The following is a 70,784-nucleotide window of genomic DNA, read 5'->3' as shown; positions in this document are numbered from 1 at the left end:
CCATAGATGAAAGCTGTCAAATGTCTGTAAGTTAGTAATGATATCGTGCCAATGTTAATTTTTGAGTTTTGGCAAATGGATTGTTGTTATGCAAGAAGTTAACCTTAGAGAAATAGGTGAAGGGTTTAAGAAAACTCTCTGATTATCTTTGCAATTTTTCTGTAAATATAAAATTATTCCCAAATGAAAAGTATAAAATACCCTCCTCCAAACCTATTTGCAATTATGTTATATTTCTATTGGAGACGTATACAACTCCATTATATATATTTTTTAATTTATTTATTTTTAGTTGTAGTTGGGCACAATATCTTTATTTATTTATTTTTATGTGGTTCTGAGGATCGAACCCAGGGCCTCGAACGTGCTAGGCGAGCACTCTACTGCTGAGCTACAGCCCCAGCCCCCATTATATTTTTATTACAAAACTTTAAATAGTTCTGTGAGGTTATCATCTTCCTCTTACAGATGAAGAAACTGGTGCCCAAATAGGGTAATGGCTGCATTTCGGACTCATCTATCTATTTTGAAGCCCTCGGGTTTTCTGCTGAAGCCCTGTGGTTTCTGACTTAATGACACCGGCACCCACAGATCTGAGAATTTTTCTTGTTGTGCCCTTTTCAGAGGGCACTGGAGTGCCGGGTGTGATGATGCACACCTGTCATCCCAGCAACTTGGGAGGTTGAGGCAGGAGGATGGCAAATTGGAGGCCAGCCTCAGCAACTTAGTGAGATCTTGTAATCTCAGCTACTCAGGGGGCTGAAACAGGAGGATCTCAAGTTTGAGACCAGTTTGTACACTTTGGGGAGAACCTGTCTTAAAAGATAGAAAGGTCTGGGTTCGTAGCTCAGTGGTAGAGCACTCACCTAGCAGGCATGAGGCCCTGGGATGGTTTCTAGCAGTGAGGGGTCAGGGCAGAGAGCACTGGTGTATGCCCCCACTGCTGCAGTAGGCCGGGAATGGTGGGTGGTAGAGAAGAGGCAGGGGATGTAGAACAGAAGCTGGGTGATCTGGAGGGTTCCTTTGATAATGAGATGCCATCCAGGATGGACCCACCTGAGGTCTAAGGCTGTAGGACAAAAGAGAAGGCTAGCCCAGCACAGTGGCACATACCTGGAATCCCAGTGACTTGGGAGGCTGAGGCAGGAGGACGGCAAGTTCGAGGTCAGCCTCCGTGACTTACTGAGGCTCTAAGTAACTTGATGAGCCTGTCTAAAAATAAATAACTAAAAAAGACTGGGGATGTAATTTAGTGGCAAAGCACCCCTGGGTTCAATCCCCAATACCAAAAATAAATAAATAAATAAAGGAAGGAAGGAAAGAGTGATAGGTTCTGACATTTCTTTGGTTACTTTCATCTCTGCCTGACTTTGGAGAGAGGCTCTCCAGAGCATCGGCTGTTGCCTCATGGAAAGAATTGGCAGGGGCACTCAACATTAGCTTATCAGGACCCAAAGAGACAAATAATGGCACCATGGGGGTAGAGCAGGGGACCCACGGTGTCCTGGAGTGGGGAGAAGACAGAAGTTTATCTTCTCACTTCAAACGTGGGGTATTTCCCTTCCAATATAGAAAACCTGCCTCCTGGCCAGGCTCCATAGTGCAAGCCTGTCATGTCCCGGCAACTTGGGAGGCTGAGGCAGGAGGATGGCAAATTGGAGGCCAGCCTCAGCAACTTCTTGAGATCCTAAGCAACTTAGTGTGACTCTGTGTCAAAATAATAAACAAAAAGTCCTGGGGATGTAGCTTAGTGGTAAAGTGCCCCTACATTCAATCCCCAGCACCAAAAAAAGAAAAGAAAACCTGCCTCCCGGCCTGCGGTCCCCAGCTCTGACCGCCCTGGGGCCGTGCAGTCGGGGTTCCCTGCATTCCTTCCTTGCGGCTCATCTGGAGCTGCCCACGGGATCCAGCCCTGGCCTCCCTGAGCGCTAGACCTGCGTGGCTGCCTCTTCCCTCTGCCGTCAGCCTTGGCAGCCTCCAGGGCCCACGGTCCCCCGCCGTGAGGTCACAGTTGTGCCGTACTCCAGGGGCCGGGCCAGCCCGGCCAGCGCACCGTCTGCGGCCGGCCACTCGGCAGCCCTGTCCTGACGTGGCCCTTCCCCTTTGCTGCCCTGCAGTGCACTCTGTCTCGCCGCGGCCAGATGTGCCGGCTTTGGTGCTGGCGGCCTCTAATGAGGTCCAGATGTGCAGCCGGGCCAAGGCCGACGGCGGCAGCTACCAAAGAAGAGGGAGGCCCTGGGCGGGGGCAGCGGGCTGCAGCTGGCCCGGGAGGAATGCACCGGGAAGGGCTCCCGCTGGCCCGCGGGCCGGGGACGTCTCTGCCTAAATAAGGGCCGGCCTCGCCTGGAGCCGGACTCCTCCTGGAGGTGCCGGAGCGCTCTGGCCTCAGCTGTTCCCGGAACCTTCCCTAACAACTGGGGGGGGGGGGGGGGGAGTGTCTTTTTTTATTTTTTATTTTTTTAAAAAAATCATTACAGAAGTCATCCATGGTGATGAAAGGCCACCCAGAAAACCAGATAAAAGCTGGGGGTCAGCTCTGCGGCGGCAGGCTTGCCTCCCATGCACGGTCCTGGGTTCCAGCCACCACCACAGTAAATAAATCCATGTCGCAGCTACGCTGGGCATGATGAGAAAAAGTATCAGTCATCTAGCATCTCCCCATCCCAACCCCCTTTAAAGTTCTGGGGTGCATTCTGTGCTTTTTCCAAATACAAATGCATATGGACAGTTTTAATCAGGAATGGAACCCAGGGGCGCTCAACCACTCAGCCCGGTAAGTTGCTTAGGGCCTCGCCAGATTCCTGAGGCTGGCTTTGAACTTTCGATCCTTCTGCCTCAGCCTCCAGAGCAACAGGGATTACATGGGATTGTGACACGTGCCACAGCGCCTGGCTCATGAATTAGTTCGAGTCATGCTTCCAAGACTCTCAGAAACTTGAGTTTGGGGCTCAGTCCTTAGGCCTTGGGTCGGCTTCACCAGTATTCCCAAACTGGCTACACGGGACACCGGGACCCTTTTGTTATTAGTTGGGATCCTTTGCCAATGTGTGGGATGCATCGACATACGCCAGCTTCAATGGGATTCTTTCCGGAGGGTTTCTTGGAGTCTTTAATTTACTAATGTGTGTTCTGAATCATCAAGAGGAGACTGGCATTGCTGAGACATATTTCACTTTGAAATCCCTCGAGGGATGCTCTTGAGGCTTGGGTCTGTGGAGTGTCATGTAGGAAATGCATTATTCATCATGGCTGCACAGAAGCCAACTGCATTTATAACCCGCCGATTACTTCAGCATTCCTCAATGGCTGAGCATTAGGGTTGTTTTGAACTTATCACTATGGCAAATAACTCTGTGATGAGCACCCTTCTACTTCCATTTTGGTCGAACACAAACATCCCAAGAAATGGGACTGTTGCTTATGTTAAAGACTATTTTTAAGCTGGGCTTGGTGGTGCTGGACTGTGATCCCAGCAGTTTGGGAGTCTGAGGCTGAGGCTAGCCTTTAGCAATTTATGGAGGCCCTGACACTGAGCAAGACCCTGTCTCAAAACAAAAAAAATTACATTAAAAAAGGGCTGGGGATGTGGCTCAGTGGTTAAGTATTCCTGGATTCAATCCCTGGTTAAAAAAAGAAAAAGAAAAAACTAGTTTTAGCCAGGAGCATTGATGCATGCTTATAATCCCCAGCAACTCAGGAGGCTGAAGCAGGAGGATCGAATGTTAGAGGCCAACCTCTGCAATCTAGCAAGATCCTATCTCAAAGTAAAAATCAAAAAAGTCAGTGGTAAAGCACCTCTGGGTTTGATCCCCAGTACCAAAACTAAAATTTAAAAATGTTTTAAATTCTTATATCTGGAGTGCCCGCAGCTCTTGACCCTATTCCTTTTGTGATGGGGAAGGAGGCCACCCCCCTACCATCAAAGAGCATCAGAGATGGGGATGGAGTCTTTAATCATCCCTTGAGCTCTTGCACCCCTTTAGGTGTCCTGTGTGGGGGAGGGGAGGCGGCAGGTGTGTTGGGAATGGAATCCAGAGCCTTGTGTGTGCCAGGCAAGCGCGCTGCCACTGAGCCACCTCTCTGCCCCTTTTTGTTTTTTTATTTTGAAATGCTCTCACTGAGTTGCCCAGCTAGCCCGGAGCTTGCAAACCTCCTGCCTCAGGCCCCTGAGGAGCTGGGATCACAAGTGTCCACCAAGCCTGTCCGAAAAATAACTTTTCTTGGGTTATTATTATTTTTTTAATTAATTCTTATTTATTTATTTATCTATTTTAGGAACTAACATTTTTGAACAACAATTATTTTCCGAAGAACCATTACAGCCCCAGAGGGTGAAACCACATTTAGGTCCCTTCTGTGGGGTCCCCCAGAGGCCAGGACAGCCCCCAGCCAGTCCGGGTGCCTCATGGGCGCACAGTGCTGGTGGCTCCCATCCTGCGGGAACCCCGTGGGCACGGCCCACACGGTTCAGACCCGGGCAAGACCTCCCCTTCCTGTTTTCCTCCACATTATTCCTTTGATCCTCACAACATCCTGGGCCCGACTGGATGAATCCATTCCACAGAGAGGGAAACTGAGGCCCGGGAAGGAAATGCCCCAGCCACACAACTGAGTGGCCAGGAGGTGCAAGGACAGCTCCCAGAGCCTCTGAGTGGAGCTGCAGGGCCGGCGGCCACCGCTCTCCTTCCTCCCCTGCAGCACCTGGCACCTGGAGGCCACGCCCTGCTCTTCCGTGTATTCGCTTTGGTGGGGGAGGGGAAAGTGATGGAAGAAAGGTCAAGAGGGCTCTCATCCGACAGGAGCAATGTGGCCATAGGCACCATCGCTAGGGGACCAGGGGACTCATCTTTGTGTCCCCAGCACTGGGCTCATGGCAGTGGTCTCCAGAACAGGACTCTGCAGCCCTGGGACCATCTCTCCCAGACTCGGGCCTCCCACAGTCACTCTCTGACTTCCCCCGCCATTTCCATGTCCTAAACCACTTGCCCTTTTTGTCCTCTCTTCCCCAACAGTCACTGAAGTGCCCCTCAGCAGGGTCTCGTGGGACAGATCAGGTCTACAGCGGAGGGGTCCAGGCAAGGACACCTTGATCTCAAGGGCACCTTATAGCGGTGGATCACGCCTGTTACTCCAGCGGCTTGGGAGGCTGAGGAAGGAGGATCGTGTGTTCAAAGCCAGCCTCAGCAACTCAGCAAGACCCTGTCTCTAAATAAAGTATAAAAAAGGAGCTGGGGACGGGGCTCCTGGGTTCAATCCCTGGTGCAAAAAAAAAAAAAAAGGAAAAAAGAAAGAAAGAAAAAGGGCAGCTTCTAGAGGGATCCTTTGGTTTTTGCTCTGTGTGGGTGGGTGTGTCACTGGAGACGGAATCCAGGGCCTCAAACGTGCTAGGCAAGTGCTCCATCTCGGAGCTGCATCCCCAGCCTCTTGGTCTTATTTGGGAGGGAGTCTTCTTTTGAGAATCTAAGCACAGGTAGGGATGCCAGAGGAACCCCCAAATGCATGTACAGTGAAAGTGTGCCTTCAGGGTCAGGAGCTCATGCCTGGACTGAGAGCCCAGGTCAGGGGACCCTGCTCAGAACGCACTCTGTGCCTTCCCTCTGTTGGGAGACCTTCCCACAGAGCCGAAGGCCTGGCTGAACTCATGGGTCTGCTATCCCTTAGTCTCAGTTTCAGAACCCCCAGATCTCTGGAAGCCATAGGCTAGATAAAGTGAATCTTGTCATCATGCATTGAGCTGCAGAACTTGACCTGAGGTGAACTCATTTGGCAAGAAAATAGACCTCAACTGAGGTGAACCTATTTACAGCCTCTATTTACACCACTTAGCGAGTGAATATTCATAGACTTTGCTCAGAAATATTTATGTGTTTACCCATGGCCGTCCCAGATCCTACCCGGGCATTTTATAATATACAGTGTATTCACCATGGCACCGACTACACCAGGAGAAACTCTGAATTCTGAAACCTAACTGGCCCCAAGGGTTTCAGGTAGAGGATTGTGCTATTTATAAAATTGCCCCTAAAAAAAGTTCTCAGGGATATGAGTGAAGGAACCAGACACGTGATGTATTACAGTGTGATCCTATTTACACAAAGTTCAAGGACAGGCAACACTAATGGGTGGTGATAGAAGTCAGAATAGCAATTACCGGGGAGGGGGAGGGGCCAGGGACCTGGGGGGAGGGGAGGGGGAGGGGCCTGGGGGAGGGGAGGGGAGGGGCCAGGGGCCTGGGGGAGGGGGAGGGAAATGTACAGATGCTGCAAAACCCGGCCTCGGATGGGGTGGGGTGCAGGTTAAGTGGGTATCCACAAATGTAAAAATGCATCCAGTTATTCTGAAAAAATCCATGCACTTTGCTCCAAGTCTGTTATACCTCAAAATAAAAGTAAAAATAACATTTATGGGAATATGTTAAGTCAAGTTAAGCAATAAGAAGCTGTTCCGGTTGGCACTGGAAGCCACCACCCTGTGAGATCTTCAACCTTCCCAACAAAGCTTAAATTAAAATCATCTTAATATAAGTCTGACTTTTCTTTAATCCCTAGAAATGAGTTTAACACAAAGTCAAATGTAGTGAACATTAAAAAAAAAAAAAGAAAAAAGCCCTCTGATTTCCCCTCCAAAAGAAGCCACCCCCAGAGCAGGTCTTTGGTTTGAAATCACTGAAGGGAGCACTTGGGGCCGGTCCCCTCCACTGAGAGGCTGTCCACTCAGCATGGGGCTGCGGGAAGGTGTCTCCCGCCCTGTCCCCTCCTGCCCCTGTCCCCTCCTGCGGGGTGGCTCAGAACCAGCTGGGTGTGCGCACTCTGATCCAGGCCAGCACCCACCTGTGGTGCTGTGTGCCAGAACCTGTACCCAGCAGCAGTGTCCTTTAATTGCAATCGATTAGCTGGAATCTGGAATTTGTATCTGAGAACGCAAGGGCGCGGGCCTCCTTGATGAGACAGGTCAGGTAACAACCTGTGGCTGAGGGAAACAGGGCGCCTCTCTCCTTGACCTTCTCCTTGCTCAACCTCTGATTGCGCATAACCTTGTCCTTTGACACTCAGTCCCACAGCGTCCCACCTCCGCCTTCCCTCCCCTTCCCTATCCCAGTGACCTCTGGGCCCCACTTCTCTCCAGCTCCTCTCCTGACCCTGATCCGCCCATGTGCCAACCTTCCCCTGTCTCCAGCCAGAGGGCACTGGCCTGGTGGCCTTGGGCTGTCCCCAGCTGCCTCAGAGCCTTTGAGGAACAGTCAGGATATAAACAACCACCAACCTACTTGGGCTCGTTCCTGGTCTTTCTAGAGCAGGACTGTCCACCAGAGCTTTCTGTGCGAATGGAACCCTTCGGGGACCTGCCTTGTCCAGCATGCTAGCCCCTAGCTACGGGGGTCTCTGTGCCGCTTGATACGTAGCTTAGTGCAACTGAGAGCTGGATTTTTCATTAAGATTTTTTAAATTAAAATGAAAAACTAGGAACCGGGTGTGGTGGTGCACCCTGTGATCCCAGGATGGGGAGGCTGAGGTAGGAAGATCCAAAGTTCAAGGGCAGCCTCAGCAATTTAGCAAAACCCTAAGCAATTTAGCAAGACCCTATCTCAAAATAAAAGATTAAAAGGGCTGGAGGGGTGGCTCAGTGGTAAAGCTACCTGGGTTGAAATCCTAGGATGGAAGGAAGGATGGTAGGTAGGAAATTTATTTATTTATTTATTATTTTTGTTTGTTTGTTCTAAATAGTTACACATGACAGTAATTCTTTTTTTTTTTTTTTTTTTTAGGTAGGAAATTTAAACACCCTAGTGCCTAGTGGCTACCACACTGGGCTCTGGAGGGAGAGGACAGCTGGGACCTAGCTCCTTTAACCCAGCCTGGCAGTATCTCAGGAAAGCGCCCTGGCTGTTCACTGAAGATACCAGCCCTAGTCTCAGGAGTTCCCAGATCTGTCTTCCTGCAGAATAATAACTGGAAGCATTCGCTGAGTCTCTACAATGTGTCATCCATGTTGTGAATGTGACCCAGATGTGTTGGGCCACCTGGAGACTCATCCTAGCACTTGAGAGAAGCTCAGATTCCAACACAGCTTGGAAAGTAACATAGTAGGCACAGGCCTGTAATCCCTGCCACTTGGGAGGCTGAGGCAGGAGGATCACAAGTTTGAGGCCAGCCTTGACTATTTAGTGATACCCTGTCTCAAAATTTAAAAATAAACAAAAGGGCTGGGGGTGTGACTCAGTGGTAAAAACAAAAAACAAAAACAAAAAAAACAACCCTGGGTTCAATCATCAGTACCTTGAAAGAAAGGGAAAAGGAGGAGGGAGGGAGGGAGGGAGGGAGAGAGAGAGAGACCTTTTCTAAGAACCTCCTAAGGAAGCACAGGGGGACACTGTTCCTTCCCAAGCCCCCTCTTGAGCATAGCTGCTCCTCTTCTTTCTTCCCACCACCCCATGCCCTCACACATGGACTTCACGTGGTGGGCCTCTCTTCCTCCACCTCCTCCTTCATTCTTCTCATCTCTTTTTGTTCTCTGTCTCTCCCTCCCTCCCTCCTTCCCCACCCCTCTCTTTCTGGTACTGGGATTGAACCCCCAGGGGCACTTTACTAGCAAGCTACATCCCTAACCCAACTTTTATTATTATTATTATTTTAGTACAGGGTCTTATTAAATTCCCTGGGCTGGCCTTGAACTTGCAATCCTCCTGCTTCAGCCTCCCCAATCATTGGAATTACAGGCACCAGGCACGCATACATGCCAGGTCCCCTTCATTCTTTTTATTTTTTAGAGAGAGAGAGGAGAGAGAGAGAATTTTTTAATATTTATTTTTTAGTTTTCAGTGGATACAACATCTTTATCTTATTTTTTTTTAAATGTGGTGCAATGAAACTCAGTGCCCAGAGCATGCCAGTCAAGCGCACTATCGCTTGAGCCACATCCCCAGCCCCTCTTCATTCTTATTTAGATAAAGAGTGGCACAGGCACAGGCACAGGCACGTGACACTTGCTGGCAATCCCAGCAGCTGTGGAAGCAGAAGCAGGCTAATCCCAGGCGCTAGGCCTAGGCCGGCCTGGGCCACTTAGTGAGACCCTGTGTCAAAATAAACAACAACAACAAAAGGGCCAGGGACACAGTTCAGGGGTGGAGCACTTGTCCAGCACACATGAAGCTACCCACCCCCACAAAAAAATTGGCCCCTCTGGGGTTTGCCCTGACTTCCCTCACCTGTAACAGCTTCTAACAGACCAGCCACCACTCTTTCTTCTAGCAGTGGAGAGGGAAACGAGTGACCCGTACTTAGAATGAACTCTCCCCCGTTATACAAAGCCACTGCTGTGCCATTTTACAGATGAACAAACTGAGGCCAGGAATAGTTAGGGCCCGATGCTGGGAATGGAGAAACCACCAGATTTCATGGACCCAGGGCACTTCTCATCAGGACATGAGGAGCGCCCTGCTCAAGGATGTCAGTCGCCCATGGATTCATGTGCTGGATTACCCCACCCCAAGAAATGGTTTGTTTTAACCAAGAGACAAAGGCTTGACCCCAAGGAGTGACTCAGTGGGGATCTTAATCCCAAATTTCTCAACCTGGAACCCAAGGCTCAGCCAGCCAGGCTCAGCCTCCTGTCACCTCCTGGTCCTGACCTTGGAGCCTGTTCTCTGGCTCAGGGAGACTCAGCTCCGTGGCCAGGCTTCCCCACTGCTAAACAAGCTGTGCACCCCATTTGTTAAAATCAGGGTAAAATATGCATCATATAAAATTTGTCATTTTCTCCGTTTTTGGGTGTATGGTTCAGTGGTTTTCCCATTGTCACACAATCGTCTCCTAAGCTTTTTCAGTTCCCAGACTGAAACTCTGCACCCATCAAACAGAAAGTCCTCTCCCTGCTCCCGACGACCACCCTTCTACCCTGTTTCCAAGGGCTTGACTATTTTAAACACTCATATAAATGGAACCATGCCAGGTTTGTTCTTTAGTGCTAGGTGTGGTGGCACACGTCTGTCATCCCAGTGACTTGGGAGGCTGAGGCAAGAGGATCAAAAGTCTGAGGCCAGCCTGTCACATAGCAAGACACTGTCTCAAAATAAGAAGTAAAAAGGGCTGGGGGTGTGGCTCAGTGTAGAGCAATTGCCTAGCATGTGCAAGGCCCGGGTTCTGGGTTCAATCCCCAGCATGTCTTCCCCCTGCCAAAAATAAAAAAAATCCAACCCTGCTGATGGGCTAAGGCCAGAGGATCCCAAGTTTGAGACCAACTGTGGCAATTTGCTGGGGGTGGGAGTATGTAACAGGGGATTGAACCCAGGGCCACTCTACCACTGAGCCACATCCCCAGCCTTTTTTATATTTTATTCAGAAACAGGGTCTCACTGAGTTGACTAGGGCCTTGCTAAGTTGCTGAGGCTGGCTTTGAACTTGTGATCCTCCTGCCTCAGCCTCCCACGCCACTGGGATGGCAGGTGTGCACCACCACGACAGGCCAGCCACATGCTATTTAGCAATACCCTTTCTCAGAATATAAAGGGCTAGAATATGGCTCAGTTATCATATGAAAGACCTGTTTTCAATCTCCAGCACCTCAAAAAAAGAAAAGAAAAATATACAATTTGATGAGCTTTCGCTGTATGAACTTGTGAAATCGTCACCAGAATCGAGAGAACATGTCTCTTACCCCAGTTTCCTTGTTCCTCTTTGTAATCCCTTCCTCCTGCTCCTCCCTGAGCAGCCACAGAGGGACTCTCACCTTAGACTGGTTTGCATTTTGAAGAATTTTATATAAATGAAGTCATACAGCCAGGACTTTTGTTGTTTTCCGTCTGGCTTCTTTGACTCAACATGATCATTTTGAGGTTCATCACCATGGACCAACCGTTGTTCAAGGATATTGATAGCTTCTTGTTTTTCTTTTTTTTTTTTTTTGCTACTAGAGATTGAACCCAAGAGTACTTTATCACAGAGCTGCAGCCCCGGACCTTTTTATTTTAGGACAGAGTCTCACTTAAGTTGCTGAAGTTGGCCTCAAACTTTCAATCTTTCCATCTTAGCCTCCTAAGTCTCTGGGACTACAGGTGTGCACCCCTGCACCCAGTTTACACTTGGAATTTTAGAAAGGAGTCTGATGGCTGCGCACAGATTACACCTGTAATTCCAATGGCTCTGGAGGCTGAGGGCAGGAAGATCGCAAGTTCAATGCCAGCCTCAGCAACTTGGCGAGGACCTCAGCAACTCAGTGAGATCCTGCCTCTAAATAAAAGATCAAATTAATTAATTAATTAATTAATTCAAGGCCTGTCTGGGCAAGTTAGCAAGACAGACCCTGTCTCATAAAAAATTTATAAAGGGAATGAAACTATAAATGTCTATGACAAAATCGGAACCTCAATGTGAGTGTGGCTGATGTATTTTTCCACACCATCTCCTGTCCCTCCTCCTCCCCTCACCTGTGCTGCTACACTGTGTGCAGGATAGCGTCCCCACTCCACAAGTTAGGTGGCCATACAAGGCTATGCTACAAGGACATTGTCTGAAAGCTGTTTTATCCCCCAAAAGATGTGACTAAAATAAAATGTAGTCCATATTTTCTATTAATGGGTCTTCATGGACCCTATAAGAATCTTAATCCAAGAAAATAGACTAAGGATATTTATTCACTCTAAGGTAAATAAATTATATTTAAAATTTTTTTTAAATGGCTAAGGATCTAATTACCCATGAGTTAAATCCCCAGTACTAAAACAAATAAACACCAAAAAAAAAAAAAAAAAAAAAGTAAATGGATTGCCTATTTAAAATAAAATTAAGATGGACACAGTGGCCCACACCTGTAATCCCAGCAATTTGGGAGGCTGAGGCAGGAGAATGGTGAGATCAAAGCCAGCCTCAGCAACTTAGCAAGACTCTGTCTCAAAAAAAAAAAAAAAAGGGTAGGAGACAGGCACGGTGGCACAGGACTGTTATCCCAGTGGCTTAGGAGACTGAGACAAGAAGATCGCAAGTTCAAAGCCAGCCTCAATGAGGATGAGGGGTTTAGCAACTCAGTGAGACCCTGTCTCTAAAAAAATACAAAAAAGGGACGTGGCTCAGTGGTTGAGTGCCCCTGAGTTCAATCCTGGGTAACAAAAAAAAAAAAAAAAAAAAAGAAAGAGGGAGAGAGAGAAAAGAAAAAGAAATCACTCATGGTGGCACATGCCTATAATCTCAGAGACTCAGGAGGCTGAGACAGAAGGATCGAAAGTTTGAGGCCAACCTCAGCAACTTAGTGAGGCCCTAAACAACTTAGTGAAAGCCTATCTCAAAATAAAAAATAAAAAGGACTGGGGATGAGACTCAGTGTCAAAGCCCCGGGTGTCAATCCCTAATACAAAAATAAAGAGAGAAGAAATTAAACTAAAACACTATTTTGAAAGAAAATAGAGGCTCCTGCTTGGTCCAGCCTGTGGCGCTAGTCAGTGCCCTTCAGCTTTGGCTGTTCAGCCTCCCTCCTTGAACCTGCTGCCCAGGGAGTCTGGCATTCTTTGCTCCTCCCAGGCAGCCTCTAGACCTGTTTCCCAAACATCCACGAGCAGACCCAGCAACCTGGACTGTGATTCAGCAGCCTGGGGTGATTCCCAGACTGAGTTCTCAGCAGCTCCCAGGAGAGGCTGGAGCTGCGGCCCGGGACCACCCCTGGTGTAGGGAAGGCCTGCAGCTCTGTGCCTCGTGGTGAGAGGCCTTGAGAAGCTGCCCTGGCCCCGGAAGGAGGAGGGGTGTGACCAAGGACATTCTGAGAGTGCAGTTGGCCCTGCTCATCCCTCTGGGCCTCAGTCTCCCCACAGAGTCAGGACCACTGGTTTCCGTCCCTCCTTAGCACTGTTGAGGCCAGAACACAGACTGGCTCCCCAGCCGCCTTCACTGAAGAGACTCTGCCAAGCAGGTGGGACAATGCCACCCAGAGGCCCAGGGGCTGGTGGAGGATACTCTGGGATGCAGTGTCCCCACTGCACAAGTGCAGCTGGCCCAGGCCTCATAGCCAATAAGGAGCACCTTTCCTGTTCCCATGGGCTGTGGGTGACTGCGGGCCACCCGTCTCCTCTCTCCCTGAAAACTCAGAAGCCAAACCAAACCTCCTTCAAATGAAACCAGACGGCGCTGGGCACAGACTCCCTGCTTGTTGTGAGAAGCGCGCGTCTTGACTCCAGGTGCGGCTGGACCACCTGCTCCCGCAGACAGCTGCTGCCCCTGGGCGGGCAGAGGGCTCCTCTCTGCCCAGGTGGGAACTGACCTGCTAAGTCGGAAGTCAACTGCTGAGCACCCAATGCCCCACCGCACCCCTCGCCCCAGGGCACAGGGTGGTTTTTTCCAGGCCACACACGAGTTTCCCTGATGAGGCATTTTCTGTATGACAAACCCCACTCCCGGCCACGGCCACAGCGGGAGAAAGAAAAGAGGATAGTGGGGGTTCTCCAGGAAAACCAGCAGGGTGGTCCCTCAGGGTGCACCACCCCTGGCTGGGGCAGGCAGGGGCCCCCGCGGTGACCACTGGAGGTGTTCCAGGAAAGGCACCCCCCACACACACACTGTCCCCACCCACCAGTGACCATGCCAGAAATTGCAACCGTGCACATTCATTCTTTTGAGATGAGAAACTGCATCTCTTAAAATGCCTCCACCCACAGGAGAGGTCACACATTAAGCTGTTATCAGTCATCTACAGCTTAATGGGAATTCGTTGATCAGTCCTGGAATGTTAAACCTGGAATGGCTCTACTCAGGCCCACTTTTTTTTTTTTTTTTTACAAGTCAAAACATTGGAGCCCAGAGTGAGAGATGACTGGTTCAAGGTCAAGTTCAAGGTAGTGACCCACTCAAGGGCAAGAAGAGCCATGAGAGATGAATTGTAAACAAGTGACTAGGATGAAGAAGAGTGGGGCATCTTGAAACTTTCACTTTATTGACTCAGAACTGTACCAAAGTCCGGCCCAGGGGCACACATCTGTATAATCCCAGCAGCTCAGGAGGCCGAGGCAGGAGGATCCTGAATTCAAAGCCAGCTTCAACAATTTAGCAAGGCCCTAAGCAATTCAGTGAGACCCTGTCTCTAAATAAAATACAAAAAAAGGGCTGGGGATGTGGCTGAGTGGTTAAGTGCCCCTGGATTCAATACCCAGTTCCAAAAAAACAAACAAACAAAAAAAACTGTACAAATTTTTCTGCCAAGAGAAGGCAAGAGACAGAGAGCCAGGAGCAGTGCCCAACTGGCCCCACCCCTGAGCATAAAATGCCTTTAAAGTCTCCTGTTTTATCTTAAAGTTCATTCAAATGCAACATTTTACTCCATGATATACACTGATTTTCACATCAAAATAACAGAGATTCATTTAGTGAGATACCATTTTCCCTTTATCAGATGGACTGATAACAAAGTTTGTGTTCCTGGGGAGGTATGTGAATGATTGTGACAGGGGGTAATGTCTCACTGTAGGCTCTTTCCTGACCTTTTGTGAATTTTGTGCGATCTGAAAATGTTACCCAATCAAAATTAATGAAATTTAAGTTTAAAATATGGGTTGGGAGAAGGCGGTGGGGAGAAACAGTTATTCTCAGCCTGTGGCCAGGCAGTGCAAACAGGATCATCTGCATGTTGGACAGTTGTGATATTTGTCCAAGATGTTAAATATGCACACCTCTTACTCAACAATTTGTAACCTAGGAATCTAGCCCACGGCCAAGGGCAATGGTGTCCAGCATATTTACTGCTACCTTCTTTGTGCTGACCTTAAGGGCTGGCCTGAGCATCTTACCATCTTTGATGACTCTGACAAATCTTTTTTTCTTTTGGTGGGTGGATGGGGGGGCTACCAGGGATTGAACTCAGGGGTACTAAACCACAGAGCCACATCCCCAGCCTGTTTTATATTTTATTTTGAGACAGTTTCCATAAGTTGCTTAGGGCCTCACAAAGTTGCTGAGGCTGGCCTCACACTTGTGATCCTCTGATTCAGCCTCCTGAGTCGCTGGGATGACAGATGTGCACCACTAAGCCCAGCTTGGATAATTCTTAACAAAACCAGAAGTCCGATGGTGTAGCACTTGCCTGTAATCCCAGCAACTCTGGAGGTTGAGGCAGAAAGATCCCCAGCAACCTACCTAGTAGTGCAAAAACAAAACGAAACCAGAAGCCAAATCTCCCATTTCCAGTTTGAAGAATCACTCAGCATAGAATAGTAAAATAGTAACAACTACTGATGCTAACAGAGTGATTTGCTCCTGGCCTGACACATAGACCAAACAAACCCCTTCAGTTCTCCCAACAGCTTCCTGAACTACTCCAATGATCACTGACCACTGTGATAGATGAGGACATTAGTGCTCATCTTGACCAAGGTCACACTTGCTAACGTGGCTACCCAGGCCCACACTGGAACCACAGCACAGCCCTGCCTCTCCCACCGCAGATGGCACGTGCATGCCCCGGATGCTACTTGCTAAGTCCCTGTGCAGGTCATTTTGCTGTGTTTTTCTGAGGTCTTCTCTACGTCCAATCCTGGTTGAATACAGGAGGTGACAGGAATGAGTGGGTATCATTAGGAGGACTGAAGAAGAAAACCGAAGACACCTTCCCTGACCTTCAATCCATAGCATGTGTAAGCAGAAGACAAGGAACCACCCTTACCCCTGAGCATCACTTCCCAGTTTTCAAAGTCCTCTCATTATCTCATCTAATCTTGTTGACAATCCTGACAAATAATTTTCACAATCTCTGCTCCAGGATGAGGAAACCAAAGCTCTCCAAGTCACGAGGGGCTGCCCCCAAGATCATCTAGCCATCCCCGGGAGGAGCTGAAACTTGACCTCGGGTCTCATGACACCCCTGGGCCCAAGGGAAATGACACACTGGCTTGACAGCCCAACTCAGTGGCTTCCAACCTGCTCCGACAAGAGGAGTCCTGCTTCCTTCTGGAAATGGTCGCAATCCTGCAAATGAGCAGAGCAGTTATTTTAGGATTTGGTCAACTGGGAAAATTCAGAGTGATGAAAAACAAGGGCTTTAGCAGGGCTGAAAAGGAGCAGCCCTCCTCCTCCAGACATTACTTACACAGGCGGCAGACGGTATTTGGTGTGCAAATAGACACAGCGACTTCTTGCAATAACTTAGCAGCCCATGCACAGGTAACAACTGGCTGAGACCATCCTGCCAGAGTGGTTCAGAGACGGGGACATCTCCAAAGTCAGTCCAGGACATGGGAGAAAAGAGCACTTAAATTCACAGTAGCACATGCCTACAATCCCAGCAGTCTGTGAGGTGGAGGCAGGAGAATCACAAGTTCAAAGCCAGCCTCAGCCATTTAGCGAGGCTCTAGAAACTTAGCAAGACCCTATCTCAAAATAAAACATAGAAAAGGGCTGGGGATGTGGCTCAGTGATGGAGTGTCCTTAGGTTTAACATCTGGTATCAAAAAAAAAAAAAATATTTTGAACTTGCAATCCTTCTGCCTCAGCTTCCCAAGTAGTTAGAGTTACAAGCGTGCTTCTCTGTACCAGGTTTAAAAAAAAAAAAAGACTTTTAGTGGGGTGCAGTGGTGCACACCTACAATCCAACGACTTGACTCACGCAGGAAGATAGATGGACGCCAGCCTCAGCAATTTAGTGAGACCCTCTGCAACGTGGCAAGACCCTGTCTCAAAACACAAAAGGGACTGAGAGTGTAGCGGTGGTAGAGCACCCTGGGTTTAATCCCTAGTACTGCTAAATAAATAAAAAGGACTTTTCTGTCCCAACCAACCACTCCCTTCTCTATCCTGAACACAGAGCTATCAGAGCACTTCTCCATTTATTTAAAAGTATGTCTTTCTTGCTATTAAACTCTAACACGTTGGAAGGGACCAGGGTTTGTCCCTATTTCCTCCTGACCCCAGCAACCAACACACAGACTGGCCCGCCATTGACACTCATTAAATGCTGACCAACTGCACAAAGGGACCCCGCCTACAAAATCTTATGCTTTCATTAGGGAGAAAATCATCGACGTAAAAATAAACAATATGATCCCCGTCATCTAGAAACAAAGCCTGACTTCTATAAAGCTGCAGGGAACAAAGGGATCTGTTGAAATCCCAGGGCTGAGGGTCTCTGCCGGCAATGGGACATGCCCGCGTGAAAAAGAGCTGCGGAACCAGGCCCTGCGTGGCCCACGGCAGCTGAGGGACGGTCAGTGCCGCAGGGAGAGGGCAGAACATATGAGATGAGTCACAATGTGCATGTCATCCTTGCTCAAGGTGAAATGGGATTGTTGGGTAACAATAGGAACCATGTCACAAGGAGCCTGGCATGTGTTTCTGGCGGGTGGGGCCATGCTGTGGGGTTCAGAGGATGGAGAGAGGGAGGAAGGGCTTGGGTTGCCGGTCAGGACTGGTGTGGTGAGAGAGTGGGAAAGTCTAGAGCCCAGAGCCCCTTGGGCTGCTCCTGGTTGAGGGCCCCGTGTTCAGGATGGAGGATGGTAAGTGCTTGCCTAACGCACACGAAGACCTGCCTTCCATCCCCAGAACTGTCAAAATGGAACCTTGTGTTCAGAGTTGGCTTCTAGCTGCCCTGAACTGACCTCCACCTGAATGAGCAATTACAGGTCTGGGTTTCTGGTAACTTTTTTATTATTAGACAAATAACATGCTTCCCCTAAAAGAGAAGAGAAAATGCGGGAAGGAGCTGGGGGCGCACACCTATAATCTAGCTACTGGAGAGGCTGAGGCAGGAGGATCAGGAGTTTGAGGCCAGCCTCAGCAATGTAGTGAAACCGTCTCAAAATAAATGCAGCTCAGTGGTAGAACACCCCTGGGTTCAATCCCCAGTACTCCCCCCCCCAAGAAATAAAAGAAAAGGAAGAAATTAATCAGAGGGAAAAAAATCTATAATCTATAATCCCATTTCCCCAGAAAAGCCAGTCAGTATGTGGATGTCCACCTACCCACCCATCCGTCCAACCTTCTATTTGCTCATGCACCCCCCCACCTACCGATCCAACTGCCATCGTCCAGCTCTCTGTCTGCATCAGAGTGCTCTATTTCAGATGACAGAATCCACTCTGACAGAAATCTATGGCTGGCCAGGTGTCATGGAGTTCCCTGACAATCCCAGCCTTTTGGGAGGCTGAGGCAGGAGGATCACAAGTTCAAGTCCAGCCTAGCAAGACCCTGTTTCAAATTAAAATAAAAAAGGGCTGAGATGGAGCCCAATGGTAGAGACCTGGTTCAATCCCCAGTACCAGGGGGAAAAAATGCAGCCACCTCTCAGCTAAAACTCTGGAACTTACCTCATCCCTCTCACCAACAAACATGGTGGAAATTAAACTCCAGAATTTTCCCCGTATGGCTCCTGTGGCTTTAAAGATGCTGCCTTGGGCTCCTCTTTCCACGAAGCCTGCATCACTGTGGCTCTTTTCCAAATCAGTCTCACATGGATGCATCTGACTGGTGGAACCTAGGTCACCCGCCTACACCGTCGCTGCTGCAGTGTGTGGGAGAGGACATTTCTGTCCTTTACTTTGGGGAAGTGGGATTTATGGTGTGGGGAAAACCCATAAACAGGAAAGGTGCTGGTGATCATAAGGCATGGCAAATGTCCCCTGTACTACAGATTTTTTTTTTCCTTCTTACAAATATGGAATGATATGACTTAACCATTCTGTGACTGTGTTGCCCAGCTCAGCGCCTGGAACACAGTAGGAACTCCACACTCCAGCAAGAAAGGGGAGAGGGAGCAGCGGGGAGACAGTGCAGATTTACAGGCCATTCGGAGGTTTGCTCTTTGAGTTGGTGTGGATTATGGAGGAAGGGGACTCCCTCTCCCTGCAGGGAAGCACAGAGCCGTCCTCCCTCCCCACCGCGAGTGCTCTCCAGACACCTCTGCCTGCTGGCCTGCAGCATGTGGACCATGCAAAAGGTTCAGTGCCACCAGGCGCAGGGGCTCATGCCTGTAATCCCAGCAGTTTGGGAGGCTGAGGCAGGAGGATCACAAATTTGAGGACAGTCTCAGCAATTTAGCAAGGCCCTAAGCAACTTAGTGAGACACTGTCTCAAAGAATAAAGTGGCTGAGGATGGTAAAGCACCTCTGGGTTCAATCCCTGGTACACACACACACACACACACACCAAAAAATAACTCTGTGTCCCAAGTAGTTGCTCTGTAGCCCACCAGTTGGCTTACAGTCACTCAGGCTGTCTGGAATCTCTTCCCTCCCCAATCCCAGGAAGTGTTTGATGAGGTTTTACTCTCACTGGGAAGGCACAATAGAGGCTTCCCAGGATGTCCATGTTGATGAAGGTCACTGTCACCCCAATTCAAGTGCATATGTTAAAATCTGTTTTGTTCTTTAAGGTCAGGATGAGCCATCACAGACTTATAATATGGGCTCTGCCTTTTGGAAGTTTATATTGTACATTAATTGGTAAGAAGCAAGATACACACAGTTAAATGTCACGGCAGATCTCTTGGTTCCAGATGAAGTGGGAAAATGTGTTTCCAAGGATTAGGGAAGGGTCAGATTCATAGCAAGCTATGGAACAGAGGCTGCTAAAAAGGGAGGAGGGATGGGGTGGCACAGGCCTGTAATCCCAGCAACTCCAGAGGCTGAGGCAGGAGGATGGCAAATTCAAGGCCAGCCTCAGCAGTATAGCTAACTCTGCCTTTTGTTTTTGTTTTTGTTTTTGGTACTGGGGTTTGAACTCAGGGGTACTTTACCACTGAGCTCCATCCCCAGTCTTTTTTTTTTTTTTTTTTTGAGACAAGGTCTTACTAAACTGCTGAGGCTGGCCTCAAATTTGCAGTCCTCCTGCTTCAGCTTCGTGTGTGCTGGGATTGCAGGCCTGTGTCACCTCTGTCAGACTGAAATTCTGTCTTAAAAAACAAAAAGAGCTGGGGAGGTAGCAATATAGCTCAGATTTAGAGCACCCCTGGGTTCAATCCCCACTACCAAAAGAATTTAATTAATTCATTCATTAAAAAGTGGGGTCGTTGAGGGGTGAAGTGGATAAGGCATGATTTGTGACCAGGGCAAAGCTGCATTCTGCCCCCAGCCCCCAGCCAGTCTCTCCCAACCAGGTGAGATCTTGTAGCATCACTTTGCTAATTATTGCTGAATTCCATGTGGGTGACGATCTGACCCACATCTGCTACCTCTAGTCGAAAAGGCACTTGTCATTGTGTCCTAGACCGAGGATGGGTGGACAGGGTCCGGAAAACACCAGGTTAGGGCAGGCTGTAGGGCGGGAGAGGCGGAGACCCGTCACAAAGACAATCCGCAGCCCTCCTCCTCCCCCTCCCGCAGGGAGGAGCAGCTGATGGGTTTCTGGAGGTTTCCAATCCAATTAGTGCCCCCTCCCTCCTGGATGGGGGACCGAGCCACCACGCCCTTCCCCGAGGTGGAGGCTGGCTGGGGAGGGGTTGCCGGAGGTCTGCGCATCCTGACCGGCTCCTCCTGGCACAGGCGGGCTCGCTGCTACCCAGAGGCTGCTATGACGGCGCGCGTTTCTAGGCGACTGTTCTGGGGAATGGTCTGTTTTGGCAACCGCAGGGCCCCTGGGTAAGGGGGGCCGCAGGCCGCGGAGCCATTTGCATAGCAACCTCGTCCCTCCCGGAGCTGCGCGCTCCTCTGCGACCAGGGGCCCCGCGCCCCAGCCCCTCAGCCTCGCCTCGCCCCGCCCTGCGGCTCCGCACGCCCTGGTCGCCGCCGTGTCCACCGGGAGCGCAGGCTGCACGCCGGAGAGGCTGGTGCCCTGGGGAAGCGGGGAGGGATGCTGGGGACCCACTCGGAGCTGGGGGAGGGGACTGAAATACCAGCTTTCCCAAACCAGAGTCACAGTCACCGGGCGGCGGAGCCCCCAGACGCATTCGGGATGGGGGTCCGGCTCGCGGACTGTTTATTTAGGCAAACTCACAGCGAAGCCCGAGGGTGGGGGGGGGGGGACCCAGAAAATGCCTCTGGACCGTTCCACCGCAAACCTGCTTTCGACTTTGGAAATGGGCAGGCAAGAAGGATTTCTTACCTAGAAATAGCAGGCGGTGATGGGCTTAGGCAATACTCCGAAATACTGAACAGGGGACTTGGGGACAGAATATTCTCTGAATTTGTGGGAAGAAATCGAAAGAGAAAACACACGGAAACCCGGCGTCCCCGCTCCTGCGCACGCCCACCCCACCCCACCCAGCACCCGCGGGAGCCCACGATGCCAACCCAGATACCAGGGCTCAGACAGGCGGACGACATCCACCGCCCAAGGACACATGCTCGGAGCTGGAACCCGAGAGGGGGTTGGGCAGGGGCAGGTCACCCCAGCTGAGCGATCACATTTCCCTGGCAGCTGTCCAAGGGGCAGCTCCCAGCTGCACCTGTTTGTGGGGCGATTTGCTTTTATCAGTATTGACACAGGGGCAGGGCCGCGGAATAGCATAGTAATAAATAAATGAGAGCTGGGGGCGGGGGGGCAGAGCCACCGAGGCGAGGCGAAAGTGCTGAGGTGGATTTTTACTTGTATGTCAGCATGTTCAGTCCGGCTCCCCACCCCTGGAACCTCGGAGCAAAAGAGCAGGCTTGGCATCGAGGGAGCCCCGGGTCTTAAAGAGATAGTGAGTCCAGAGCGCCTTGCCATCCATTGTGCCAGGCGTCCCTACCCAACAGACCCCCAAGGTTGTCTGCGACCCTCACCTGCCACTTAAGGTTTGTCAGGAACCTCCGCAGGAAGGGAGTTTCTTCCTCATTCTGCCAAGTTTAGCATCCAGGAGGCAACTGTGATTAAAGTGTGGGTTTTGGAGTTTTACAAACTTAGGATCATCCTGGCTCTGACGAGCTGTGTGATTTGGGAGATGTTAACTAACAGCTCTGAGTCTCAATTTCTACCCAGAGGGGGGAAAAAAAAAGAAGAAAATAGCATTTATCATTGCAAAGATATAAAAGCTGATCTAGCAAGGCCCCAGGGTCATTCCCCATGAGGTGTCCTCTTGGTTCCTCGCCTATCAGCCACTGGTCTGGTATTTGTTTTGCAAACCAAAACAAATCTGGGGTATCATCCATTCCAGAAAAGGGAGAGGGGAAGCAAGAGCTGATTCTCTGGCCCTCTGGTGAGGCCAAATGTGGCCCTGGGTTTCTGCAGCCTTGAAAGTCTTCAGGGGGCTGCAGGCTGAGCCACCTCTGCTCTAGTACAGCATGGTACAGTAAGATGTCAACAAACCTGTTCGTCAAAAGCCACCTGACCAAGCCCAGAGATAAACTGCATTTGTAAAAATTACGATCAATGAGTCACTAACGTTCAGGCAGGAAGGCGGGTCTCCAAGGGCTAGGGTATCAGTTAAGAAAATGGCTCCAGCTGTCAGCCTGCTGGGCTCTACCCCAGCCCGGACACCTGCCGCTCTTGTGCCTGTGGCAGGTTATTTCACCTTCATTAGCCTGGCTCTCCTCGTCGTTAGGTGGAGATAATAACACACCTTTCCGGATTCAGTGCGTGGAAGGCCTGTGGTGAGCGCCTGACACGGAGAAAGTCCCCTTGGCACGTGGAGTCATGACTGTTTATTTAGGAGCACGAGAGCAGGGGCCTCGTCCCATTCATTTCTGCATCCCCAGATCTTCGAATAAAACCCAGCACTTGGGGGGCTGGGGCTATGGCTCAGTTGGTAGAGAGCTTGCCGCACATGCACAAGGCCCTGGGTTTGATCCCCAGCACTGGACAGCCTACCATTCAATGAACAAATGGCCTTAAAGGAGTTAAACTTCTCTTGGAAGAGACTCTGACTACCTATCCCATCCACACAGGGGAGACAACAGAGGGTTAAAAGCCACTCAGCTGGTCCCCAGGCCCCAGAGGCAGGCAGTCCCTTTGATCCCTCAGTTTCATCTATCCAGGATGCTTTCAAGAGAGGAAAACAGGAAGCATCCCTGATAGCCTAGCTGACTCCCTTTTTTTTTTTTTTTTTAAACGGTGAGAAGTGGGAGGAGGATGGTCCTTTGGGTCACATTTTTGCCAGGAAATCAGCCTCCTTCCTTTCAAATGCTGGAGCTTCCAAGGGGGCAGATAAATAGCTTCTTGCTTGAAGAAGAGAGAAGGATGTGGTTCTCAAAGACCAGATCCTTGGTGGACCCCATTCCTCTGCCAGACCCCGGGTGGTTTAGGGCATCCAGTGCTCTGACTTTGCTCACTGTTGACTGACTGCCTGGCCGTGGGCTGGACCCTGGGGTTTTGGCTCAGCACCTGGTGGCCAGGGCATCAGCACACCAAAAAGACAGGGCAGTCAGGTCAGAGAAGATGGGCGAACAAAGAAAAGTAGCATCTAAAGGAGAAAACAGGAGGTACGGGGAAACAGTTGTAGGAAAGAGAGGCCAGAAAGAACAAGAGGGAAAACCCCAGAGAAGAGTGAGTACATAGGAAAGAGGCGAGCAGGCTTCTAGGGATTCGCAGCCAGGGTGAGTAAGAGCCTCAGAACAGAAGCACATGCAACAGAAAGCCATATGCTCCAGGGACCCACAAAGATGGCAGAAGAGGAGAGGGTCAGAAAGAAAAATATTAGCTGGGTGTGGTGGCGCACGCTTGGAATCCCCGCTACTCGAGAGGCTGAGACAGGAGGATCGTCAATTTTGGCAAGATCCTGTCTCAAAATAAAAAATAAAAAGAACTGGAGAGGTAGCTCAGTAGTAAAGCGCCCCTGGATTCAATTCCCAGTAACAAAAAGAGAAAGAGGGAGAGGAAGGAGGGAGGGAAACAGTTCAAGGCTTTAGATCTTAGCAGGGGGCGGTAGCGCATTGCCTGAATCCTAACAATTTGGTGAGGCTGAGGCAAGAAGATTGCAAGTTCGAGGCCAGCCTCAGCAATTTAGTGAGGACCTCAACAACTTAGCTACACCCTGTCTCAAAATGAAAAAAATAATAAGGGCTGGGATGTGGCTCAATCCCTGATACCAAAGAGAAAACTAGTCAGGCGCTGTAGGCACTCCTGTCATCCCAGGACTGGAAATTCAAAGCAGCCGATGATGCAATTTAGTGAGACCCGATCTCAACACAAAATAAAAAGAGCTTAGTAGTAGAAGAGGTATAGCTTAGTAGTAGAAGAGAACTAACTAGACTAGCATTTCTAAGACCCTGGATTCAATCCTCAGCACCACTAATAATAACAATTAAAAAAAAAAGTCAAGTGGGTGAGCAGGTGGCGGTAGAAATGAAACAGAAAAAGTCAGAATGATGATCACTGAAATTGGGCAATGAAAACATGGATGTGCAGTACACTCCTTTTACACTGTGGTTTTCTTTGTTCCTTTTGCTACTGGGGATTGAACTCAGGGGTACTTTACCATTGAGCTACATCCCCAGGCCTTTTCTTTCTTTCTTTTTTTTTTGAGACAGGGTTTCACTAAATTGCTGAGGCCGTCCTTGAACTTGCAGCCTCAAATTTGTGATCCTCCTGCCTCAGCCTCCCAAGTCCCTATACTACCATGCCTGGCTCATTATATTGTCTTGTTAACTGAATTTGGGGGAAATTTCCATAACAACAACAACAGAATGTTTTCAAAATTATCCCGCAGGCAATTCAGCAAGATCTTAGAGCAGGAGATGTGGCCTAGTGGTAAAGCTCTCTTGGATTTGGTCCCCTGTACCGCAAAAACAAAATAAAATAAAGATAAATAAAATAAAAAGAGCTTGGGGTTGTAGTTTGGGTGTATAGAGCGCCTCTGGGTTCAACCCCCAGTGCCAGATAAATGAATAAAAAAATAAATATTCTCCATGATGAGTCACGGTCGTCCTCATGCAGATGCAGATCCCTTTCAGATTATCAGAGGGCAGCTGAGAAGTTATCTAATCTAGTCTTCCTGTCATAAATGAGGAAACTGAGGTGCACCCTGGCTCCTTCAAGGTGTTCTCAGATATCAAGAGGCAGAGTAGATGCTGGAATCTCAGGAAGAGCAGTGCCCTTTAACCTTTCAACCTCCCCCCCCCTCAGCTCCATGCTGGCCTGCAGATGGAATTTGCCCCTACCCTGAATTGCAGTGTCAGCCTCCAGTCCTAAGGCTGTGTGTGTGTGTGTGTGTGTGTGTGTATGCGTGCAGTGTACCTAGGAGCACCTGCTCTGCCTTGAGCCATCCCGGCAGCCCAAAGCCTGGTAACTAATGTTCAGGGGACTGAGTAGACTGAGGGGTGGTCCCTGGCCACTTTGCTTCCCACTGTTTTGGTTCCCAAAAGGTAATCCTGAGCTTAGGTCCTCTGGCCTCCACTTCCAAAGATAATATGTGAAAATCCACACGATAAACAGAAGATTTCGCCTGGCAGGATGGTCCACACCTGTAATCCCAGCGGCTCAAGGGGCTGAGGCAGGAGGATCACGGAGTTCAAAGCCAGCCTCAGCAACTGCAAGGCCCTAAGCAACTCAGTGAGACCCTGTCTCTAAATAAAATACAAAATAGGGCTGGGGATGTGGCTCAGTGGTCGAGTGCCCCTGAGTGCAATCCCTGGTATCAAAAAAAAAAAAAAGATAGGAGGCAGAGTGTGGGCTCCTTGGCCAACTGTGGCTGCCTCAGGGGCTCCATTTCCCGTCTATCTCAACTGTGATGAGGGAACAAAGAGGTCCTGGTTACCTTGAAGGTTGTCAGGAGGATCTCCAGAGGTGTGGCTAAGGAAACACTTTGAAACATAAATCTGTATAAATTCAAGGTCCCATTTTTACAAAGTGAGAGAGGGAAGGTGGGAGGGAATGAGGGAAGAGCAGGAGCCTTTTTCAGACTCTGTGTACAGTCCTTTGGGTTGTGCCTCAGGGGGAACAGAGGGGTAGGTGGAGAGATGGCGCATGAATGCCCTGTGCTAAGCCTGCACTGCGCCTTGCTTTCTTGAGAGTATCTCCTTGGGGTGGGGGGTGTGGCTCCACGGTGGAGCTTCTGCTTAGCAAGCATGAGACCCGGTTCCAACCCCAGCACCAAAAATTACACATATGTACATCATAAGGGACTATTGGTTTGCTCCTTTTTTTTTTTTTGTACCAGAGATTGAACCCGGGGTGCTTAGCCACTGAGCCACATCCCCAGCCCTTTTTTTTGTATTTTCTTTTCTTTCTTTTTTTTTTTTTTTGAGACAGGATCTTGCCAAATTGTTGAGGCTGGCTTTGAACTCACAATCCTCCTTCCTCAGCCTCCCAAGCTGCTGGGATTGCCGGGATGCACTACCACGTCTGGTGGCTCCTATTTTGCTCCTTTTACAGATGAGGAAATGGAGGGGCCGAGACCTTCAGGTGACCTGCTAGCAATCTACAGCTGGGACTCAAACCCAGGTCACCTGGGAGAGAAGCCATCTCCTCACCCAGAGCCTCTCAGGGGCTCCCAGGCCCCAGGACACCTGGGTGTTCCACTCCCCTTCAGGGTGCTCCAGCTTGGCTGCTAATTAGCCATGTCACCTGGGTGGAGTCCTGCCACCTCTGGGGGCCTGTCTCCTCAGCTGCAAAATGGTGATAGCAGAGCCTGCTCCACCTACCTTGGAGACAGCGTGAGGGTTCTGTTTGGCAGGTGCTTTGAAACATCGACAAAAGGTTAGAGAAATGAAGAGACGACAGTGATTTTTTCCAAGCGGCACGTCCTGGGGTAGGTCACAGTGGCCCCGAGCTCGGCCTCCTGAATCTGTTGGAAATCAGAACACAGACCTCCTGGCCTCTTCCAAAGTTGTTTTGGTGCAGAAGGGAAGAGCGGTGTCACACGCTGTCCCCCGCTTGAGTGTTCCCCAGAGGAACCTATCAGAGCCCTGGCTTCAGGTTCAATCCTAACCCCGAATTGCAACCTGGCCCCTTTCTCCTGTTTGTGGTAAAACAAACAGGCTTTCCGCTACTTGAGCAGGATTTAACTACCGATCAGCCCCAGAGATAAGTGGATCACGCTGAGCAAGCTCACATGGGAATAATTTGTACCCAAGAGCAGTTTATAATTTATATTTTTGAAGCTACCATCAAGGCGTTATCTTTTGCAGGGACTAGAGACAGTGTCACCCATGCTGTTCCCTCCTCCTGTCCAGGGTAGAGAAACAGAAGGAATAATTAGGAGATGCTGCACCCTGCGGGAAATCACAAAGGTGTGAACAGCTGATTCTATACGACCTGTAAAAATGTGTAGGCAGGACCACCATCCACTTACCTGTATTTGTACCACACCCCCCACCACTCCCTATGCTTCTTAGTTAAGGCTCCAAGCACTAGAGGATTTGTTGTTGTTTTTTGGGGCAAGTGGCACTGGGGATTGAACCCGGGTACACTTTGTCACTGAGCCACCTCCCCAGCTCTTTTTATATTTTATTTTGAGTCAGGGTCTTGCCAAGTTGCTTAAGGCCTCGATAATTTGCTAAGCCTGGCCTCGAACTTTCAATCCTCCTGCCTCAGCCTCCAGAGTTAATGGGATTATAAGCATGTACCACTGTATCTGACTCTCTTTTTGTATTTTGTTGGCAGATTTTTCTCAAGCCAATTTGCCAGTTTATATCTTTTCCTACAGTGATGTGGTTACTCCTAAATACATCTCCGGACAGCCCTTACATGCATCAGTAGACTTTCAAAGAAACCCTGTTTTGGGGCTGGGGTTATAGCTCAGTGGTAGAGCACTTGCCTAGCCCATGTGAGGTCCTGAGTTCCATCTCCCACACCACATTAAAAAAAATAATAAATACACAAAATAAAGATTTCTTTTTTTAAAGTCACCCTATGTTTGTTGGCTCTATTCTGAAGGTTGCTCATTTCTCTACTTTCCTTTTCAAAGGTCCTTGCAGTGCATTAGACTATCCAACCCCTCTCGAGGGCTGGTCCTCTCTGGGCCCTACCTGTGGCATAGAGAATGGAATGGCGGGCTTTACTACTGAGCTACATTCCAGTCCATTGTATTTTTTATTTTGAGACAGGCTCCCACTAAGTTGCTGAGGCTGGCCTTGGACTTCTGATCCTCCTGTCTCAGCCTCCCAAGCGGCTGGGATTACAGGCATGCGTCACCACACCCAGCCAATTTAAAGTCTTGATGAACTCTTACAAGTCAAGCATTTGATGAGTCATGGAATGTAAGAATTTGCCCACAAACTCTGCTTTCCCTTCTGCTGTCCAGGGATAAATTGTCCCTGCTCCTATCTAAAGCAAACACCCTCCTAGGGCACAAGATCCCAACCCTGGGCTCCAGTGATTCTCCCCTGCATCATGTTTTCTCCCTCTTTGCTGAATCGTTTCATCAGCACATAAATAAATATGCTGTAATCTCACCCAGCTTTAAAAAACAAGAAGTCTCTCCTGACCCCACTTCCCCTGCAGCTTCAACCCTATTTCCATGCACCTTTCCTAGGAAAACCCCAAAATAACTGTTGATTCTTAATCTCGTCCACGCTCTCTTGAACCCACTTCACCTCCACATCTGCATCTGCTCTTTGTTCATGCTGCCAGTTCTCCGGTGTGGCTAACCCTCCCGGTCCTCACTGCCTCACTGCTCAGCCAAGACCAATGGATCCCTCCTTCTTCTTGGTGGCTTCTGAGACTCTCCATTCTCTTAGTTATTCCCGTTACCCTATCAGGGTCCCCTTTGCTGGGTTCTCCTCATCTCCATCACCTCTGAAGGCTGGAGGGTCCCATGACTCAATGCTTGGGTCTCTTTGATTCTTTCTTCCTTTCTATTTTTTTCTCTTATGCACCCACAGGGATGGAATGGACCCCAGGGCCTCTCACATGCCAGCACGTGCTCTGCCCGCACCTATCCCCCAGCTCCCTTCCCTGTTTCCATCACTCTGTTTGCTGATTTCATCCAGTGTCATGTTATTAAATGCCACCCGGCATAGCCCAGGTTCCCCTAGGAGCAGAATCTTAATAAAAGGTCTGCATGCGGGTAGCTCATATGGGAATGTAATTCCAGAGACCAGATAAGAGGGAAACAGAGGACAAGAAAAACAACTCAAAGATGCATTTTCTTTCCCCGCAGTGCTAGGGATGAACCCAGGGCCTTGTGCATGCCAGATAAGCACTCTACCAACTGAGCTCTGTCCCCAGCCCTACTGAGCTGATGGCTACAATGGAGACAGAGGTCTGAGCTCATGGAACCTTCTAAGGAGGTGCACAACTGTCCATCAAGGGATCCAAAGGGGGAGGTATTTTCCACTGGCTTCCATTTGCCGTTGGAGGAGACAGTAAGCATTTCAGATGTGGGAGCCACAGGAATGAAGAGAAAAGCTCAGCCTTGGTGCCACCCTGGAAATCTCTGTGTCATGAGAACATTGAGGAGGAGGAAGCAAATGTGCAGGCTGAAGAGCAAGAGGAAAATGAGGCAGAGGGCCAGTAAACCAGCCTGCGCTCCAGGAAGGCCAGAGGAGCAGAAATCAGGAGGCCCGGGACGCTGTGTGGTTGGACAGTGTGCTGCCTTCCAGAATTGGCCTCAGTGGATCTAGAACTTCCATCTCCCTCCAGTTGCCGAGACCGCCTCGGAGAGGCCCACCTTGTTCATGACGCAGAGTCCCTGCTGGTCCTTTGCCTAGGATCTTTGGCCTTCTGGACTAGTTCCATTCTCAGTTGTGGCCAAGTGTAAGAGTACACAATAAATCACCTCCTCTGCTGTTTTGGCTGTGGCTGGGGGGAGAGGACTGACCCCCGATATCTGTGTATTCCTGCCCATCTTCTCTGGAGGGGAATGGCAAGAGTGGGATGACCTTGGGTTTGACCTAGGGGGCTGAGGTCCACTGGGCCTCGTTGTGGCTATGTGACCTGTGCAAATTCCTTGAACTTTCTGAACCTTGGTGCCCATATCCTCAAACTGAAGAAGAGGAAACCTACAACAATGAACTGTAAGCCTTCCATTAAAACAGCTGGGCATGCTACTGCCTGCCCGGAGTGCCAGCTCCTGGGAGGAGTGCTTGAGCCCATCAGCTCAAGACCAGCCTGGGAATCAGCAGCAGGACCCTATCTCAAATAATAATAATAATAACAGCAACAACAAAACCAGTCTGGATCTGGTGGCACACGCCTGTAATCCCAGCCACTCGGGAGGCTGAGGCCAGAGAATTGCAGGTTCAAGGCCAGCCTCAGCAAGTTATCGAGGCCCTGAGCAACTTAGCAAGAACTCTCTCAAAATAAAAAAATCAAAAGGGCTGGGGATGTGGCTCAGTGGTTAAGCTCAGTGGTTAAGCCCTGGGTTCCAGGCTCGGTAAAAAAAAAGGGGGGGGAGTGTCAGAGAGTTGAGGGTGGAAGGGTGAGAAGCAAGGGCCACGTAGCGAGGTGCTGAATGCCAAGCTGGTCTCGGCCACGTGAAGTACTGAAGGATCTTGAAGAGGGACACACAGAACATCAAGTCCTGTGACGGGAAAGGCCAGAAGGCCACAGGGAAGGAACAACCTGCAGCCTTCCCGGGCTGCCGTCTCTCCACCAGGGCTTTTTCTCCGTCCTGCTGCAGCCCCTTGATTCCATCTCTGTCCAGAATTTCCCTGGAAGGTTCTCCACTAGAGAGCTTGGCGCCAGCCTGGTACCCGGGCAGGCTCCCGAGTGTGTGGAGATCTTGATGGCCTAGAGTGACAGTTCACACCTGTGATGATGAAAATTTAGGTGAGGGTGGCAGGGACAGCCAGGGGAGGTGGGTCATACACCTGGAATCCCAGGGGACTCGGGGTGAGGATTGCAAGTTCAAGGCCAGCCTCCACCCCTTAGCAAGGCCCTGTCTCCAAAATAAAGAGCTCAACCAAAACACAAACAAAAAATACAAAGGGGCTGGAGGTGAAGCACTTGCATAGCCTGGTGAGGCCCGGGGTTCAACACACACGCTCACACACACACAAACATAAGGGAAAAGATGGAAGGGAGACCCAGCCACTCTCAGGACCACAGATATTGTGTGAAGGTGCTGGGGCGTGGGCTAGGGATCCGGGTGAGATGGAGGGTGCTGGACTCTCAATCATTGATAACATGGCTGTGTCGCTTTTCAGAAAAAGTGACAAAGTGTGACCACAGAAGAAAGAGGGGAGAAGGTTGAGCTCACCTAGGGCCCCCTCCTCTTCCTCCAGGCCAGCCCCAGGTACCTTGGGGGGGGGGGACCCTAATCCCTTTGTTTTACAAAAGAAGGAAGTGACTTGTTCAAAGTGTGAAGCCCAAGAGGGTTAGATTGGGAGGCACTGGGGACCTACGCTCTCCTGGGCCTTCCCAACTCCTTCCCCCTCCATTCAGTTCTGCGCTGGGCCTCCTCCTCCTCCTCCTCCTCCTCCTCCTCCTCCTCCTCCTCCTCCTCCTCCTCCTCCTCCTCCTCCTCCTCCTCCTCCTCCTCCTTTCCGCTCTCTGCCTCCCCTTTTTCTCTTTGGTGGCAAATCCGAGGCCCTGATTCGCAGCAGCTACACAGCCTCACACCCCTAATCTCGCTGTCTGAATGACAATCCCGCCGGGCGGCCGGCTGCATTCAGCCCTTCACACCCTCCTCTCAGTAGCTGGGTGGTCCCTTCCCCGAGCAGGGGCTGCTGGCCCTGCCTTCCACTTAGCATTCCCCCAGGAAGCCAGGACTTCCCAGGAGCCAGGCGCTGGCCTCCAAAACAATATCCAAATATGACACGGCCTCCCCACCCCCTCCCAGGGCCAGACCATAAAATAAAGCCGCGTGGGCCCGGCACCCCTGGCCAGGGCCCTTTGTCTGGTTTGGAAACAGCCTGAAAAGATGAAAGGGGCCTGGACTCTGACCTCCCCACCTCTCGTTATCTCGGGCCCACTCCCCTTGGACGCTCTGAGGCTGGCCGAGGCATTTTCCCATGGCCACTGGGGTTAGGGACGTCCTAGCAGGGACTCAGAGAGGAATTTGAGGAACGTACCTGCCCAGGGGCGATTATTTTTATCCAGGACAGGCTGAAATGGATAATGAGGTCCAAAACAAACGTCCTGTCTCCTCAAAGGCTCTCTAAAGAGAGGCTGTTAGATATAGTCCATTAGCTGGGGGTGGCAGGGGGGACACAGAGCCACTTTTTAGCCTGCTGCTGAAGACAGGGGAGGCACTTTGCCAAGTTTAGATTCTTTTCCAAGTCAGTGGGGGGGGGGCTGAGTTTGGATTCAAACTCCAGCTACGATGACGTCACCGTCACCGAGTCTCTCACTCAGGTACCGGCAACAAGTGGCCTCCTGCCCGCCAAGAAAAGATTTGCAAGAGATTGTATCAGAGAAATACCAGCAGGGTCCACCATACAAAAACAAAAACAAACCCAACATTTAAAAAAAATTGAAAAAGCAGAGCTGGTTAGTTTGTTTATTTTGGTCCTGGGGATTTATCCAGGGGTGCTTTACCACAAAGCCACCACCCCAGCCCTTTTTATTTTTTATTTTGAGGCAGGGTCTCACTAAGTTGCTGAGGCTGGCCTCAAACTTGTCATCCTCCTGCCTCAGCCTCCTGAGTTGCTGGAATTACATTCCCAGCTGAAGAAGAATCAGAGTTTATGTGTGTGGCTATATATATATATATATATATATATATATTTTTTTTTTTTTTTTTTTTAAGAAAAGATATTTGTCACATATCAGTATCTTCATTACATGTCCCCTACCATTGTTCTCCTTTGTCATCTCAATTCAGGTTCTAATTCCCCACTTCTCACTCACAAACTGGGCCTGGTAGCGGGGACTGGGGATGGAACCCAGGGCCTCCTGCATGCTAAGCCCATCCTCTACACCCCTAGCCCCACCTCCAGATTTTCCTTTTTCTCTTGTTTGGCAGTGCAGGGGACTGAACCCAGGGCACTGTGCCTGCCAGGCAGGCGCTCCACCCTGAGCGGCAGCCCCGGGTTTTAACAGAACTCCCAAGCCAGAAACCAGAATCTCTTGTAAATCCTTTCCCTTCTAATTCATCCTTAACCGACGCAGTTCATCTTAAAATAGAACGCATCTGTACTCTGACTCTGTTCAGAAACCCTCCTAGTCACGGAGGCCGCGTGGTAAGGCTGGGCTAGCTCAGGGCTGGGCAGGATGACGTCCCTTTCCCTTTCCCTTACATCACTGTACAATGAGGTTTGCGTTCTCTAGACACCCTCAAACCTGAGCCTCGTCAACCCCTCCCACGACACTCCTCTTCCTTTTACTGACTTAAAAAACCACTTTCCATTTTAAAAAAAGAAAGAAACAACTTTACTAGCACGGTTTCCAGGCAAATGTCTTGGGCAGCGGTGATGGTTAAATGAACACTTCTGAATGTGCTTTGGTTCTTCTTTGGTTTAATATTTCTCATTAAAAAAAAGAAGGAGAAGGAGAAGAAGAAGAATCTCACGCTTGGTTCCTTGGTTCAGGTTGTACAGAATCTTGTTGCTGGAACATCATGGGGACATGGAGAAGCCCAACGGGTGACTTCCAGTGAGTGTTCCCTGGACAGGAGCAAGGCCTGCTTAGGCGCTTGGGTATGAGCGCGTGTGCACACACACACACACACACACACACACATTTGAGAAAAAAAGCGCACCCCATCACCCCCTCCCCACAAATCATCTACAAAGCAAATGGAAAGAAAAAAACTGGAAATATAGAGAATGATAAGAGCATCATGCTTCACCTGGTATGAACAAGGTCCAGGGTTTGATCCCCAGCAACACAGAAGGGAAAAAATAATAAGGGCTTTTGGATGATGATGATGATGATTATTTTTCCTTTTTGGTACCAGAGATTGAAATCAGGGGCACTTGACCACAGAGCCATAGCCCCAGCCCTATTTTTGTTTTGTTTTCTTTCTTTTTTTGTGGTGCTGGGAATTGAACCCAGGCCATTATGCATGCAAGGCAAGCACTCTACCAACTGAGCCACATCCCTGGCCCTGTTTGGTATTTTATTTAGAGACAGGGTATCAATGAGTTGCTTAGGGCCTCACTGTTGCTGAGGCTGACTTTGAACTTGTGATCCTCCTGCCTCAACCTCCCGAGCCACTGGAACTGGATTACAGGCATGCACCATCTTACCTGGCTGGATGAATATCGTGTGTGTGTGTGTGTGTGTGTGTGTGTGTGTGTGGTACTGGGCATTGAACCCAGGGCCTCACACGCCAAGCTCATCCCCAGCCCTTTTTATTGATTTTTATTTTAAGACAGGAGCTCCCTAAGTTGCCCAGGCCGGTCTGGAACTTGCAATTCTCCTGCCTCAGGCTTCTGAGTTCCTGGAATCAGTTGTGAGCCACCCTTCCCAAATTCTTTAACCCTCCCTTTCCTCCCTGTAGACTGGTATTCCTAATAGCTACCTTTCAGGGTTGTTGTTTTTTAAACAATGTGAGTAAAGCATTTAGCAGAGTGTCTGCCACATCCTCAGTTGTATAACTGTTAGCTTAGATAATGTTGATGAGGATGATATAGACTAATAGCTGCAGAGGTTGTTCTTCACATAAAGACAAGCAGACTTCCCGGAGAATATTCTGGACTCTAATTTCTCTGCTCTGCCCATGCTCACCTAGTACTTTGAACCTTTGCTCCAGCTCTTCTCTGGATTGGAATGTACTCTCCCCTCCTCCTCTTATCTCAAGATTCAGCTCAAAGGACAGCTTCCCAGTGAGATCTTTCTGACCAGCACCTCACCCCAGCCCAGCAAAACTAACCATGCCTCCACCGAGTGCCCGCAGCTCCAGGGCAGCGTGTCTCACATTGCATAACAGAGTCTTGCTTGTAAGTTGGTCTTTAACTTCTTGAGTATTAGTTCTGAATTCCCAGTACTACACAGTCCAAGACCCAACTGCCCCTATGGGTGCTCAGTAAGTGTTATGGGAGGAATGAGCAAAGCACTGGCTTGTTCCTGAGGGTCTCCTTGTGGCCTCCAAATCCCACCCACAGTCCCCAACCCTCAGGTCTCTGATGGCAACGGGATGAGTACAATCCTCACTCCTGGCAGATCCCCGAAGGTAAAGAAAGGTACTGGGTATTATTGCATGTTCAGTTGCTGCCTCCATTCGTCCTGTGTCACCTGCTGACCAGGTGCCTTGCCACAGGGAGCACAACTCAGGAGAGTCAGAAGATATTTTAGTGGCCAAACTTACAAAACTGAGTTAGTCATAGGTGTTAGGTGGAACCTGACACAGGCAACACTGTTCTGAAACATGTCCTCCACCTTAGAATAAGAGTCGCCTCCCAGTCACTCTGACTCAGCCTGACCTTAAACCCCAGGCAGTACTCCATCAGCACGCAAAGGAAGGAAACTGCTACCTGGGACTGGAGTCCTGAAAATACCTGGTTCACCGTGGAACAGTGGCCACCTCCAAGAATGGAGGTGAGGACCAAAGGACCCTTCCCTGACAACCCCGTAGCCACGACCTAACCTCAAAATCCCCCCACTCTCTCATCCTCATTTATCTACCCCAGGCTGAAAGTGGAACACATCCTCTCCACTGGGCCCCCTCAGCAGGTTGGTACAGAATAAACCCGGGTACCTGCTTGGCCCCTCCCCTCGCCCACCCCGTTTCCTTCATTCCCTTCTTTTCTTATATTTTGGTGCTGAAACCCAGACAAGTGTTGGAGGTTCCCACCATAGGTGCCCCCCCCACCGCCCCGGGCCTTTCCTTGACCTTGACCCAGTGTCTCTTTCTTTCCCCCTCTCATTCTCCTTCCTCTCCCTCCAGTAAGGACTACTCACATTGCTGGACTTCTCCTCCACCAGCCCTCACCTATTGGGTGAGTGACCCCCTCCAGCTCCATTGGATTCTTGGAATCCCTGCCTCGGTTTCTCTCTCCTTGGATACTTTTCCTCTGATAAATCCCAGCACGGGGTGGGAGAAACCCCTGCCACCACGTAGTGGCAATGACAGGCTTTCTTTAAGGGACACCCCTCCATCACCTGTCACTCCACCCATGGGTCCTGGGACAGTGTAAGAGAAACACAATTCTTGTGGAGATGCCCTTTGATTTTTGGAATCCTTGGGGGCCCTCCTCCATCCATTTGTCCAGCATGGGCCAGACCCCCCCCCCAAAGTACTCATGAGATATCCCCTTGGGGTTCCTTCCCAAACACATCCAGACCCTGGGGCTCCAAGACAGTCAAACCTGAAAGACCAGTGCTCCTCTGTGATCCTGCCTGTCCCCCTACAAGCTGGACAAGGACAGTCACTGGCCTGAAAATGGCACATTTGACTTCCAAATTCTCCAGGACCTTGAAAATGTTCTCCACCACGATGGCAAATGGTCCGAGGTCCCCTATTTCCAGGCCTCTGGCTCCAAACCTTCTCTCTGCCAGAACTGCTCAGCTTTTCACATTCTTCTCCCCAACCCCCCTCCAGGTATCCCCAACCTTAACCCTAACCCTTTGATTTTGACCCCAAGAGGAACCTCCTCTCTCCAGCCTCACAATCAACCTCCTCCTTACGCTCATCCTGACTCCCTTCACCCCTTTTCTTCCCTCCCCACCCCACCCTCATCCTGGGGGCTTCCCCCATGGGACCTTCTGCTCCCTCCAAGGCCCTCCCTTCCCCGAGGTGGCAGGTACTGAAGGCACTGTGTGTGTCCACCTCCTGGCTTCCCTAGGCGACCTCTCACCCTCTGGGCTCTTTTGACTTGGAACCGACCAACTTTTGGAAGGAATTCCTACACATCACGCAGTCCTGCGCCCTCACGGGGCATGATGTTTGTGTCATGCTTTCTTCCTGTCTCTCCTGAGTATAAGGATCGCATCTGGTCGGCAGCTGAGGCCCACGCAGATGCCAAAATCCTGCCAACAACCGCGCAGTTGCCCATACTGACCTCAGCTGGAACCACCAGACCACAGGACCAAGCCAGGCCCCTGACCACGGGCCTCCGGGCGGGAATGGAAACGGCTGCCTTAACTATGGAAAGATGAGAGAAATCACATAAGGCGCTGGTGGAAACCCCGCCCCCTTCCTCTCCGGCCTCTCAGAGGCTGTGATTAAACACACCAACCACAACCCTGACTCAGAAGACGGCAGACTCTACCTTCATTGACATTTCACCTCCCAGTCTGCCCAAGGTATCAGAGAAAAGCTCCAAACCTGGGGACGGACCAGACCCCTCAACATGAACTTGTAAGACCAGCCTTCAGGGTCCACAACAAGAGAGAGGAGGATCAAAAACCCAAAATCTCGCTGGGTGTGATGGTGCATGCCAGCAGCTCAGGAGGCTGAGGCAGGAGGATCACAAGTTCAGAGCCAGCCTCAGCAATAGCAAGGGGCTAAGCAACTCAGTGAGACCCTGTCTCTAAATAAAATACAAAATAGGGCTGGGGATGTGGCTCAGTGGTGCCCCTAAGTTCAGTCCCTGGTATTTCCCCCCTAAACCCCAAAACTCAAAATGAGGTCAGACTGAATACCAAGTGTGGGCAGCTGCACTCATTCAAGGGCCCCACAGACCCCATAAACAGGTGTCCTCCATGTCATCCTCCACACCTCCAGGCACCTGCTTCACATGTGGCCAGCAGGGACACTGGGAAAACACAGGCCCCAACTCTAAACCTCCGCCAGGGCCCTACCCTGTCTGCCACGAAAAGGGACCCCGGAAATTGGAATGCGCTCAGCGAGACTCTCCTCCCGTTGGCTTCCAGTTCCCACAGTCCACGGATGCACACCACAGGCTGGAAACCCCTCAGCCTGAGGACAGTCAGCCGACCAACAGAAGACAGACAGCCCCTGGACTGTCACCCCCACCGCCATCACTCAGTCCAGCCCGGGGTGACGCCATCGGCACTGGTGAGCCTTGCTCTTTCTTACTGGACCGGGCAAGTTTTCCTCACCTCCTCCAGAAGCTTCCTCACCTCTATTGTTGGCGTTGAGGGAAGTCCCTCTGCGCCTGCCCCTAAAGGAATGGGTCCTCTGCTCTGCAACTTCCCGACACTCTGTTCTCACACTCCTTCCTGGTCACACCCAATGCCAATGCCCATCCTCGCTGGGGACACTCTGACCAAAGCCAACGCCTCCACTCATTCAGCTCCCCCCACAGCTCCCCACACCCGCTGCCCCTTTATCCTCTTAGGCCTCCCCTGTCAGCTCCTCCTTGAGGTGTCAGCCTTGGCAGGGGACACCTCCAACCCACGCGGCCACCCTCCACACTCCTGTTAAGATCTCCCTGCAGACCCGCCTCCTCCTGCACAGGGCCACATCTCTCAGTCCCCAAGACCTCAGGGCCCCAAGCCCATTGTTTCCTGTCTTCTCGGGGCTAACACCCTCCGCCCGCCAACGCCCCACGGGACAGACCCCAGTCCTGGCTGGTGGAGAGCCTGAGGGTCCTGTCCCCCTAGTCCAGGGCCTCCCCTCACTAACCAGCCGCTGTCCCAACGCATCCTCGTCCCAGCCCTCACGCCTGCTCCTGTTCCCTCATCTGCCACCCAGTCCCAGTCCTCGGCCTCAGAGATGCCCCGTCACCAGTCACCATCCCATCAGACCCTCCTCTCAAGATCTATCTGCCTCCATGGGGACAGACCCCGACACCCGCCTCTCCACCCAGCTGACCTGGACGGTCCTTCCTCGGGGCTTCAGGGACAGGCCCTGTGCTCAGCCAAGCCCTCTCTCACGACCTGGCTAATCCCAACCTCTCCCTGGTCCTCTGCCTCAGCACGTGGGTGACCTGCTCCTCTGCAGCCCCCCCACCCCGTGACCTCTCTGTCGGACACACCAACCTCCTCTTAATTTTCTAAATAAATTAGGCTACTGCACCTCCCCCCAGCAGGCCCACGTGGCTCCAGCCCGACTGACCCATTAGGGACTCACGCTTGCTCCCCAGGTCCCAGCCACTCCCTCTCTCCCTAGACAGCTCCTTCAGGACCGCCAGTCCCCACTCAACGTGATCCTCTCTCCTTTCTGGGACTGGCAGTTATTTCCGCCTCTGGGTTCCTAACTTTGGCTTCCTTGCTAAGTCCCTCTGCTTCTCATGTGACCTTTCTGAACCCTTGGATGCTCACAGGGCGGTTAGAGCCTTTCCTCCCACCTCCGAGAAGGCTCCCACGGTGGCCTCCGTCCTCCTTGATCACATCACCCCAGAATCGGCTGCCCACCTCTGTCCAACTGGACAGTGGCCCAGCCTGCGTTTCCAAGGCCACTAACCTGTCTCAGCCCCCATATCACATGGCGGCTCCACACCCCTGCCACCCCCACCCTCAGGACAGGGGAGCTCCCCGGCCCCCCCCCTAAAACCACACCCCAAGCCGATGCTCCCACCAAGCTTCTCCCTTGGCGCTCCTTGGTTTACCAGTTATCCCCCCAAACCCCTCAACCCGAGCTCTCGAGCTCTGCTGTGGCCGTCCCTTGCTGCTCCAGGGCTTTCCTTTCTGCCCCTCCCATTCCCGACACCTGGCCAGCCTCACGCCCCACAGGTCGCCTAATCAGACGACAAGCAGAGCAAGTCCTGCCTGAGCCCACCGACTCTCAGCGCCCTTTAAACCCACAGCCGGGGGAACAGACGCTCCGACTCCCCTGAACCCAAACATGTAGGTCCACATTGGGGAGTTCCACAATGCCCCGGAGGCCACACTGAGGTCATCCCCGCCCTGGACGCCCCATTCCAAGCTGAAAAGGGCAAAGCTCCACTGGTCACCCACCGTTCACCCCGTCCCCCCTCCTCGCTCTTCCACAGGCCCCACTTCCATCGCTGGACCCCGAAACCCGAAGACCTGGAGGATGAGGATGCTCCCTGCGAACCCGCATCTCTTTACTACCCGTCTTTCTCTTACTGCCCGTCTCTCTCCCACCCCAACTTCTGCCGGGTCTTTGTCCTCACTGCCAGGACCTTGCCTGGTGCCTGTTCCCAGAGCCCTTCCCACCCGCTGGGTCTGGTCACCCTCCGCCAGCCAGCCTCTTCCTACCAGGGCGGGCACCAGAGGGCTCCTCTCCCTCCCCTGAGAAAACTGTTAGAACAGAGCTTGTGACGTGCCAGGCGACACATGCCCTCTGATACACGGCTGCCCACCCCTTGCCTCGCACATCACTGCCCCGTGGCAGGCCAGCTGGGCGCCCTGCTCACCTCCTGCCTCCTGGGCTCCTCTCTGTGTCGGGGGCCCAGGAGAAGGCGCCTGTGGCCCCCCTCCTCCCTCTTTGTGGAACTGTGCCTTTCCTCCCCCAGCCCCATTTCTGAGCACATTGCCTGTGCGGGACCCACAGGCCACTTAGGAGAGCCCCCATTCCCCGCGCCCTTTGGAGCGCACCTGTGACTAAACACCTGTCCTGGCTGTGCCCAGTGGAGGTCCACGAACCAGTGCGCCTCTCTGAACAGCAGTCCTATCCCGTCAGTCCAGATCACTGCCAGCCTCCCCTTACCTGGGCACCTGTCCTTAAACCTCCAAACTCCCCACATTCTAATTGAAGAGCCCCGACTTCTGGACACAGTATTGGTCCCTCAGAGCTGCGCACGTGGCTGCCACCTTTACCTTTTACCAGGGTCAGACGGTCAGACGTGGGGCCACAGTCATCTCAACTACAGCCAGCAGTCTCCTGGCACCTCTCTGGCTGCCTCCTTCATAACCAGGGAGCCTCATCCTGGGTGGGAACAGCACTTACATCTGTTCACCACTCCCTGGACAGGAACATGCGCCCTGGCCTTCCTCACCCCCTACCCTCAGTGGCCCATTGAGGGGGCACCACTCCCCATCCCAATGTTCACCCTACTTGGACCAAAACAAGCTGCCCCTCTGGCTCCCCTCCTGGTGGGTCAGTGCACAAGCACAGCAGCTGCCCAGGAGCAGCAGTAGTAGGAGTTTCCGCCCACCATGCTGCAGGACCATCCAAGGAAATGGTGGACAGCCTTTGAGAAATCCCACCCAACTGTCCATGCTTCAGGACCAAACAGACCCATTGGTGGTGACTGTCCTCCAAAACAGACAAAGACTAAGTTTATTAACTGCAGAAAAAGGAGGAATCTGTGCCCTTCCTACAGGAGCTCTGCCACCCAGGGCACGGTGGTACACGCTTGTAATTCCAGTGACTCGGGAGGCTGAGGTGGGTGGATCGCAGGTTCAAAGCCAGCCTCAGCAACTTAGTGAGATCCTGTCTTGAAATAAAAAATAAAAAGGGGGGGCTGGGGATATGGCTCAAGCGGTAGCGTGCTTGCCTGGCATGCGCAGGGTGCTGGGTTCGAGCCTCAGCACCACATAAAAAAATAATAAAGATGTTGTGTCCACCGAAAACTAAAAAATAAATATTAAAAAAATTCAAAAAAATAAAAATAAAAAGGGATGGAGATGTGGTTCAACTTAACCATCCCTGAGTTCAATCCCTGGTACGAGAGAGAGAGAGAGAGAGAGAGACCTGCTGCTTTCACAGGAACAAGTCTGGCCTGGTGAGGGAAGGCATGAAAAGTTAAGAGACCAGGCTGCCAAATTCCATCAGTACTCCTCCTCATGGAACATGGAGTGGGATGGTTTTCTCCCCTGGCTATTTTTCTTGGTTAGCGCCCTTCTCCTTCCCAGTTCTCTGTATAACTGTGGCCTTGTGTGGGGCCCTCCGTGTTTCGGCTCTTCACCTCTACTTTACAGAGGACCATCGATTCCACTACCAACCAGAGGGTGCAGAGCATCCCCCTGCTGAGCTCCATGAGAGCTGCTCAATGCCAAGGCCCGACGGGAGTCCTCGGACGAAGTCCCCTCCCAGCAGGAAGTAGCTAGAGAGTCACGGCCACCCCTTCTCTCTTCACCCCTTTCTTATTAAAGAAAAAAGAAAAAGGCAGGAATGTTAAGGAGAACTTGACACAGGCGACACGGTTCTGAAATACGTCCTCCACCATAAAATAAGAGTCGCCTCCCAATCACTCTGAGTCAGCCTGACCTTAAACCCCAGGCAGTACTCCATCAGCACGCAAAGAAAGGAAATTGCTACCTGGGACTGGAGTCCTGAAAATACCACGGAACAGTGACCTCCTCCAAGAATGGAGGTGAGGACCAAAAGGACCCTTCCCTGACAACCCAGTAGCCACGACCTAACCTCAAAAATCCCCCCACTCTCCCATGGCCCTGTATCTACCCAGGCTGAATGCAGAAGACAGTGTCAGTCTCCAGCCCCCCTCAGCTGGTTTGTCCTGAATAAACCAGTGTTGGTGTAGGGTCTCCTCTCCTTCCCTCTATTTCCTTCACTCTCTTCTTTCCTCACAGGAGGGTGGTTTCCAGTCTGCGATTCTAGCAGATGTCTACATGCAGATCCATGGAGAGTAGTTTATCAACCCTGACCCTCAGTGGGCTTTTATCCTCTTTGGCTACTAAGAAACTCAGAGGATCAAAATGACAGCTGATCACTTTGAATTTTTGTCCAGTAGTCATGAAAGACAAATGATCTTAGTTCTTCTCCCTAATCGGAGCCCTAACCCAGAGTACTCACGATGAGATAAGAGGTCAAATTCAAGTGTATAGGCTGTGGCCTCAGAATAGGGCTAAGATATTGGGTCTTCACAGATAAGCCAATGACCTCTCTCTCCCCCCTCTTTTGGTACCGGGGATTGAACTCAGGGGCACTCAACCACTGAGCCACATCCCCAGCTGTATTTTGTGTTTTATTTAGAGATAGGGTCTCACTGAGTTGCTTATCACCTCGGCATTGCTGAGGCTGGCTTTGAACTCGTGATCCTTCTGCCTCAGCCTCCGGAGCTGCTGGAATTACAGGCGTGAGCCACCGTGCCCGGCTGACCTCACTCTCTTGAGTACTGTTACACACAGCTGAGGGCCACAGTCAGAGCTTCAGGGTCCCAGGGGAAGTCGCACAAGGCCATGGGTAAAAACTGGGGCAAGGCAGTGGGTAAAATTTGGGGCTTGGCCTCCAGCCAGATTTGGGTTCTCGAGGGATTCACCACATATTTGCTAATGAAATATGCAAGTGTGTCAATCTATGAGCCTCAGTTTCTTCATCTACATAATGGAGATGATAACCTAACTCAAGAGGGACAAGCAGGAAGATTAGTACTGGAAACAGACTGAAGTGCGGGCCTTGACAAATGATCCTAAAGGCTGGAGGAATGGTGGGTCACTAACCAGCAGAAACTTGGAAGTATGTCTCTCAAAGGCTTGGGAAGGAAAGAGGAGGTGCTGGGTGCAGAGGCGCATGCCTGTAATCCCTGAGGCTCAGGAGGTTGAAGCAGGAGGATCCCCAAGTTCATAGGCAGCTTAGGCAACTTAGTGTCTCAAAATAAAAACTCTGGGGACGTAACTCAGTGGTCGAGCACCCCAGGCTCATTCCAAGGGAGTAACACACATGCTAGAGTCTGTAAACAAGTCAAGATGGCGCCTGGCATTTTGCAGAGGGAGTGGTTTGTGAAGTAACGCCAGCGAGCCATTAAGTGTGGAGATTCCTTATTGGTTGACTGCTGTATCGAGTTTATGTTAATTAAGATAAGCTGTGTGGAATGTATAAATACCCCTCCTGTCCTACAATAAACAGCTCCCACTCCTGCTGTATCAATGTACACAAGTTGCTCGTAACCCCCCACCCCCCGGTTATTTTGCTGCAGCCGGACTGCGGCACACACACACACACACACAAAATTGAATTGAAACTACAGTCCATGAGTTCTCTGTTTATCACATGGCCCCTCACCTTGGTGTCTTGCCCGGACCCTGCTCAGTGGATCCATAGGGTCCCCATGGCCCGAGAGAGTCACTCATTTATGGTTTCAGTCATAGTTTTATATTTTAAGATCTGGAAGGAAGTCTTGGACATCATCAAACCCCACCATATCATTTTACTAATGAAGGAACTGGAGGTCCAGAGAGAAAAAAGTAACTTACCCAAGGTCATCAATTCTAACCTACCATGGCTACTTAATTTGCTGTGGACTTGAGTGGGTTCCATCCCCCACAGAGCCTATAGTTTCCTCTGTGAAATGAGGGCTTTGGAGTATTAAGAGGTCTCAGTTCCCTTTCAACTCTGCCCTTTACCTATATTAAAATAATAGCTCTTTCTATCATCCTGTAATTTAGTCAGGACATTCCTTCTTCCACCTCAGTGCTCCCTCCCAAAAGCCCAGGAGACAGGTCTGTCCAGGCACAGGGCACATGCCTCTTATCCCAGTGACTCGGGAGGCTGAGACAGGAGGATCGCACGTTCTGGAGGTCAGTCTCAACAATTTAGGTAGACCCTGTCTCAAAATTTAAAAAGGGAGGGAGGAGCTGGGGATGTAGCTCCATGGTAGAGAACCCAGGGTCCAATCCCCAGTGCCACACACAAAATTAAAAAAAAAAAAAAAAAAGAAAGAAAGAAAAAGAAAAAACACATTTGGGGAAAAGAGAAAAGAAAGAAAAACACATTTGAATGACTTCTGAGCTCACTGCTCAATTAATTTGAATCTGAGTCCTGAATTTCACCAGGAGTAAGGACAAGAAGGAGGGAAAGCCAAGGCCTAGGGGAAGCCGTTGGCCAGCCGGTGCCATCCCGCCTGGGAGCAGCCCCGTGATCGTGATCCCATGCCTGCAGGCCTTCCAAGAGCTGGCAGCGCCACGGGGATAAATAAGGCCAGCAAGCGCACCTTACATGGGCATCCTGGCGGCCGCCGGAATCCCTGGGATTGCACAGCCCTGGGGAGGTCTTGGAGCAAGTGCACGTCACCTGCTGTGGGCACAAGTGTGACTGGGCTTCTGCAGCCTCTGTCTTGTGACAGAGGAATTTTTAAATGGAAGCTCTGAGCTCACAAAGAAGAAAATGTCTCCTTGATGTCACACAGTTGCTGCCAATTTATCAGCAGGAGCTAAAGGTCAGAGAGGGGGAAGCCACTGCCCTAGGGTCCTGTGCTGCGCCCTGAGATGGGGCTTCCCTTCCCCAGGCTCTCCGCCAGCCATCCCAGCCAGCCCTGGAACTAGAGCTGTGTTTGCATTTCCAGGGCACTGAAGCAAAGCAATTCAAACCCCACCTCCTGCTCCTGCCCTTCTCTCTGCTCACCCTCTCAGCCCCCTAGGCCATCACTCTCCTCTGCACACTGTCAGGGACTCGGAGGGGCCCTGTCCTGGGGGTTCTTCCCTGGGGTCACTTAAAGGGTAAAACCAAAAATTGTGTGACATTCTTTCAGATGTTGAATAACTAAATGCAGTGGTTAAAGAACTGTAGCTGGGGCCGGATGTGATGGTGCATGTCTGTCATCCCAGCAACTCGGGAGGCTGAGGCAGGAGGATCAAAAGTTCAAAGCCAGCCTCAGCAATTTAGCAAGGCACTAAGCAACTTAGCAAGACCCTGTCCAAAATAAAAAATAAAAAGGGCTAGTGGTGTAGCTTAGAGGTTAAGCACTCCTGGGTTCAATCTCCGGTACCAAAAAAAAAAAAAACCTAAAGCTGGGAATCCCACTGCCTGGGTCACAGTCTGGTTCTACCATTTCCTACTAGTGTGATATCTACAAATTACTTAACCTTTGTGAGCTTGTTTCCTGACTTAGAAAATGAGGATAATAAGAATACTATTGGTTGCAGTAGCACATGCCTTTAATCTTAGCTAGGATCCCTTGAGCCTAGGAGTTCAAGGTTAGCCTGGGCACCACAGCATGGTCCTAAGGATTCGGTATGAAGCAGTGACACAGAGCCTGGACGGTCAATGTCAGCTTGGAACCAAAACTCGAATCTACCACTGAGCAATTTGCTCAATCCTGAGTCTTAGTTTCCTCATTCATCCGACAGGGATGGGCACAGGTAAGGATCAAGAGCCCTTAACCTGGCACCTGATGCTGGAAAACAAACAGTGGTTGCTGGGATGACAATCTCTAGCCACTAAACTGAGCTGCAGGGAAACTCCTTCCCAAGGCTGACACCAGTATTTGCCCCTCTACAAGTCCTGACCTAGAGTTGCAGAAGGAACATATAAAACATGCAGAGATCAAACATGCACGCATAAAACATTTTTTTTTAAATCTACCTTCATTTTTTTAAAATTTATTTTTTAGTTGTGGTTGGACACAATACACTTATTTTATTTATTTGTATGTGATGCTGAGGATCCAACCCGGGTCCCGCCCGTGCTAGGCGAGCGCTCTACCGCTGAGCCACAACCCCAGCACCTCCCCCCCAATAAAACATTTTTTAAAAATTCCTTTTAGAGGGCTGGGATCCTCAGCCCCATATAAAAATAAAGGCGTTGTGTTGTGTCCATCTACACCTAAAAATAAATATTTTTTTAAAATAAAATTCCTTTTAGAGCCGTGCACAGTGGCCCACATCTGTAATCTAAGCCACTGGGGAGGCTGAGGCAGGAGGATCACAAATTCAAAGCCAGGTTCAAGAACTTAGCAAGCTGGGTTGGGTATATAGTTCAGTTGGTAGAGTGCTTACCTTGCATGCATAAGGCCCTGGGGTCAATCCCCAGCACCACACACACACACACACACAAAAAAAAAAAACAACTCAGCAAGACCCTGCCCCCACCTTACCCCCCAAAAGGGCTGGGATATGGCTCAGGAGTAAAGGCCCCTGTGTTTTTTGGTACTTGAGAGTCCAAAAAAAAAAAAAAAATGGATAGGAAAGAAAGACTCAATTGAGGTGACAGGGAGAAGACCAAGGGTGGAGAATAAAATGACAAGTAGGAAGGAGACAGCTGGGTGTGGTGGGGCACACCTGTAATTTCAGTGACTCAGGAAACTGAAGCCTTGAAAGTTTGAAGCCAGCCTGAGCGACTATAGTGAGACCCTGTCTCAAAACAAAAATAAAAAGGATTGAGGACGTAGCTCAATGGTGGAACGCTCCTGGGTTCAACCCCAGGACCACAAAAAATAAAAAATAGCCGGGCACAGTGGCACACCCCTGTAATCCCAGCTGTTTGAGAGGAGGAGGCAGGAGGATCCCAAGTTCAAAGCCAGCCTCAGCTACTTAAAGAGGGACTAAGCAATTTAGCATGACCCTGTCCCGAAATAAAAATTTAAAAAGGGCCAGGGATGTGGCTCAGTGGTTAAGTGAGCCTGGGGGTTCAAACCCTGGTACCAATAAACAAACAAATAAATGTAGGTGAAACAGGCTGAAAAGCCTAATAAAAAGAGAGCAGTTGAACAGGGCATGGTGGCTCACACCTGCCTCTGGAAGATGAGGCAGGAGGTTCACAAATTGGAGGCCAACCTCAGCAATGTAGTTTCAAAATAAAAAACAGTTGGAGCTGGGTGCGGTGGTGCACGCCTGTAACCCCAGCGGCTCAGGAGGCTGAGGCAGGAGGATCTTGAGTTCAAAGCCAGCCTCAGCAACAGCGAGGCCCTAAGCAACTCAGTGAGACCCTGTCTCTAAATAAAATACAAAATAGGGCTGGGGCTGAGTGGTTGAGTGCCCCTGAGTTCAATCCCTGGCACCCCTACCCCCCCAAAAAAAATAGTTGGGATGTGGCTCAGTGTAGAGCAGCGCTAGCGCTGGGTTTGATCCCCAGAGAGGCACCCTGCGGAAGGGCAGGAGTGGGGTAGAGGGAGAGCTGAGCTAAGAGTAGAGTGGAGAGGCCAGGTGTGGTTCAGGTGGGCTTGCCCAGTGTGCCCAGGCCTGGGGTTCCATCTCCAGCACTAGGGCGTGCAGGTGCGCAGGAAGGCTTCCTGCCTGGGCTCCTCTGTCTACCTGCTGGAGCTTCACCCCTGCAGTCTCCACCTCACAGTGGCCCCAACAGGTGAGCCCCAGCAGAACACACCCCATCTCCTGGGTTTCCTGCTCTTCAGCGTCTTTCCACCAGCCTTTCCTTTTTCCTTCAAGACCAAGGTGCGGAGGACCTGACTGCGGCTCACAGGTTTCAGCCCTCCAGGGGCCATTAGTATTTTGAAAGATCTGGAGATCTGACACAGTATATTCTGTAAACATTTGCTAAGGCGTTCAGTTAGGCCTGTCCAGCTCCTCACAAGCACTCTGTTCCTGTCCCCCCAGGCAGCGACCTCCCAGAGGCTTCATATAAGAAACCCTGGAGGTCCTCACCTGTACCTGTACCTGTGGTCCTCACCTGTACCGTTTCAATCCCCAGTCCAAACAAACAACAACAACAAAACAACCAACCCTGGACAAGGGTGGGGCGGCCCTCCTCGCCCTGTGCCCCACAAATCCAGCAATGACCACGCCCTTATTCATGCCTTACCTCCTGCCAATCTACCCCTCCTGACAGCCCCCTTTATTACCTTACCCCGCCTACTACTCCAAACCCTTCAAGAGTTCACAGTTTCATTCCACGTGCTCCATAGTCCTGCCCAAACCCTCAGGGGTGGGATGTGTTCCACAGGGGCCCTGCCCCCACTCAGCAGCGCTTGCTCAAAGGGCCCCAGGGTGCCAGTCTGACCAGAGGGGCGTGTCCACAGGAGGACCTGGCGCAATGTGGCTGGGGTGAAAATCTGAATCATAGTCAACAGGGCAGCCAAATTCCTATCTGGAAATCGGGGCAGTCTGAAGGGCGAGGCCGCACTGTAAACAGAATGAGTAAGGAGGTCAGAAGCTGGTGGGGACCAGAATCATGTCTAGATGCAGCTTGAGGAAACGGAAACGGTACAGGACTGAGGCTGTGAATTGAATGATAAGAAGGTACCGGACACTGGCTGCGGGACTTGGGGGTGGCCTTGGGGAGAGCAGCCTTCGAAATCTCTTTCCTCTGGCTGCCTAGAACCCAAGATGCTTTGGCATCTTGCTCGTGGTTTTTGCTGTGTGTGTGTGGAGTCTCCCCAACTGCCTGCCGTTTCAAGCCCCTCGCTGGTCCCCGGGCACGGCAGAGTGATTTGTCCAATGCTCCATGGTGGTCCGTGTGGAAACAGCTGGATGTCCCCACCAAGCAGGGGCTGTGCTAGAGCTGGCAAGTGAGCTCAGATCTCCAAGTCTCAGATTCCTTATCTGTAAAGCCAGGATAATGGCAACACTGCTTCATCATAGTGTTATATAATAACAACACCAGGGTGAGGATGAGCCTAGCAAATATTTGTAAAATGCTTAGACCGGTGCTTGGCACAGAGCAAATGCTGTATAAGTGTTAGCTCAATAAAAAACAAGGTGCCCAGCTGGTAAATAAGGCCAGTAATCCAAGTCAGCTATAATTGCAACATTTGAGTCCTTAGGTCCTCCACACTAAGGTCAACAGCAGGCTACCATGGGCTAAACTGACCACAGAACTTTCAGAAATTAATTTTCATTTCGGCTAAGAATAGAAAGGTAGGTTGTTGATTTATTTCATTTGGGCACACAGGAAATATCACTGCAGTTACTCCCCTTACCTGTTCTTAGGAAACCACTCAGAAATCCAACCAGTTCAAATACAGTACCTGTCCAAATTTAATAGGCCTCATAAAAAAAAAAAAAAAAAAAAAATGTCAGCCAGGCGTAGTGATGCAGGCCTATAATCCCAGCTGCTCAAGAGGCTGAGGCAGGGAGATCGCAAGTTCCAGGTCAGCCTGGGAGACTTAGGGTGATCTTGTCTCAAAATAAAAATAAATAAATAAAAAGGGCTGGGAATGGAGCTCAGTGGCAGAGTGTGCTCTGAGTTCAGTCCCCAGCACCAGTAATGCAAAACAAAAACAAAGTCCAGGGCTTGCTTGGGGTGTAGCTCAGTGGTAAAGGCCCTGCCCAGCAGGCAGGAGATGTGAGAGATCCTGGGTTCAATCCCTAGTACTGCAAAAATAAAGAAAGAAGAAATTAAAAGTCAATCTTAGAAAATGACTATGGGTGTCAAGAAGGATCCGTCTGGATTTAGGCAGACTCACTGGAGTCTAGCAAGGTTCAAGGTTAGAGCTGCCCTTGGAAGAAAAGGAGTCCTGAGGATACAATGCAAAGAGGAGGGAATACGTTTATTTTTCTCCAAACTTATTGAGGGTGGTGGTGTTTGGCAAAGGAGAAAGGAGGGGGAGAATGTGAGTGTATGGTTTGTTAAATGATAAAAAAAAAAAAAAAAATGGAGTCAATGTATTGTAATAGCTCGGTAGCAATTCAAAGAGAGACCAAAAAGTCTGTTTCCTCTAGCAATCTATCAACCAGAAATCTTTATTAACTGAACCTCTCACTAGACTACTAGATGGCACTAATAGATGGTTGAAAATGATGACCCTGATACACTGCAAAATCCTAAACAGCTTTCTGAAACAGGAGGGAAAAAAGATTCAATGAAGCTTGCAATGATTTGTGACAAGCAGATTTTATTGTCTTCTAATTTTTTTTAAAACAAGCGATATTTTTGTCATCTTTAGTATGTGATGATTTATATGCCACCTAATAACTTTCTACCCACCATAATATTAGAACAAAACATTGCTCAATTATGGTTGGTATCAGGGTTTAACAGAAATTCCTTTTCTCTCAACCGCCTGCAGCCCTCTTTGCTGGGTTCTCTCTCCCACCTGCTCTTCTTCTTGCCAGAGCGGGATTTCATTTTTGGGTCCAAACTTGACCCAGAGGCCCTTCCCCCAGTGCTTCTTCTTCCCCCAGAGGGAGGGTGTACTTGGCCTTAGGAAGCACCTCCCCCACCTAGCTGAAGTTCTCCACCCCTGGGGAGGGCCTCAGGGTTGGGTGCTTCTCCCTGAGAGAAGGGACGTGGGCCCCGGGTAGAACTTTTAAAATACACACGTCTCTGGAGAGGAAAGGCCCGCGGAGAGCCAGGCGGTGACAACGGAGTGGTGTGGAGCACGTGGCTTAAGTAGAACAGAAACAGATCCGGCCTGGGCGCCCCAGGGACGTCCCAGACACAAAGCAGAGCTCAGGCTGCGCCTGGAGGGCGCGGATCCTGCAGCCACCGCGGGGCTCTCCCGCCTGGGCTAATCACCTTCCCCGTCCCGCTGCTCCCCGCCATCCGAGAGCCCCAGAGTTGGGGCTCTGCATACCACAGAGGTCAGACACAAATACAATCCATACATGGACTCCATCCTCGGGTCACAGGATTCGGTCAACAGCAGGGACGGAGGATGGTCCCAGCACCCAGGTCCCAACCCCACCGGGACAGCTCTGTTTGTAAACACCGGTCACTTGGTAACACCCCCCGTGAGCGCGCCTTTGGGCCATTATTCATCACCCACTAACCTTAAACCAACTTCATCTTCGCAGGGCCTCCCCCACCCCCAGAAGAGAGGAAATTCCACAGCTCTGATGTGATGAGAAACGTGATCTGCGCGCCCAGCCCTCCCGCCGGCCTCCCTCCCCGCCGGCTCCCAACCTGGGCGTCCCGGCCCCTCTCCCGAGCCTCCCGCCCCCTCCCCACCCCCTGCCCCTCTCCCTCTGCGTTTTACACTGTGTAACCCGATAGGCTGGAAATGTCGCTTCTTTCATCTTCCATTTCCCACATCCTGAAAGTTTGGAGAGGAGAAGCCCACCCAGATAAAGGAATTCCAAGTATGTGAGCCCCCCTCCTCCTTGAACTCCATTCACAAAGCAGATTACTAATGGCTCCGGGCTCCGGGGAGGCCCCCCGCCCCCCCCTCCCCATCCCCACCTCCCAAAGAGTTGACTCATTCCACGTCCTCACTCCTCACCCGCACAAAAGCCCAAGTCCACATGCTCAGCACCCCAAATTAACTTTTCCCTGGGTTCTGCTCCTTAAGCTTTCAAACCTCACCCAGATCGGGACTGAGCCATGAGCAGAGTCTGACTCCCATTCATCTGGCTCCTCTTAAGCGCCTCCAAACAGAAAGTGCTCAGGGAAAAATGTGTCAATGGATCAGGGAGAAAAGATACAAATGAAACAAGGGACGCTTCAAAGCTAAGAGCTGAGGTCTTTGGGAAAGATCAGAGTGTTCTAACCCCGAGTCACTGGCTTTCCAACAGATATTGCATTAAACCCAGAATAAGAGGTGCTTTATTTGAGGTGATGGGCAGAGAATAGAGGCTCTGGTAAAGGTTTTTACTTTTACTTTTATTATTATTATTATTATTATTATTATTATTATTATTATTATTGTTGTTGTTATTATGTGTTGCTGGGGCTGGAACCCAGCCAGTGCTCTAACCACTGAGCAGCATCCTCACTCCCTCTCCCCATCCCACCCCCATTGCTGGGAATTGAACCAGGGATACATTACCAATGAGCTACATCCCCAGAACTTCTTATTTTTTAAATTTTGAGACAGAGTCTCACTAAATTGCAGAGGCTGCCTCCTCAATGTCTGGGATCACAGACGTTTGTCACCACACCCGGCTTGGTAATGTTTTTTAAAAATTGTCTTAGTGATTACAAAATATGCCAACAGGTCAGTTCTTGGGTTCTCTGTCCTGAGTTCTGTCACTGACCAGGGACACAGAGGGCAGAGACACCTTCTCTGACTTCACCCTCAGAGGTTAGGAAGTAACCGCTGAGCATCCTTTTCCATGAAGGATGATTAGCTATCTTATCCATCCTTCCAGGAGGGTGAGAAAGCCATTTTGAACCTGTGCCAGCTCTGGGAAAATTCCCTGAGTTCACCAGCTCTGTGTGAAACAGGATTTCCTGCATCAAGAAGTGCTCCCTTGCCTGTTATTAGGGAATGTGTTTCAGAGATGACTAATCCATATTATTTTTGCAATTCAGGATTGTTAGCTACTTTGCTCAATGTACTAGTGTTTGACCAAAAACAGGATAAAGTCTGGGTACATGTTAGTGCACAGGGTCATGCATTTAATGGGGCTCATTATTGCCCAAGAAGCCTCCTGGAATTCCAAGAAGAATTCAAGAGGCCAGAGTTGGAAAATGCAGAAAAACAATGATAGGATGACAGACTGTGGCAGAACAGCCACACCGTGCGGCTCCCCAGAGCATCCATATGCTGCTGGGGAGAAATCAGTGCTGCAGCTCAGCTCCGAACTTCCTATGTTCAGGTAAATGCAGCCTGCACCTGCCGCGTCCAGCAGGTCACAGGCTTCTCTGAAGTCAGTGATACAACCAGTACCCACAAAGGCAAGTACTAATCTCTCAGGACCTCAGCCTCCTTATCTCTAAAACACTGGGGTTAATTTAACCCTTGCTAATCAAAGCACAGCCCCCACATACCAGCAGTAAGGCTTGACTTGTTAGTTTGGGATTTAACTAGAAATACCCCCTAACCTGCTGCTGTTTTGTACATAGGATTGAACTCAAGGATACTTAACCACTGAACAACATCCCTAGCCCTATTTTTTATTTTTTTAATTTTATTTATTTTTTTTTTTGGTATGGGGATTGAACTCAGAGGCGATCAACCACTGAGCCACATCCCCAGCCCTATTTTGCATTTTATTTACAGACAGATCTCTGAGTTGCTTTGGGCCTCAATAAGTTGGTGAAACTGGTTTTGAACTTGCAATCCACCTGTCTCAGCCACCCAAGTCACTAAGATTACAGGCATGTGCCACCACGCCCAGCAGGCCCTGGGTTTGATTTCTAGCACCACAAGAAAATAAAGTAAAATAAAAATAGACAAAATAGTAATAATAAACAAACATGTTCCAACATCAGCTTTGATAATTAGCAACTCAGGGCTAACTTTGTTTCACTTGGAATATTTATCTGAGGTTCCTTTTACAGTTAGGGAAACTAAGATATTTAAATACATCTTACCAAGTAAAAACATTATGGAAAAGCTTCCAGAAGTCCTGGTTTATACTCCCTTTCTTCTGATCATCTTAACATAAAGAGATTTTTGTGGCAGTAATATCAGCAGCTTGGGAGAGTGAGGCAAGAGGATCACAAGTTCAAAGTCAGCCTCAGCTATTTAGCAAGGCCATAAGCAATTTAGCAAGACCCTGTCTCAAAAAAACAAAAAGGCTGGAGATGTGGCCCAGTGGTTGAGTGCCTCTGGGTTCAATCCCTGCACTCCCCTAAAAAAAGGCAGGAGTGTGGTGGTGCATACCTGTAACCCCAGGTACTTGGAAGGTGGAGTCAGGATTGCTTGTTGAAGGCCAGCCTTGGCCATTTAGAGACAGCTTGTTAAATAAGAATATCAATGGTCATTTTTATTCAAACTCAAAACCAGGTCAGGAGGCTAAGCAGTAAGTAGAGCACCAGCAAGGCCTATTTCGAATGTAGAAGACCTTGAGGATCACCTGCAGGAACCCCTCCAGCCATCTCCTTTGTCCCAACAGTGGAAAACAGAGGTGGAGGTGAACTCAGATGGAATTATAGGAAGGAAAGTGAGGGTGAGCCCAGATGAGAGTTATGGGAGGCCACAGCCTCCAAACTTTTTCCAGGCCTATTTTACATACATTTTGCTCCGTGCTTTACGCAGAACCATATATAAACTCCTAAACTGTCGCACCAAAATGTTTTCTTTTTTCTGCTATGAGGCCCCCTCCCACATGGGGGTTTCTTACCTCTTCTCGCTTTAATAAATATTACTCTGTTTATTCTTCCCTCCCATGACGGTCCATGGATTTTATTCAAAATTTGTGAGACAAGAACCTGGAGGAAACTGGGAAACAGGGAATCTATTCTCATCTCATAACTCTGGTTTCATTGTCTCCAAACAGTAAATAAAAAAAGAGAGGCTGGGGGTATAGCTCTGTTTTAAAGCACCACTGGCTTCAATCCCAGCCCCTTACCCCCTCAGAAAAAGACACTGGGAGCAGTGGTGCACGCCTATGAATGATCCCAGCAACTCGGGAGGCTGAGACAGGAGGATGTAAATTCAAAGCCAGCCTCCTCCGGAATTTAGCAGGGCCTTACCAATTTAGCAAGACCCTGCCTCTAAATAAATATCTGGGGATGTGGCTCAGTTAAGTGCCCCTGGGTTCAATTCCCAGTACCAAAAAAGAAAAAGAGGAGGTTTTGTGCCCAGTGTGTTGTAAGAGAGAAGGTAGGAAAACACCTCAGGGCAATGAGGATAAGTCTTCTGGCCTTTGCTTTACTCTTTAACCTAGTAATAAATCTCTTAAAGCTCGCTTGGCATTCAGAATATCTTGTAAACAGCAAGGTCTCCCCTCATTGGTGACAGGAATGCAAGTTTACGGAGTGGACCAGGAGCTGCTGTCCCCAAGGCACGGTCCTGCCCTTTTCACCTATTGGCTAATTATAATGGCTGAATCTCAGGCCTCGGACAGGCGCACTCCAGAGGTGGAGGGCAGGCGAGGGAAGGCAGAACCCAAGCTGAGAAAAGAACTCTGCAGTTCCAAAACTCAGCACAACAATCAAGGGATAAAGCGGTAATTAGGCCTGATTATCATGCAAGGCAGCCCCAGTTCAATTGGAATGTAGCCGGAGAGACGGGAGGCTGGTTGGAGAGTTTGCTATGCTGGAGACACGCTTTGATGTCTGCAGGGAAGGCTGTTTCATTCAGCCATCCAGCACCACCCCCCCCCCAAAAAAAAAAAAAAAACCAAAATGCCGCAGGAGAATATGAAACCCTCTCAATACAGCATACGGCTAGCAGAAGTGGAGAGCTAGTGCCCGGAACTGAGTTCTCCTTGAGTGTCTGTGTGTGCGTGTGTGCGCGCGTGCGTGCGTGTGTGTGTGTGTGTGTGTGTGTGTGTGTGTGTATGCCTGCTTTTCTCAGATTTACTGCTCCAGCCTCTTGGATCTGTCAGAAGACAAGAAAAAAAGAGAAGAGCTCAGGGGCCAGCTATTGACTCGCCACCCTTTGTGGAGCGGGATTCTTGTGGCCAGGGAGACGGTGGCTAAGCTCAGGGCAGACTTTTTACCTGCTGTTGGGGAGGAAGTAAAAGAAATAAGAGGTAAATGACTCTGTGTGTCCCCAGGAGGCCCTGGAACTAGATAACAGATGCCGCTGGAGTCATCTGAGGCTGCCAGCTACCACAGCTTTTATACCCACGGATGGAGGAAGCAGAAGAAAATGAGCCAAGAAAGTAGGTTAATCTCCCAGAGAAACACAAAATAGGTGGCAGGTAGCTTTCTACACCTTTCACTCTCTAATTGCTTCAGACCCAGAGCTGTGAAGCACAAGGAATTCCTTCTGTGTCCTAACTTTACCCCTCTCTCTCCCCCCCCTCCCTCTCTCATCCTTCTCGTGGGGTTCCCCATCCGGATGTATATTATTCTTGTATCCCAGCTAACTGATCAGCTAGCTGCACACCCCAACCAACCCTGGACTTTCCTTTCCATACAGGAGACTTCTAAAGCAACTGGGCATTGGGAGACAATGGGCTTTCTCCTAAATCACTGGCCGGAAAACAATAGGTTCCTAGTAAGATGTCATCCTGTCATTATTTTACTCTTTTCACAGGGTGCTTATCCTAGGAAATAGGATGTGCAATCCTGACTTTGCATTAGGAAAATCCATGAAAATACAAAGGTCTTCTATGGAAGGCTACATGCAAATTCTCTTCCCTAGGGGTCACCAAAATAAGACCCATGTACCACTGTGCTATACCACTCAGGCATGTAGTTAAATCAATCTTTTCCTCCCCTTCTTCCCCACCCCCCTTTTCTTCCCCTGGAACTGGTGATTGAACCCAAGGATGCTTTACCACTGAGTTATATCCCAGCCCCCCCTTTATAATTTTTTTTTTAGTTGTAGATGGACACAATATTTTTATTTTATCTATTTTTATGTGGTGCTGAGTGTCGAACCCAGGGCCTCATACGTGCAAGGCACATGCTCTGCCACTGAGCTACAGCCCCAGCCCCCACCTTTTTTTTAATTTTAATTTTAACTTTTAGACAGGATGTTTCTAGATTGCTGAGTCTGGCCTCGAATTTACAATCCTCCTGCCTCTGCCTCCGGGAGTCACTGGGATTAGTGTGTCACCATTTCTTTATATGAAATAAGTTGTTGATCAGATTGTCCTGAAGAAATTAAAGAACACTTATTATCTGAAGGCTGAGGCAGAGAATTGCAAGTTTGAGGCCAGGCTAGGCAACTTTGCAAGACCTTTGGGAAAAAAATTTTTTTTCTTTTCTTTTTGCTGGGCTAGCGCTCTACAATTGAGCTACGTTTCCAGCCCCCAATGATAAAAAAAGGCTGGGTAGGTAGTTCAGTGGTAGAGAACCCCTGGGCTTAATCCCTGGTATGGAAAAAACCTGCTATCTATTTTTGCAGTGATTTCTTCTGTTAACAGAATTTATTGGGTTTTTTGTTGTTGTTTTTTTTTGAGGGGGGACGTCTGGGGATTGAACCCAGGGTCATTTAACCACTGAGTTCCATCCCCAGCCCTTTTAACTTTTTTTTAAATATTTATATTTTAGTTGTAGTTGAACACAATATTTTATTTATCTATGTGGTGCTGAGGATCAAACCCAGGGCTTTGCACGTGTGAGGCGAGTGCTCTACCATTGAACTACAACCCCAGCCCCCCTTTTTACTTTTTATTTTGAAACAGGGTCTCCCTAAACTGCTGAGGGCCTCAAATTTGTGATCCTCCCGCCTCAACCTCCAAAGTTGCTGGGATTACAGGTGTGTGCCACCATGCAGGGCAACCCAGTTTACTCTTAAAAACTCTATGAAATAATAATGGCATGCACTTGCCATAAAAGGAAGAGCCGGTGGAATAACTCCGGATACAAACCTTCTATTCATCCATCAGCACTGATATTGCTACTATTCTTCAGAAATTTGTGTGAGTGAAAAATGATGCTTTCATGGCGTAGACAGTTCCCTTTTTTTTTTTTTTTCTCCAGCGTCACTTGATTTAGAAGAAACTCTACTTAATCTCTTCTATAAAATTCCCTGAAATTACTCTTGGAGTGTGCAGCACATATTTAGGATAAAGACATTGCACAAGATTGAAAATACCCTTCTGATAATTCTGTACAATCTTTGAAAATGAAATGGAGAGTTTTGTTTTTACTTTAAAAAAAAAAAAAGGGTGGGGGAGGGAGAGAGGGGAAAAGAGACTTAGCAGCTGTGTGTTTTTTAAATAATAAAATAGCATTCCCCAGAATTTCCAGTAAAACCCATAAGATCCAGGCAGTTCATCCCCAAAGTATGTGTGGGATGCTGGGAGCTCCCTGGCTTTTCCAGGCAACCCCACCCCCCAAAAAAACTCCCCACAAAAAAACAAAAGCAGATGGGCTGCATCTGAACAAATCCAACTCCCCAGGGGCCAGAGCTCTCAGCTCTAAATGCTAATAGAGTGAGTAATCAGAAACCTACATTTGGTAAATTATTTATCTTATCTCTGGAACTCAGCAAAGCATGGAAGACAGCAACTTCTGAAGAAAGACGTCGTTGGTCAAGAACTCCAGCTGGAATTCGTACTTTTACTAGAAAAGGGAAAAGTTCAGAGACCAGTGGGGCTCATGAAGCAAGCATTTTCTTTCTTTCTTTTTTTTTTTAATGACCAAAGGCAAAGCCAAGGAAAACTGACTTCACAGTTCCGTGGAACAGGTCTGGTTTATGTTTTGCCTAATGGGTATTGTGCTCCACCCATATTAGGATAATGGCCAAGCCAACCAACCAATAGACAATAAAGGTCCTTGAAGAGGTGGGAAGAGGTTCCCATATCCTCCATCTCCACCCTTCCTGGCAAAGGGCAGCCAAAGTAATGGAGAATCGTGGTTCGCGTAGGGAACTGGCATCCGGCATCGAGGGCACTTGAAGGGCTTGTTAATAATCGCAGTGATGGGCCTCACTCCCAGGTGCCAGGTACACTTGAAGGGGAAGGAGCTGAGAATTTGCATTTTGAACAAGTTCCTGGATGCTGTTTTTCCTGGTTAGGGGGCCACACTTGAGAGTCCCGGTCCTCGAGGGTGGGGGTCTTTTCTGCCATCTAGTTTGGTTTCTGTGGAATCTGGGCACCTTCGCTCAGGATTACATATGGAGATTTGGAGATTTAAGGGCTTTGACTGGGAAGTTGACAGAGGAGTTAGTCCCTGTAATGAATTTTATCACTTTCACCAGTTTTACAAAGCATTAGCTTAATCGATCAATTCCACTCATGATTAACATTGTATTCTAGCTTTCACACTTGCCCTGCAGAGCCCATAGGGTAAACAGGGTTTGTTTTTGTTTTGTTTTTTGCTGGTATTGGGGATTGAATCCATGGACACTCTACTACTCTACCTCTAAGCTACATCCCCAACCCCTTCTATTTTTTCTTTTAATTTTGAGTCAGGATCTTGATAAATTGTTGATGGCCTCTTTAAATTGTTGAGGATGAGGCTGGCTTGGAATTTGCAATCCTTCTGTCTCAGTCTCTTGAATTGCTGGGATTACAGGAGTGTGCCACTATGCCCAACAGCAGTGGCATTTTTTATTATTTATTTATTTAAATTCTTTAAAAAAATTTTTTTGAATATTTATTTTTTAGTTTTCGGTGGACACAACATCTTTATTTTTTTATTTTTATGTGGTGCTAAGGATGGAACCCAGCGCCCTGCGCATGCCAGGCGAGAGCGCTACCGCTTGAGCCACATCCCCAGCCCCTCATTTTTTAATTCAATAGAATTAAGCTGATATGGATGTAAAGGTTTCACTTAAATAAATAGTGGTCATGGGCTGGGGATGTGGCTCAAGCGGTAGCGCGCTCGCCTGGCATGCGTGCGGCCTAGGTTCGATCCTCAGCACCACATACAAACAAAGAGGTTGTGTCTGCCGATAACTAAAAAATAAATATTAAAATATTCTCTCTCTCTCCCTCTCTCTCTTTCTCTCTTTAAAAAAATAAATAAATAGTGGTCATACATATCACAATCAGATTTATAAATACAAAAGAATTTGGTAGTTCCAGGCAAAATGACCACAAACCTGTAATCCAAATCCCAGCTATTCAGGAGGGTAATGCAGAGGATAAAAAGTTCCAGGCCAGTCTTAGCAGTTTACAGAGACCCTGTCTCAAAATAAAATTAAAAGACCTAACGATGTAGTTCAGGGGTAGCATACCCTTGTTGCTCAATCCCCATACCAGAAAACAACAACAAAAACCCTTTGTGGTGCTGGGGTGTAGCTCAGTGGTAGAGGCTTACCTACTATGTGCAAGGCCTTGGGTTTGACACCAGCACTACAAATTTTAAAATGAATCTTGTTTGAACTGGTAAAGTTGCCCAGGAGCCATTCACATGGAGAACACAACTCTAAGTGATTGCATTATGAAAAAAGAGGAACTCAAATGATTTCTTTTCCTTTCCTTTCTTTCCCTCAAACAGCAAATATATTTGGAGCACATGTTGTACATATGAATAACATACATATAAATATCAGTTGGAGTTTTGAATATAAGGGAAGATAAGACCAAATAAGTACAAACCATCCTGTGGTAGCCAGGGCTTGTTTAAAATCCTCCTAAGATTCTTCCTACCCTTGATAAAATTTATACTCCTCAGAAGGGCACACTCGCTGTGTGTGTGTGTGTGTGTGTGTGTGTATTATTAGGCAGTGAACCTTGAGCCCAAGGGTACTCTATTATAAGCTACATCCACAACCCTTTTTATATTTGTTTCCCTGCTTGTTTAAGGCACTGGAGATTAAACGCCTGTGCTCTATCTTTTTGTTTTTTTATTTTGGGACTGGTCTGCCTCAGCCTCCTGAGTTGCTGGGATTACAGGTGTGGACCACAGCTTTGGCATAAACACTCTTTATAGTCATTGATGGTCACCTGTCACTTGGATTTCTCTCCACTACCTTTTTACCTAGGGGTGCTCTACCAATAAGCTACATCCCCAACCGGATCCCTCCCCCACCCCCGCCCCGCCCTGCTTTTTTTTTTTTTTTTAAACAGGGTCTCACCATGTTGCTGAGTCTGGCTTTGAACTTGGGATCTTCCTGTTTCAGTCTCCAGTGTAGCTGGGATCATGGGCCACTACCCCTGGCCTACTTCTAATCACTGTGGAATGAGATTTGATTAAGTAAGAGGTGCTCATGAAGTATGTGAAGGAAGGAGCCAAGATGGAAAGGTACTGTATAAACAAAGAGAAATGCAAGTCTCACTCCCTGGATAGCAAGTGCTATCTCACCCCATTCTCTCTTCACACTCATAGAGAAAGACATAAAATTATCAGAATAGCTGTGCGTAAGTTTTCTTGTCTGTAAAACTTGAATATCAGCTGGGTGCAGTGGCGCACGCCTGTAATCCCAGGGGCTCAGGTGGCTGAGGCAGGAGGATCTCGAGTTCAAAGTCAGCCTCAGCAACGGAGAGGCACTAAGCAACTCAGTGAGACCCCGTCTCTAAATAAAATACAAAATAGAGCTGGGCATGTGGCTCAGTGGTTGAGTGCATGAGTTCAATCCCTGGTACCAAAAAAAAAAAAAGCACCTCATCAAGAGAAGTACCTTGTTTTGATTCTCCAGACCAAATGAAGGAAAGCTACAGGGAAACATATTTTAATTTAACTTTGAAAAAGCTTTCCAACAAGCCAGGAGGAGTGCATGCCTATTATCCCAGTGACTCCATAGGCTGAGGCAGGAGGATCTGTAGCTCAAGGCCAGTCTCAGCAACTTAGTCAGTCCCTAAGCAACTTATATTCTGTCTCAAAATAGAACAATAAAAAGGGCTGAGGATGTGGCTTAGTGGTTAAGCTCCCCTGGTTTCAATCCTCAGTATCAAAACAAACAAACAAAAAAACACAAACAACAACAACAAATTCCCAACGACAGCTGTATAGAACAGGCTACCCTGAGAGGCAGTAAAATCTAATGCCGCAGTCTGGCTGGGCACAAAATAACCGAGCCGCCACACAGCCTCGTAGGTTCAAACAGCAACCTTTATTCCCGAACTCTCACCGGCACTCTACACACACTTCCCGGGAGCACACTGCCTCCACCGGGCTCCTTGCGCCTATTCTCTCAGAACTCCAGGAGAACTCAATGGGAACTCCAAAGTAGCCGGCAGCAGGATCCGCCCTAATCCTGGAGCAGGGTCACCTTTCAACCATTCCCTCTGGCAAAAATGCCAGGCGTCATTCTGACTAAACTGTGGCTCTCAACAATCTTTTTCCTCTCTGTACTGGGGATTGATCCCAGGACCCGTACATGCTAGAAAAGTGCTCTACCACTAAGCTACACTCCCAGTGCCCGCCCCCCCCAAAGTCCCCTACTTTATTTTTAATTTTGAGACAGGGTCTTGTTAAGTTGCCCAGGCTGACCTGGTACTTCTGATGCTCCTGCCTCAGTCTCCCAAATAGCTGGTATCATCGACATGTGCTACTATGCCTGGCAACATCTTCTTTGGTAGTAGTAATTGGTGTCTGGATAATCAAAAAGGATGTTCTCATTTACTCAACTCTAAAATTCTTGATTCTGAAATATGAAGACTGTTAAGTACCTGTTATAACCATGAACTTTGAATTTCAAAGACTCGGCTTCAAATCCCAAATTTCTCATTTGACCGTGGGCAAGTTACTTGACCTATCTTTACCTCAGTTTACTTATCTGGTATGAGGATAACAATCCCTATTTCCTCCAGCTTCAGTGAATTAGATCTTTTTTCCCCCCCTTTATTTTATTTATTTATATGCAGTGTTGAGAATCAAACCCAGGTCCTCATATTTGCCAGGCAAGTATGCTACCGCTACCACTGAGCCCCAGCCCCAGTTCCAGATTAGATATTTAAATGTATGTGAAGTCATTAGCATAGTTGACTTATTTAAATATATAAAACTGGATAAGAGGCAGCTATTTTTTTTTTCTTTTCATACCAGGGATTAAACCCTGGGGCACTCTACCACTAAGCCACATTCCCAACCCTTTTTATTTTATTTTCTTTTTTGGTACCAGGAATTGAACCCAGGGGTGCTTAACCACTGAACCACACCCCCAGTCCTTTTTATATTTTATTTTAAGACGACAGGATCTTGCTAAATTGCTTAGGGCCTCGCTAAATTGCTGAGGCTGACCTCAAACTTGTGATCCTCCTACCTTGGTCTTCTGAGTTGCTGGGATTATTAGGCATGTGCCACTAAACCCAGCTTATTTTTTTTATTTTGAGACAGAGTCTCACTAAGTTGTTTAAGGCCTGGCTCACTCAATTGCTGAGAGACTGGCTTTGAACTTGGGATCCTCCTGAGGCAGCCACTTTTAAGATTAGGCTCAATGTTCTCCTGGGCCTGCTCCTATGAATTCATACTGATGTCTAGAAACTCTTCACCTGTGAAATTTATATTACCAGTCCCTTCCCAGACTTTGTATGTCCCAGATAATCGTGTCTGTTAATCCTAGCATTAGCCATTCAGGCATCCCCAGACAAGGTCCTAATTCCCTAAAAATTTTTATGTCCTTTTCAGAAGTCATTTTGTAGCAAACCATAGGGGCACTAATGGATGGTTTCTGATTTCAATTATTCTTACAATTGTAGGTAGAGGAGGGTCTTCTCTAAGTCCAGGGAAGGTGCGCTTTCCGGGTAGCTTCCAGAGTAAATACCCTTTTCCTTTCAGTGACAAACGCGCAGTCACTGCTTCCAAGCTCTGTTGAGAAGAGGAACAGACCTGTTTCCTCTAGTGTCCCCTGAATGCTGATAACTGCCTGCCAAGGAGTTGGCTAGATCATGTGGGATAGGCAGCTGTCTACATGGTGTAATTTGAGGGGTTTGAGGAAATCCCCCTGCTTAAAATATCTTTTCCCAGTGGCCCTGACACTTGCCTGAAATGTATTACTTACCTTTCAGAATAAAGTGCTGCTAAAATGCAGTGGTTATCAGGAAGTGGACTCGAATTCAGCCATTATCACTCATTAGCACCTCAGTTTAAATTAATTTATCAGATTAGTTGGCTCAGTAGAGTCCCAGAGATAAGCAGGCAAAGACAAATAAGTTTTAATGAGGAAGCTGATCCCAAAGGGTCAGAAGTATGGGGTACTGGGTCACTCAGGGACTGTGCAAAGAATACAAGGGGGAAAAAAGAAAAAAAAAAGAAATTTGGGGACAGCCAGGAAGGTTTGGTCAAAAAGCAAGAGAGGGAGATGGAGAATGTGGGTTACAGGGGCTCTCCAGATTAGATTTCTCTATTTTGAACATCGTTAAAATGACATTTTTTTTTAAAAATATATTTTTTAGTTGTAGTTGGACACAATATCTTTATTTATTTTTATGTGGTGCTGAGGATCGAACCCAATGCCTCACACATGTGAGGCAGGCGCTCTATCAATGAGCTACAGTCCCAGCCCCAAATGACATTTTTTTTAAAAAAATAAAAGTAACCTAACTGGCAGTTGGTGCACCCCTGTAATCCCAGTGATTTGGGCAGCTGAGGCAGAAGATGCAAATTTGAAGATAGCCTCGGCAATTTATCAAGACTCTGTTTCAAAGTAAAAAATAAAATAGGCTGGGGGTGTGGCTCAGTGGTAAAGCACCCCTGGGTTCAATCCCTGGTACTGCAAAAATAAGAAGTAAAAATAAATAACAATGACCTGCAATTCCCAGGTTAAAATCGAAGTTTCGATTGCACAGTGCTAAAACGCATCCTCAATTCTGCATAAGCATACTTGGGGTGAAATGTCTTTGTATAATCTCTATAGTCATCCTTCGCAAAAGACCATTCATTCTTTTACTCAATCAAAAGTTGTTGAGTTTATAGTAAGTGCCAGGTGCCATACTAATGGCTGTGGGAATACAAAGACAATTCCTAACTTCATACAGTCTAATTACTCATCAACAATTCTTGAGTGTTATATTTTTTAAATATTTATTTTTTAGTTGTTGTTGGACACAATACCTTTGTTTTACTTATTCATTTTTATGTGGTGCTGAGGATTGAACCCAGAGCATCACACGCGCTTAGGCAAGCGCTCTACAGCTGAGGCACAACCCCAGCGCCCCTATATCTTTTTATGACATCCCTGACATTCTTTCTCTGCCCCCCGCCCCTTGTACTCTTTTTTTTTCCCTTTTCCTTTTTTTTTTTTTTTTTTTTGGTGGGGGGTACACTAGGGACTGAATCCAGGGTCACTTTACCACCAAGCTACATCCCCAGTCCTTTTTCTTTTCTTTCTTTTTGATACTGGAGTTAACCCAGGGATGCCTAATCAGAAGTATGGGGTCCTGGGTCACATCGCCATCCCCAGCCCTTTTTTATGTTTCATTTTGAGACAAGATGTCAGCTAAATTCTTAGGGCTTTGCATTATATTGCAGAGGTGGTCTTGACCTTGTGATCTTCCTGCCTCAGCCTTCTGAGTTGCTGATATTACAGCCAAGTGCCAACACACCCAGCTTCCCTTCTTTTCTTATTTTGACCTTTATTACCTTGACTTTTCACTTTATTTCTTCAGAAAAAAAAATACTATGTCATTTTGTACAGTCTTTAAAAAAGTCACTAGAGTATTATATGTTTGTGGAGCAGATTTAAGCATTCCAGTAAAATTCTGCTCTAATCCCTTCTTCCTGTGAGAGCATCAATATGAATAATTTGTGGTTAATTATAATTTTTAAGTCACCAGTTCCGAGTATCTATGGTATACTTGCCAATTATTGAATGACCTCTAGGAGGGAGCTATTATTAGCCTCAAATGACAGGTGAGGAAACTGAGCCTTTAGAGGTTAAGATTTCACAACTCCTAAGAGGCTGAGTCAGGATTCAAACCCATCTCTGACTCCTGAACCTGTGCTCATGTTGAGCATGGAAGAGCAGTTTCTCAAACACTCCGGGGCTTACAGATTCATCTAAAAATAACACTGTCTTGTCATAGGCTTGGATGGGAACTCCTGGATTTCAGAGACCAGGATTTTTGTAAAATTTAATTAAGTGTATTAACTTGCTAATAACAAAGGACCCCATTCTGGGTGCTGTAAACAACAGAAGTTTTTTCTCACCATTGCAAAGCTGGAAATCTGAGACCGAGGCGTCTACAAAGTTGTTTTCTTCTGAGGCCCCTCCCCTGGGCTGAAAGATGGTCATCTGCTCCCTCTGTCTTCACATATTTGTCCCTCTATGTGTGTCTGTGTTCTCATCTCCTCTTATTATAAGAACACCAGTCATATCGGATTAGGGCCCACCCACATGACCTCACTTTCTCCTTTTATTTTAATTACGTCTTCAAAGGTCCTACCTCCAAATACAGTCCATTCTGAGGTCCTGGGTATCAGGACTTCAACAGGTACATTTCGGGGGTAAGGGGTACAATTCAGTCCATGATATAAAGTAAATCTAAAGGTGCTAATCATGGTCTGTAAAGAGGTGAATAATGGGATGTTGGTCAAAGGATGTTTCAGAAATACAGGAGTTCAAGGCTTGGTCCTGGCTGGGGAAATAAAAAATTGTAGGACATGGTCCCTGCCTTCCAGGGGTTCGCGATCTCCATGGAGAGCTGTGTGTAGACCAGGAGTTCTCAAACTCCAAAGTACAGGAGTTACCTGGATGGCTTGTAAAAACACAGATTCCCTGGGCCCATCCCCTGAGCTTCTGATTCAGTGGGCCTAGAGGAGGCCCAAGAATTTGCATAGTTTCCAGGTGCTGGCCTGGAGACCACACACTTTCAGAACTACTGATCTGACATATCAAGATCACATGTGAGGTGAATGATGGAGGTGGCACAGGTGCACTGAGAGAGAACAGACTGGGCCATTTTCTGTTTTCGTGCTAAAGCAGCTGAAGAGACAACTGGAAAGTCCCTTTGCACCTGAAAATTCCCCAGAAAAAGTTTTTGTTAGCTAGCATTTAAACTTGAACTCGTAAACACGTTATAGGAAGGAGCACGCCTCGCCTGTACCATTAATTTGCCATTTGGCAAATACTCCCTTTCCGTACTAATTATATCTCTATAAGAGAATAGACAGAGCCAGGGTAGCAATCAAATCTGTGTTCTCTCCTCGCTCTGAAATGCTGTGGGAACTCTGGCAAATCACTTCCTGTCTCTGAAATTTGGTCTTTTCACCTATAAAATAAGAGATTAGATGAGAAGTTCTTTAAGTTTCCATCCAGCTCTAAATCTTTATGATTCACATATGACATCACATATGTGCACGTGTACATATATATAAAATCTTTTTTTTTTTTTTGTACTGGGGTTTGAACCCAGAGGGGCTTAACCGCTGAGCCCCATCCCCAGCCCTTTTTATTTTGAGACAGGATCTTAATAAGTTGCTTAGGGCCTCACTAAATTGCTAAGGCTGCCTTTGAACTCATGATCCTCCTGCCTCAGCCTCCCAAGCCATTGGGATTATAAGCATGTGCCTCTGTGCCAGGCCATATATATGATCTTCAGGCAGGAACTAGGACCATGTCTTGTTTCTATCTATCTCCATGGTTCTTAGCACAATATTTTGAACATAGTAGCTGTTCAGCAAATGTTTATTAATTGTTTTCCCAAATCAGTCAATACCACTTCAAGATACAAGGATTCTTATCTCACTGCTATAAAGATAATAGCTTCCGGGCTGGGGATATAGCTCCATGGTAGAGTGCTTGCCTAGAACGCATAAGGTCCTGGGTGTCATCTCCAGCATTAAAAAAACCCTCAAAAACAAACAAACAAGCAAAACCCCTTATGGCTCCCGCTCCCCTATATGCCTAGCCACCAGAAGCTCTCCTTTTCACATTACCCTTTCCTCCTGCTCCCCCGGTGCTGGTGTCTAACCCAGGGTCGAGTGCACACTAGGCAATAGTTGTATCTCAGCCCCAGCTTTTAACATTGTTCTAATCGCCATTCATTTCTCTTGGGCACAATATTGAAGGAAACTATCTCCTGACTCTATTGTCCTTCCATTCATTAGCTTGCTTCCTGATTTTATTTAATCTGGTTTATAGTCCTTTGTGCTCTGAATGTGACCTCTGACACACAAAGAGTAACTCAGGTATAGCTCATGAATTAGGGCTGGCATCTCGCTCACCTGTGGACATTCACTTTCCTAGGTATAATGATAATTAATAGGGTTAGAGAAAAACATATAAATGCATGTGCTATGTATATATATATATATATATATATATATACATATATATATATATATATATATATATATATATATATATATATCCCATATATATGGCACATAAATGATCAATTAGAATAGCACTAAGCATATGGTAAATGCTCAATTTGGGGAGGTACTGGGGTTTGAACCCAGGAGTGCTTAACCACTGAGCTACATCCCCAGCCCTTTGTATTTTTTTTATTGAGACAAGGTCTGGCCAAGTTGCTTAGGGCCTCACTAAATTGCTGAGGCTGGTCTTGAATTTGCATACTGCATCAGGCCCCGCAGCTGCTGGGGTTACAGGCACATAACTGCTCCCAGCTAAATGTTCAATTAATATTAGATATTGTCTCTTTATAAATTAGTCTATACCTATTTCTTTTTCTTTTTTCTTTTTTGTACCAGGGATTGAATTCAGGGGCACTCAACCACTGAGCCACATCCCCAACCCTATTTTGTAGTTTATTCAGAGATAGGGTCTCACTGAGTTGCTTAGTGCCTCCAATTTGCTGAGGCTGGCTTTGAACTCACAATTCTCCTGTCTCAGCCTCCCAAACCACTGAGATTACAGGCATACACCACCATGCCTGGCTTCCTATTTCTTTCTTTCTTTTTTTTTTTTTTTGTTCAAATTAGGTAGACTGTAGAATGTATTTTGACACATCATATTATAAATGGAGTATAACTTCTCATTCTTTTGGTTGTACATGATATAGAATTACTCTGGTGTAATCATATGTGCACATGTGCACCTAGGGTTATACCTATTTCTCTTTATTTTTTAATATTCATTTATTTATTTATTTGGGTGGTACCAGGGATTGAACTCAGGGGCACTTGGCCACTGAGCCACATCCCCAGCCCTATTTTGTGTTTTATTTAGAGACAGGGTCTCACTGAGTTGCTAAGTGCCTTGATAATCTGCTAAGGCTGGCATGAACTCGTGATCCTCCTGCCTTAGTCTCCTGAGCTGCTGGGATTATAACAGCCACTGTGCCTGGCTGGAATTGGACAATCTTAATTTATAAAAGTGCTTTTCCAAAAAGGGAAAAATTGGCCTGAAAGCTGTTTTGTATGTGTGTTGCTGGAGATGAAACCCAGGGCCTTGTGCATGCTGGGTAAGCACTTTACCACTGAGCTACATCCCTAGTCCTGAAGTCTATATTTTTTGAAAGAGTAAACAACCATCTATTTTTTCACTATAATATATAACAAAAGTGGCAGGAATAAAGATTGAGGCAGGGGAAATTCACAGTACTTTACACATATTGTCTTTTGCGTTGAAGAGGAGGCTGTTTTTAAAAGTATCTGTTGTTGGCACAGTGGCACACTTGTTTATTCATTTAGTTTTTGTGATGCTGGGGATTGAACTCAGGGCCCCACACATGTCAGGCAAGTGCTATTCTACTGAGCCACTTCTCAGCCCTGTTTATTTATTTATTTATTTTTAGTTGCAGTTGGACACAATACTTTTATTTATTTTTATGTGGTACTAAGGATCGAACCCAGGTCCTCGAGTGTGCTAGGCAAGCGCTCCACCATTGAGTGACAAGCTCAGCCCCATTTTGGTTTGTTTTGAGAGGGGAGTCTCACTGTGTTGCCCAGGCTGGCACCGCACTCCTGGGCCCAAGGAACACTCATGCCCTAGCCTCCTTCACAGCTGCCATTCTAGGCCAGCACCACCCCAGCAATGCTTGCTATTCTTAAAGATGATACAGATGACAGTAAATACTCAGATAACAAAAGAATATGATTGTGTCAGGCCACCAGTAAAATAATTGCTATGAGTTTTAAAATGATTGGCTCAAGTGTTCAAGGAAAGCTGCAAGAAGTCCAACTGGCCTTGAATTGATCTGAAAGCACAGACTGAACTTGGGGATATGTGTGCAAAGTGGTTGAAGGCTATCATGTGTGTTGTCTCTACAGCCCTCTCCGGAGGACTGGCTATTTGCCAACATAACTCTCATTCATAAGAATGACTTCAGAGACACCTCCGATGACTGCCAAGATAAGTTTGACTTTCCTATCTAGTGAGTGGGTGTCTCTCTAACAAAGAGACATCACTCAACACAGAAGCAAGCTTGACCTAACAGAGGGAAACACCATGCCTACGTAGGGGTCAGGGGGACTCATTAAGTTCTCTAGAGTGAGCGGGGATTGTCCTCAGGCATTCAAGGACCCTCCCACTGCCAACCAGGTGGCTCAGGCCTATAGTCTCAGCTTCTTTAGGAGCCCTGAGCCCAGGGATTGGAGACCAGCCTGGGCAACACAGTGAAACTCCATTTCAAAAACAAAATGAAATAGAAACGAAAAAGAGTCGCATTAAAGAAACTTTGTCAAAGTTATACATCAAAGGCCATAAAAATGATGTATTTGTAGTCAGTCCACTTGTTCTTAGTTCCGGCTGCGGTGAGCTGTCCATGTTTGTTTTTAGTAGGCCACCTAAAAAGAGAACTAAAATATTGGAAAAGAGGAAGTGTATGTTGAAAATACAAGTTTCTCCAAATTATTGAGTGGATTTCACCCAATCATGTGAATGCATGTCTTTGTTCGTCATTTGGAGCTTGAGTACTGCAGGCATTAACAAGGATGTAAGCTGATACAGGATTCTTAAGCTATGAACTTCAAAAGATCACTTGAATAGAGAATTTTCCTAGTTTCTTCTTCAGTAAAGACTGAAATAAAGTCTGTCGTCTTTTTCATGTCTTTCTTTTCTTTTTTTTGGGGGGGGGTGTACTAGGGATTGAACTCAGGGGCACTCAGTGGCCACTGAGCCACATCCCCAGCCCTATTTTATATTTTAGAGATAGGGTCTCACTGAGTTGCTTAGTGCCTCACTTTTTTTTGCTGAGGCAGGCTTTGAACCGGTGATCCTCCTGTCTCAGCCTCCCGAGCTGTTGGGATTACAGGGGTGCTCCACCACGCCCAGCTTTTTTCATGTCTTTCTTACCCATTTTGCATCATGGCATCAGGGGGTCCCACTGATTCCCTTCCTGGCTTTCTGCTTTTGATTTATTTAAAGAAACTTTTATTCATTCATCTCACAAGTATTGGGCAATACAAAGAACATAACACAAAGCATCTTTTGGCTTCTATTCCTGACTTTACTCACTCCCTTTCCTCTCTCCTTGCTACCTGTTCTCCTGTTCATACTTTAAGGTCCACACGAAGGTCTTCCATAGAGCCTTCCTTGATTTCTTCAGCTTCCTTTGAACTCTGACCTTGTGGGGGATATCATCAGAACTTAATGACAGGACTGGGATGTAACTTAGTGGTAGAGCATTTGCCTAGCAGGCTCGAGGCTCTGGGTTCCACTCCCAGTACCAAAGGGGAGGGGA

At 48.5% G+C, this 70,784-nt stretch overlaps 4 long non-coding RNA genes across 7 annotated transcripts; 1 reads left to right on the top strand and 3 right to left on the bottom strand.

Annotated features, from left to right (window-relative positions):
- Nucleotides 1-13,889: 13,889 nt before the first annotated feature.
- LOC139706038 (uncharacterized) lies at nt 13,890-16,690 on the bottom strand. Its single transcript, XR_011707742.1, has 2 exons — nt 16,057-16,690; nt 13,890-15,935 (listed from the first exon to the last, which is right to left on the bottom strand). It is a non-coding gene; the product is annotated as an uncharacterized lncRNA (long non-coding RNA).
- A 1,287-nt stretch (nt 16,691-17,977) lies between these two features.
- On the bottom strand, nt 17,978-21,128 carry LOC114099396 (uncharacterized). 2 transcript variants are annotated; one of them, XR_003583886.2, is made up of 4 exons: nt 21,000-21,128; nt 20,076-20,212; nt 18,269-18,462; nt 17,978-18,149 (listed from the first exon to the last, which is right to left on the bottom strand). It is a non-coding gene; the product is annotated as an uncharacterized lncRNA (long non-coding RNA). The 2 variants fall into 2 exon arrangements; XR_003583885.1 differs by lacking the exons at nt 17,978-18,149; nt 18,269-18,462 and having other exon boundaries at nt 19,913-20,212.
- A 12,003-nt stretch (nt 21,129-33,131) lies between these two features.
- LOC114099356 (uncharacterized) lies at nt 33,132-48,094 on the bottom strand. Its single transcript, XR_003583877.2, has 3 exons — nt 47,924-48,094; nt 36,638-36,720; nt 33,132-33,298 (listed from the first exon to the last, which is right to left on the bottom strand). It is a non-coding gene; the product is annotated as an uncharacterized lncRNA (long non-coding RNA).
- A 98-nt stretch (nt 48,095-48,192) lies between these two features.
- On the top strand, nt 48,193-55,424 carry LOC114099355 (uncharacterized). Of its 3 annotated transcripts, none has more exons than XR_011707740.1 (3): nt 48,193-48,320; nt 50,817-51,101; nt 55,410-55,424. It is a non-coding gene; the product is annotated as an uncharacterized lncRNA (long non-coding RNA). The 3 variants fall into 3 exon arrangements; XR_011707741.1 differs by lacking the exon at nt 55,410-55,424 and adding an exon at nt 52,964-54,075; XR_003583876.2 differs by lacking the exon at nt 55,410-55,424 and having other exon boundaries at nt 48,206-48,320; nt 50,817-51,104.
- The last annotated feature ends 15,360 nt before the right edge of the window (nt 55,425-70,784 follow it).

The sequence above is a fragment of the Marmota flaviventris genome, chromosome 6 (assembly GCF_047511675.1).
Source record: "Marmota flaviventris isolate mMarFla1 chromosome 6, mMarFla1.hap1, whole genome shotgun sequence".
NCBI classification, from domain to species: Eukaryota; Metazoa; Chordata; class Mammalia; order Rodentia; family Sciuridae; genus Marmota; species Marmota flaviventris.
Note: the sequence above shows the minus strand (reverse complement) of the source record. Positions and strands in the feature narration are given on the sequence as shown.